A 72,089-nucleotide genomic window follows, 5' to 3' on the forward strand; every position below is an offset into this window, starting at 1 on the left:
ACAAAATTTGGTACATCCGATCCTATTGCTTATGGGACCCACATTTGAACATGGATGGTCCATGATTTCATTTTGAAACCCATAAGGAAGTTTTTGGAGGCTAATCTCCACCTCGGAATGCACTTTGGAACCCTTGGTACATCTTTCACAAAATTTGGTACATCCTTCATTAAATTTGGTACATCAAATCCTATCGCTTTCGGGACCCCTATCTGAACATAGATGGTCCATAATTTCATTTAGAAACCCATAAGAAAGTAACCAGGGGCCAATCCCCACCTCAGAAAGCACTTTGGAACCCTTGGTACATCCTTCACAAAATCTGGTAGATCCTTCATTAAATTTGGTACGTCCGATCCTATCGCTTCTAGGTCCCCCATTCGAACATGGATGGTCCATAATTTCATTTTGGAACCCATAAGGAAGTGTTTGGGGGCCGATCCCCACCTCGGAACGCACTTTGGAACCTTTGGTACATCCTTCACAAAATTTGGTACATCCGATCCTATCGCTTTCGGGACCCCCATTTGAACATGGATGGTCCATAATTTCATTTAGAAAGCCATAAGAAAGTGATTGGGGGTCAATCTCCACCTCGTAATGCACTTTGGAACCCTTGGTACATCTTTCATAAAATTTGGTACATCCTTCATAAAATTTGGTACATCCTTCATTAAATTTGATACATCCGATCTTATTGCTTTCGGGACCCCATTTTGAACATGGATTGTCCATAATTTCATTTAGAAACCCATAAGAAAGTGATTGGGGGCTAATCCCCACCTCGGAACGCATCTTGGAACCCTTGGTACATCATTCCCAAAATTTGGTACATCCGATCCTATTGCTTATGGGACCCCTACCTGAACATGGATGGTCCATGATTTTATTTTGGAACCCATAACGAAGTTTTTGGGGGCTGATCCCCACCTCGAAATGCACTTTGGAACCCTTGGGACATCCTCCATAAAATTTGGTACATCATTCATTAAATTTGGTACATCTGGTCCTGTCACTTCTAGGACCCCCATCTGAAAATGTATGGTCCATAATTTCATTTAGAAACCCATAAGGAAGTGTTTGGGGGCCGATCTCCACCTCAGAACATACTTTGGAACCCTTCGTACATCATTCACAAAATTTGGTACATCTTTCATTAAATTTGGTACATCCGATCCTATCACTTCCAGGACCCTAATCTGAACATGGGTTGCCTAAAATTTCATTTAGAAACCCATAAGAAAGTGATCGGGGGCTGATCCCCACCTCGGAACGCACTTTGGAACTCTTGGTACATCCTTCACAAAATCTGGTACATCCTTCATTAAATTTGGTAAATCCGATCCTATTACTTCTGGGACCCCCATTCGAACGTGGATGGTCCATACTTTCATTTTGGAACCCAAAAGGAAGTGTTTGGGGGCCGATCCCCACCTCGGAAAGCACTTTGGAACCTTTGGTACATCATTCACAAATTTTGGTACATCCAATCCTATCGCTTCCAGGACCCCCATCTGAACATGGATGGTCCATAATTTCAGTTAAAAACCCATAAGAAAGTGACTAGGGGTCAATCCCCATCTCAGAACGCACTTTGGAACCCTTGATACATCCTTCATAAAATTTGGTACATTTTTCATTAAATTTCGTACATCCGATCTTATCACTTCCGGGATCCCCATCTGAACATGGATTGTCCATAATTTCATTTAGAAACCCATAACAAAGTGATTGGGGGTCGATCCCCACCTTGGAACGCACTTTGGAACCTTGGTACGTCCTTCCCAAAATTTGGTACATCCTTAAGAAAATTTGGTACATCCGTCCTATTGCTTATGAGACCCCTATCTGAACATGAATGGTCCATGATTTCATTTTGGAACCCACAAGGAAGTTTTTGAGGGCCGATCCCACCTCAAAATGCACTTTGGAACCCTTGGTACATCCTTTACAAAATTTGGTACATCCTTCATTAAATTTGGTACATCCGATCCTATCGCTTTTGGGACCCTCATCTGAACATGGATGGTCCATAATTTCATTTAGAAACCCATAAGGAAGTGTTTGGGGGTCGATCCCCACCTTGGAACGCACTTTGGAACCCTTGGTACATCATTCACAAAATTTAGTACACCCTTCATTAAATCTAGTACATCCGATCTTATTATTTCCAAGACCCCCATCTGAACATGGATGGTCCATGATTTCATTTTGGAACCCATAAGGAAGTGATTGGGGGTTGATCCCTACCTCCGAAACCACTTTGGAACGCTTGGTACATCATTCACAAAATTTGGTACATCTGATCTTATTGTTTCCATGACCCCCATCTGAACATGGATGATCTGTGATTTCATTTTGGAACCCATAAGGAAGTGATTGGGGGTTGATCCCCACCTCGGAACGCACTTTGGAACCCTTGGTACATCATTCACAAAATTTGGTACATCCTTCATTAAATTTGGTACATCCGATACTATTGCTTTCGTGACCCCCATTTGAACATGGATGGTCCATGATTTCTTTTTGGAACCCATAAGGAAGTGATTGGGGTTCGATCCCCACCTCGGAACGCACTTTGGAGCCGTTGGTACATTGTTCACAAAATTTGGTACATTCTTCATAAAATTTGGTACATCCGATCCTATTACTTCCAGGAACCCCATCTGAACATGGATGATCCATAATTTCATTTTGGAACCCATAAGGAAGTGATTGGAGGCCGATCCTCACGTCAGAACGCACTTTGGAACCCTTGGTACATCCTTCACAAAATTTGGTATATCCTTCATTAAATTTGGTACATCCAATCTTATTGTTTCCATGACCCCCATCTGAACATGGATGGTCTGCGATTTCATTTTGGAACCCATAAGGAAGTTATTGGGGGTCAATCCCTACATCAGAACGCACTTTCGAATGCTTGGTACATCCTTCACAAAACTTGGTACATCCTTCATTGAACACAAGGCATCAATGGAGTTCCAGATTAAACATTAAGGTTCTATTTAGAATTAAGTAAAAAAACAAACACCACCTAAGTGAATATTCATCCAGCATGTGCAAGTAATTTTCAAGGCTGTTTTGTGGTATGTTCTTACTTGATTAATTTATTCCCCGTAAGCTTGCAATTCATGAAAATTCAATGCCCACCAGTAACTTTTATCAAGAAAATCAAACTTACTAGAAGCTAAATTAGAGTCGGTGATTTTAAAAAGTGTTTTTAAGATTTTTAACACTTAAAATTTTTTATCATTTAAATCTTAGAAATGTTGAAAACATTTTCTAAAATCAATACCAAACGTACTCTTCATTGAATTTCTTTAGCAATTGTATATTTCTGCAATCCATATTGTACATTTATGCAGCAAATTGTCTCGGGCTATGTTTGATTTCTAGAAAATTTAAGAGAAAAATGCAATAGAAAGAAAAAAAAAAGAAAAAAAGAAAAAATAAATTTAAAGTTAGTAAATTATTTTTATATATTTCTCAAAACTTATTTAATTTATTTTAATTTTTCTATATAAAAATAAATAATTTGAAAATATATAAATTTTTAACTAATTTGAATTATATTCGATATTCTTTCCTATTTTTCATAATAAAACAAAATATGAGAAAATCATTTTACTTTATTTTTTTTTTTCTTAATTTCTTTGATACTTTCAAAACCCAAAGATAACCAAGTTTTACATTTTTTTCTTCGGTCATTTAAAAAAAGAAGAAGTAATAAGTAAAAGAAAAATTAAAAACAAACATTTAAAGCATTCTGAAAGCAAATTGTATTCGATATTAAACTAAAAAAACAAGCATCATATTAATCTTCTCTTTTATTAGTTGTATGTTGACAAGGCTACTCTTCTTTTCATGATTTTAATTAGTTTAATATATACTTTTAGAAATACTAATAAGTGGGTTGATGGAGTTGTTAAAAGACACTTAAGGTGAGGTGTTTCTAGAAAAAACGGACTTATGTTTTTCTTTTGTTTTTAAAAACCGATGAAAACAACTCCTACTTGTTTTCTAAAATTTTTTCTCTATTTTACTTTGTTTTTAAAAATTGTTTCTAGAGAACAACAACCAAGTAGTGTTAAATTTTTTAAAACAGTTTTTTGTTTTAAAAATTGAAAATTGTTTTTAAACCACACAACCAAACAGGCTCTACATGACGCAAATTTACTATTTAATTTTAGTAGTTAAAAGATTCTTATTTTTGACAAAGAAAGGAAAAGTAGAGAATAGTCTTAGAACTTTAAGATGATTCACAATTAGGGATGATGAAATGGAATCGGTCTTGATATGTATGAAGAACATCAACATTAAATTTGAAAATATTAACAAATAATTGCAAACAATAATGTAGAAATATGAGACAAACAAATGGTTAGAGTTTTGTGACTTAGATTCTTTTTCATTTGACCTGAAAAGCTCGCGGTGCTATATATATGATGAAACTAAAATTATGAGACTTTTTGGGGGGTTTGTGGTGGTAGCAAAGAGGTTGGGCCTATGTAGGGGCTTGCCCTTGCAGTATATACATGTGTATATGTGTGATGATATATAGTCTTAAGGTTATAATAATTATGCTTCTATCATAGTCGCTCTAAACTCTCCCCTCTTGTACCAATTTTTAACATAGTGGATCATCTTCTCCTCTTCCTATAGTGTTTTTCGTCTAGGGTTTTTCACATAAATCTATATATTCTTTTTTTTTTTTATTGCCTATTCTCATTTGCACTTTGACAATTATCCTCTGCTGCACCATCATGCAAGGAACATATCCAAATCTGTTATAGCTATAATTTCATATGCTTCTTTTTGGATCCAGCTAGAACAGCTTAAGCTACACAATAAACAAAAAGCATCAATGGAGTTCCAGATCAAAAGGCTAACCTTCATGTTTTTCACTAGGCGAACACAAGGCAGCCTTTTTGAGTCTCTGACTGAATCTCTATCAACTCAATTGGCAATGATGAAGAAGGGGAAGAGACTGACTTCCTAAATATGAGAGGTTCAGGGCAAAATTCTTCTGTTTGACTTCGAATACAACCAGATCTATACAATAATAACTACTGAGACTAGATGAATTGTATTTAACCATCTCAACGCTGCGGTTCTATAGACCAAGAAAATCAAACTTACCCGAACCTAAATTAATTGAACTTTTTTAACTACCAAAATCTTTTGCATATTTCTGCAATCCATTTTCTACATTAGGTGGTCCACTTTGATTGAGGCTTTAAGCTTATCCGAGGTACCCAAAATTAATGCTATCCCACTACTGTCTACTTAAGCCTTGGCCACGTTATTATGGCTTTTTTAATATTTTTCAAGTCAAATGTTTCACCTATCTTATTTTTGTCGTCTTCTACATATTGGGTTCATGGAAAGGTTGAAAAGGCCAATCAATCATTTGACTCAAATGACTTGCCCTTGGACTAGGCTCATGTGGTCGAAAAAGCCATTTAGGGACCCAAATGACCTTCGTTTTGGATCCAATTGAGCTCAAAAATGAAACTTCGATTCATATAAATTCATCATTTAAACCCAAAATCTAGAAAAAATATGAAAATTAGGAAAAAGTATAAGTTTTTTTTTATCTTTGACTATAAAAAAAATAATAGAAAATCATTAATTTAAATTTTATTTCTTTTGTAAACCTCAATAAAATTCAATATAATTTAGTGATTTGAAAAAAAATACACAATTTTCCAAAAAAAATAAAAATAAATTATTATCATTATTATTATTTAAAAATCAAACATCTTGAAAAGTATATATTTTTAAAATTATGTATATAAAAAATAATTAAAAATATATTAAATTTATTTTTTTTAAATGATATATTTTTAAAATATATTTTTTAAAATATTAGTTTTCTAAAAATAATAAATTTTTAGAATAATTATTAAAAAAATTTAAAATAAAAAAATTGTTAAATATTGTGATAGAAAATAATTTTAAAGAGTATATTGGTCTGTTCATATTTTATATTCTCCCCACCAATTATATAACTTATAATAATAAAGCTTAATTTTTGAGCCCAGGTCCATAACACAATTGTGACAATTGAAAATTAAAATCATGGTAGACAAGTGAACATTTAGTGTGGCGTTGCAGAAGTTGTCATCCACCACCATAAAGGTTAATTTATTTAACGTGTTGCCGTTTGAGAAAGTGCATTGATGTGGAGATTGGTACGACAGGAAGGAGTGAAGCCTTATTCACTGCTGATGCTGGGTGGTCGGGTCACGGATGTTATTCACCTGAAACTGAAAGGGAGGTCTGTCTCCTAACTCACATTATCACACCTGCCCTCTTCCCTCTCCTCTTTCCCAATTCCCAACCCAGATACCCAATATGGTGTCCGGTTTTTTACCAAGATATTCGTTTTTGAAACAATTTTCCAATGCAAACGAACCAAGACCTATTTTCCAAATAAAAATATTTTGTTTAATATGGTGGTTTTTGAAACAAATTTTTGTTTGCAAAGTCAATTTTATTTTTTATCTATTCATTGTATTAATAATTGTTCATTAAAATATTATTTGAAAAACGCTTAAAGAACATCTCAAATTTATTTTCAAAATTCATCATGGTTTTAAAAATAATTCCTGAAAAGCCATTTTCAATATAAAAATTATCATGTATATTTTTATAGTTAAAAATCATAATTCTTTTTTTTTTTTAACGATATCTCGGGTAAGCATAAATGAGATTAACCTAGTTGAATATGATTTATCCGATATAATAATTGGTACAAAAATTAAACATAATTTTTTTTTAAAATATTAGACATAATATATATTTTATTTTAAAAATATATGAAATATCAGAAAAGAATAAAAAAAATATTGTTATAAAATATGTTAAAATATTATATTCCACCTCTTAAGTCTTTCCCAACAATCACTGTGGATGCCCAAAATAGTCCACTTTATTATTATTTATTATTTTTATTTTTTGTGCTTTTAATTCTCATATCATATTCAAATATGTTGTCGTTTGAATACTTGGGGAGGTCGCTTCTATCGTTCTTAAAGTCTATGCATCAGAATTTGAAATTTGACTCCATTGTTTTACTTTTAATAAAGTAAAAATATGAGTCATGGATGTATTAGGCAAAAATTTCGCTTGAGGGGAGGAGAGGGATAGGGGAAGGTGGTACATGAGGGCAATGCCATTAAACTATCATTTCAACACAAATTAATTATTCTATATATATATTATTTTAATTTGAAAATTAATGATTAAAAAGATTAAGCACATTATAGCTCTCTGGCCCTGGCTATGTCCACGGCTTGGCCGGGCTCTCCAACGCCGCCGCCAACGCTTGGTGATGATTTCTGGCTCCTACAACTTCCAGGAGCTTGATAAGGTGGCCGCCGTCGAGCTTTTCTCCAAGTTCTATGCAAAAGCCACTGATATTTCCCAGATACCTAAGAGCCTTTTTAAAGTCTCAGATCAAGCTCTTTTTGGTCGGCCCGATGGTTGAAATTTTAGGGCCTGTTTGTTTAGTATTTTCAAGAACTGTTTTCTGTTCTTGAAAACAAAAAACACCAAAAACTCATTTGGTTGAGAGAGTCGTTTTTGTTTTTGTTGTTCCCCATGTTCTCAAAATGACACTGTTTAGAGAATAACAAAATATTGTTTTCCCCGTTTTTTTACTGTTTACAGAACAAAATTAAACAAAAAAAAACCATCTGTTCTCCGTGTTTTTTTTTTCTTCCCGTTTTCATCTCTTCTCCAGCACAATCGCGTCGCCTCTTCTTGATTTTTCCCGTTTCTCAGTTTTGATTCAAGGTTCCTGAAATTTAAATCCAATGGCACAATAACAAAGAGACCCCTAAAACGGATCCAGAAAACAGAGGGAGTAAAAGAAAATCCATTTTTTTGGTTTTCCTTGGGGTTTTTGCTTGGATTTTCTCGGAAATCAAACGAGGATGAATTTTCTCGGAAATCGAATGGGGGATGGATTTTCTTGGGAATCAAACGAGGGTTGCAGGGTTTTTGCTTGGATTTTCTCGGAAATCAAACGAGGATGAATTTTCCCGAAAATCGAATGGGGGATGGATTTTCTTTGGAATCAAACGGGGGTTGCAAAAATAATAATAATAATAATAACATGATTAGATTATTACCTGCGAGGATTGAGAGTGGCAGAGGAAAATAGGGCCTTTTAGGGATTCTCTCGGCTGGAGGGCAACTTCAGAAAAGGGCTTCCTTCAGAAAAGGGCTTTTTGATGCCCTATGAGAGAAGTGGGTGGCATTTTGAATTTTATATTTAGTAGAGATAAAAAAAATTAACAAATCATGAGAACAATTTTATCTCAACTTAATAGAATATGCTATAATTTTTAATAAAGTTAAAGATTAACTAAAAAAATATTAATAAAAATGATTTTATTATGTTTGATTTATTTTAAAAAAATATAAAAAATATTTTTATTTTTAAATTAATAAAATAAATAATTTTTTTAATTTAAATGAACTATATATCTAAAAATTATTTATAAATTTATAATATAAAATTACTTGAAGAAAATATTTTATTAATTAGAAAAGAAAAAAAAAATCTTTCAAACGTGTTTTTTATTTTATTTGTTCTAAATTTTTTTTTTTTATTAACTCAACCAAGCATGTTTTTTTGTTTTTGAGAACAAAAACTGTTTTTCAAAATTTAGTTCCTAAACACAATTTTTTAAAAAAAAACACCAAAAACTGTTCTTAAAAATTGTTCTCAAAAACTGTTTTCTAGAACAGTTTTCAAAAACAGCAACCAAACAGGCCCTTACTTTTTTCTTTTTAATTTTGGTGTAAAATGGGAAAAAAATATTATCTATTCATGCACTCCAATAGTGCTTTCAAATTTGTTCCACAATTACCCTCAAAAGTAAAGGACAAAGTATAAACCAATTTAATACCACATATTGACAAGTACACGTGTCATTTATTTTTATTATTTTTCTCACATCAATATATCTCTCTTACCACTTGTCACGTTTCCAATTTTTTTTTCCTCTCCTGCCACCATAATCCATTGTCACCTGTTATAGTTTTTATTATTCATTTTTTTCTTTTATATTGTTTTTAATATGCTCGTGTATTTTCTCATTAAACTTCTTTAATCTTAATTTATTTTTACTCTCTAATTTGTCTTTATTTATTGATTTTAATTATTTTTTTGACATACTAAACTTAAAATGATAATATATAATAAATAATTAATATAATAAATTAAATAAAGACAAAATATATAATGGACAAAAATGAAAGTATTATCCCACAAATAATAATAATTTTAAATATTAATTATAATAATATATTTTATAAATTAAGGTTTAAATTTAAAAATTCCATTTTATTATTTAGAAGTTTATGATATAAGATTTTTTATATTAATACTAAACAAAAAATTTATTTATTTTGTAAATTCTATCATATGTAAAAGTAAAAATATCATTCTAATACTATTTTATTATTTACATTATTTTTCTTTTAATTTTCATTTTTAATTTATCATATCAAAATCACAATAAGTGATGGTGCTTTTATCATTTTTCTTATAATTTTAAATTGTTGTGGATCTAAACTTTCTTTTGGTTCATCTTTAATTTTTAATTAAAATAAAATATAAAAGAAAATATACTTTTCATAAAAAATTGTATTTAACCTTTTATATTAATATCATAAAAAATAGGTAGATCCTTAAAAAAAAAGGTAAATTAATGCTTAGGAGAATCGGAAAAACTATCATACTTATCATGGTGTATATATTCCTTTGGGACCCTAGATAAGTAATTGGAAGTCTTTGGCCACCCCAAAAAGAACTTTGGGATCATTGGTATATCCATTCTTATTGGAACCAAGACCCCTATTTTCATTTTCATGGTTCACATATTCCTTTGGGGACCCTTGAGAAAGAATTAGAGGTTATTCCCCACTCTAAAATGGACATTGGAACTCAAGGTACATCCTAAAGACAATTTGGTACATCATTTATAAAATTTGGTACATATTTCATAAAATTTGGCACATTGTAGACCCCAAAATTTGTCCCAATTTTATTTTTACATTAAATTTGAGCCCAATTTTGTCAATAAATTTTAAAATTTTAAATCCCGATTATATGTGTTTTTTGGCACACTCACCCTTTAATTTTTATTTTAATTTTATTATTATTATTTTAAAATTGTTTTAATTTTATTTTATTTGCTATTATTATTATTATTATATTCTATTTTATTTATTTTATTTATTTTCTCTCTCCTCTCTCTTCCTTTCTCCTCCACCTACCCTCACCCACCCACTCCTTCTCTCTACTCACCACCGGCCATCATTTCACATTTCCTTTTTAATTTTTATTTTTAGTTTTTATTTTATTTTGGATTTTCATTTTTTCTCCCTCAATTTTTTACCTCCCACTCTTCTCTCTGTTCCCCAAAAACTCCCTTTGGCCGACCCCCCCTCCATTTTCCTTTCACTTCAATTTCTCCCCTCATTTCCCAAGAAGGGCAGCCCCCAATTCCCAAGAACGACTGCCATTTTTTTTGGGGCCCCCCTTCTTCTTCTTCCTCTCCCGGGTCTGCTACTGGAGGTAGAGGGGGCTCCTCCATTTTTTTTGGGTTCTCCTCACAGCCCGGATTTTTTTTCCTTTTTTATTTCATTTTTTTCTTCCTTCCCGGACACCCATTTTGGGACGGCCAGGAGCCGAGACTTCGCCCATTTTTTTTTCTTTCCTTTTTTCTTTCTTTCTTTCTTCTCTTCCATCATACTCGACTTTCAAAGGCACCAGGTCCTCCCTTCTCCCATTTCATCTCATTTCCTTCCAATCATTTTCCATTTTTTTTATTTTTTATTTTTTACCCACCAATCTCCCATTGTCGCCGGCGAGCCTCGGCCAGTCGCCACCGGTGAGCCATTGCGGCCGACGACCCATTCCTCTTCTCTCTCACTCCCTCATTCCCTCACTTCCCCCATCCCATCCGTTTTCATTATTATTATTATTATTATTATTATTATTATTATTGCCATTGTTATTGTTATTATTATTGGTATTGATATTGTTATTGTTGTTGTTATTATTTTCTTTAATTTTAATAGTAATTGTTGTTTGTGAAATTTGGATTGTTGAATTAATATGGAATTTGGGGTTAATTTGTTGTTGGTAGATTAATACATAATTTGATTTAATTTATTGTTAGTGAATTAATTTGAAATTTGTTAATTTGGGTTTGTGGGCATATTGTATTTGGTGATTAATTTGAGGATATTTAAATTATATCAATTGCATATTGTTTATTTGGACTTGGGCCTATTGTTAAGTTGTTATTTGTTTGGGCTTATTGGATTGGGTTTGAAATATTATTTCTCTTGATCATGTATTTTTTTTATGTGGGCTTGTTAATTGATGTAGATTTTGGGACCCATAATGTGGGTGAAATTTGTTGTATTATTTGAATATTTGATATGGGCTTGACCAATTTGAATTGTTTAATTTGGACATGGGACAATTGTAGTGTATATTAAACTAGGCTTAAATTATGGAGTATTAAATTTAGGTTTCGGTTGATTGTGTTTGTATCTTTGACTATTAATTTGGATGTTATAGGCTAAGACCTATAGTAATTTGGGCTCATTTTAATTGATGAAATTTATGAGACTAATTTGAAATTGGAATTTGGGTTTGAATATTTGTTTGAGATTTTATACATTTCTGGATATTTACATTTGTATTATTCTTGTTTTTGCATGGACCCACTCTACAATCTTGATGGCTGAGTACGAATTGATGACACGTGGAGCTTACTGTAAGTTTATTTGGGTACATATTTTATTTATCACTTTTATTTGGTTTTATTTTTATTAGTTTGCATAAATATTCGTTCGCATGTATTTATTGAGTGTGTACAGAATTGAACGTCGAACAAACTAGAAATTTTGTTTAAATGAGAGGAAGAAGTCAGTAAATGTGTTTTAATAAAACCACAATTTTAAAATATTATTTTTAATAAAAGAAAGTTTTTATTTTATTTTATTTTATTTTATTTTTTATTTATAAAAATTAAAAAAAAATGCATTTAGAAAAATCCAAAAGAAATGTTTTTAATGGAATTTGAAAATTTGTTTTTAAATAATATTTGTCCAAAAATTTCTTTGTTTAACAAAAATTTTCCAAATATTGTTTTGTAAATAAAGTTGTCCCAAAAATTAATTTTCAATAAAATCGTCCAAAAAAATGTTTTTTTTAAAATAAATTCTTTTTACTTAATTAAAATTGGATTAAAAGTCATTTTTAGAAATAGATGATTTATTTATTTATTTTTATTTTTATTTTTATTTTTATTTTTTCCTTTTAATTAAAAATTCTTTTGTAAATAAAGTTATGACATTTTAAATAATTTATAAAAATCACTCTTTTAAATGAAAATGAATCTAAATACTTTTGTAAATAAAATTGTAAAAATTCATTATTTTTTAGTAAAAGCAAGTAAAAAAATAATTTTTGTGCCCAAATTGAAATTTTGTAATGAATTCTTTTGATACAATAAGTGTAAATAATTTTTTTTTTTTAAATTGTATACAATTAAAAATTGAGAAAATAAATTGTTTCTTTTTATAAGTAAATAAATGGAAATCATTAATTCAAAATCATTTTTAATAAAATCCTTTGAAATTTCTTTAAAACTTTTTTTAATATCTTTTATTTGTTTAATTCAATAAATCATTTTGCATAATTCTCTTATTATTTATTTTGTGTATTTTTGTAATTAGATTTCATCATTGTTTTTGTGCATATTAATTCTCACCATGACTTGTATATTGATTATTTTTCTTGGTATCAATAATTAACCAATTAATTGCTACAATTCCCTCAATTAGTTTAGTAGAGACCGTATGTATACGGGCTTAGAGAGGTGCTACGGCTCACCACCGTACCTTCCCAAGAAGTAATCTGACCCCCGGACCCAGACTTGGTTTTTCACAAATCCATTTTTCCTTCAGGAGTCATACTTAAGGTTTTTCTCTTTCTTATTTTTTTTTCCTTTAAAAATAAAACAAAAATAAGTGGCGACTCCAAGTCTTTTTCTAAAAATCAAATTTCACTAAATAAAATAAAAAGCGAGTTTCGCCATTGAGTGAGAACACATCAAGCAAAATGCGGGGTCCACACACATCCTTAAAAATTTTTGCACATCCAATCTATGAGCTACCAGGACCTCTATATTATTACCTGTGGTTCGTTTATTTCTTTAGGGATCTTTAGGAAGTAATTAGAGGTCGTTTCTTACTCCGAAACGAACTTTGGAACCTTAGGTATATCCTTAAGGAAATTTGGTGCATTGTTAAGAAATTTTGGTACATCCAATCCTTGGGCTATTGAGACCCCTATTTATCTTCCCATGATCCATATTATTCTTTGAGGATCCTTAGGTAGTGATTGACGGTCATTCCCCACATTAAAAGGAACTTTGGCATTTTTGGTACATCATTTACAAAATTTGGTACATCCTTAAAAATATTTGATACATATGTGAGCTATTGACACCTCTATCTTATTACCCATGGTCTGTTTATTCCTTTAGGGATCTTTGGGAAGTGATTGGAGATCGTTCCCTACTCCAAAATGGACTTTGTAACCCCAGGTACATCATTGAGAAAATTCGATACATCAAATCCTTGAGCTAACGGAACACTTATCTCCATTTCCATAGTTATTTTTTCCTTTGGAGACCCTCAGGAAGTTATTGAAGGTCGTTTCCCACCTCATAATGGACTTTGGAAACATTGGTACATCATTTACAAAATTTGGTACATTCTTTACAAATTTGGAACATCCTTCACAAAATTTGATACATTATGAAGAATGTACCAAATTTTGTGAAGGATGTACCAAGGGTTCCAAAGTGCATTCCAAGGTGGGGATCGGCCCCCAATCACTTCCTTATGGGTTCCAAAATGAAATCATGTACCATCCATGTTCAAATGGGGGACCCGAAAACAATAGGATCTGATGTACCAAATTTAATGAAGGATGTACCAAATTTTGTGAAGGATGTACCAAGCGTTCCAAAGTGCATTCCGAGGTGGGGATCGGCCCCCAATAACTTCCTTATGGGTTCTAAAATGAAATCATGGATCATTCATGTTCAAATGGTGGTCCCGAAAACAATAGGATCGGATGTACCAAATTTAATGAAGGATGTACCAAATTTTGTGAAGGATGTACCAAGGGTTCCAAAGTGCGTTCCGAGGTGGGGATCAACCCTCAATCACTTCCTTATGGGTTCAAAAACAAAATCATGAACCATCCATGTTCAGATGGGGGACCCAAAAACAATAGGATCACATGTACCAAATTTAATGAAAGATGTACAAAATTTTGTGAAGAATGTACCAAATTTTGTGAAGGATGTACCAAGGATTCCAAAGTGCGTTCCAAAGTGCGTTTCGAGGTGGGGATCGACCCCCAGTCATTTCCTTATGGGTTCCAAAATGAAATCATCGACCATCCATGTTCAGATGGGGGTCTTGCATTCCGAGGTGGGGATCAGCCCCCAATCACTTCCTTATGGGTTCCAAAATGAAATCATGGACCATCCATGTTCAGATGGGGGACCTGTAAACAATAAGATCAAATGTACCAAATTTAATGAAGGATGTACCAAATTTTGTGAAGGATGTACCAAACGTTCTAAAGTGCATTCTGAGGTAGGGATCAACCCCCAATCACTTCCTTATGGGTTCCAAAATGAAATCATGGACCATCCATGTTCAAATGGGGGTATCAGAAACAATAAGATCGGATGTACCAAATTTAATGAAGAATGTACCAAATTTTGTGAAGGATGTACCAAGGGTTCCAAAGTGCGTTTCGAGGTGGCAAACGGCCCCTAATCACTTCCTTATAGGTCCAAAATGAAATCATGGACCATCCATGTTCAGATGGGGGGCCCGGAAACAATAGGATCAGATATACCAAATTTAATGAAGGGTGCACCCCTACTTTGCCTTTTGCATGTAGCATAGTAATATAATGTCACACATAGGCATGCCTTTCAAATGGAAGGTGCGCCTAGATTGCCTTTTGCACATAACATACCAAACTAATGTTATTGTATAAACAAAATTCCATTGATTCTAAGGGTATAATGTAAATGTTTGAATGTCTTCCCAATGTGTTAATGGGTCAACCTCCCTTTTACTGACTCCTCACATAACACGAATCAAATCCCCACATCATTGATTTGGCACATCCTTCACAACATTTGGTACATCATTCATTAAATTTGGTACATCCAATCCTATCACTTTCGGGACCACCATCTGAACATGAATGATCCATGATTTCATTTTGGAACCCATAAGGAAGTTATTGGGGGCCAATCCCCACCTCGAAATGCACTTTGGAACCCTTGGTCCATCCTTCACAAAATCTAGTACATCCTTCATTAAATTTGGTACATCCGATCCTATTGCTTTTGAGACCCCCATCTAAACATGGATGGTTCATAATTTCATTTAGAAACCCATAAGAAAGTGATTGGGGGCCGATCCCCACCTCGGAAAGCACTTTGGAACCCTTGGTACATCCTTCACAAAATCTGGTACATTATTCACAAAACTTGGTACATCCAATCTTATCACTTCCGGGACCCCCATCTGAACATGGATGGTCCATAATTTCATTTACAAACCCATAAGAAAGTGATTGGGGACCGATCCCCATCTCGGAATGCACCTTGGAACCCTTGGTACATCCTTCCCAAAATTTGGTACATCCTTAACAAAATTTAGTACATCCAATCCTATTGCTTATGGGACCCACATTTCAACATGGATGGTCCATGATTTCATTTTGAAACCCATAAGGAAGTTTTTGGAAGCTGATCTCCATCTCGGAATGCACTTTGGAACCCTTGGTACATCTTTCACAAAATTTGGTACATCCTTCATTAAATTTGGTACATCTGATCCTATCGCTTTCGGGACCCCTATCTAACATGGATGGTCCATAATTTCATTTAGAAACCCATAAGAAAGTGATCGGGGGCCAATCCCCACCTCGGAAATCACTTTGGAACCCTTAGTACATCATTCACAAAATCTAGTACATCCTTCATTAAATTTGGTACATCCGATCCTATAGCTTCTGGGTCCCCTATTCGAACATGGATGGTCCATAATTTCATTTTGGAACCCATAAGGAAGTATTTGGGGGCCGATCCCCACCTCGGAACGCACTTTGGAACCTTTGGTACATCCTTCACAAAATTTGGTACATCCGATCCTATCGCTTTCGGGACCCCCATCTGAACATGGATGGTCCATAATTTCATTAAGAAACCCATAAGAAAGTGATTGGGGGTCAATCCTCGCCTCGGAATGCACTTTGGAACCCTTGGTACATCCTTCACAAAATTTGGTACATCCTTCATTAAAATTTGGTACATCTTTCGTTAAATTTGATGCATTTGATCTTATTGCTTCCAATACCCCATTTTGAACATGGATTGTCCATAATTTCATTTAGAAACCCATAAGAAAGTGATTGGGGGCTGATCCCCACCTCGGAACGCACCTTGGAACCCTTGTACATCATTCCCAAAATTTGGTACATCCGATCCTATTGCTTATGGGACCCTTACTTGAACATGGATGGTCCATGATTTTATTTTGGAACCCATAAGGAAGTTTTTGGGGGCTGATCCCCACCTCGAAATGCTCTTTGGAACCCTTGGTACCTCCTTCATAAAATTTGGTACATCATTCATTAAATTTGGTACATTTGGTCCTGTCACTTTTAGGACCCCCATCTGAAAATGTATGGTCCATAATTTCATTTAGAAACCCATAAGGAAGTGTTTCGGGGCCGATCTCCACCTTAGAACATACTTTGGAACCCTTCATACATCCTTCACAAAATTTGGTACATCCTTAATTAAATTTGGTACATCCTTCATTAAATTTGGTACATCCGATCCTATCACTTTTAGGACCCTAATCTGAACATGGGTTACCTAAAATTTCATTTAGAAACCTATAAGAAAGTGAGTGGGGGCTGATCCCCATCTCGAAATGCACTTTGGAACCCTTGGTACATCATTCACAAAATCTGGTACATCCTTCATTAAATTTGGTACATCCGATCTTATCGTTTTTGGGACCCTCATCTGAACATGGATGGTCCATAAATTTCATTTAGAAACCCATAAGGAAGTTTCTGGGGGTCGATCCCCACCTTGGAACGCACTTTGGAACCCTTGGTACATCATTCACAAAATTTAGTACATACTTCATTAATTCTGGTACATCCGATCTTATTATTTCCAAGACGCCCATCTGAACATGGTTGGTCCATGATTTCATTTTGGAACCCATAAGGAAGTGATTGGGGGTTGATCCCTACCTCAAAACACACTTTGGAACGCTTGGTACATCATTCACAAAATTTGGTACATTCTTCATTAAATTTGGTACATCCAATCTTATTATTTTCGGGTCCCCCATCTGAACATGAATGACCCATGATTTTAATTTAGAACCCATAAGAAAGTGATTGAGGGTTGATCCCCACCTCGGAATGCACTTCGGAACCCTTGGTACATCCTTCACAAAATTTGGTACATTCGATACTATTGCTTTTGCGACCCCCATTTGAACATGGATGGTCCATGATTTCTTTTTGGAACCCATAAGGAAGTGATTGGGGGTCAATCCCCACCTCGGAATGCACTTTGGAGCCATTGGTACATTCTTCACAAAATTTGGTATGTTTTTCATAAAATTTGGTACATCCGATCCTATTGCTTTCGGGACCCCCATCTGAACATGGATGGTCCATAATTTCATTTTGGAACCCATAAGGAAGTGATTGGGAGCCGATCCTCACGTCAGAACGCACTTTGGAACCCTTGGTACATCCTTCACAAAATTTGGTACATCCGATCTTATTGTTTCCATGACCCCTATCTGAACATGGATGGTCTGTGATTTCATTTTGGAACCCATAAGGTAGTTATTAGGGGCCGATCCCTACCTCAGAATGCACTTTCGAATGCTTCGTACATCCTTCACAAAATTTGATACATCCTTCATTAAATTTGGTACATTCGATCCTATTGTTTCTAGGTCCCCCATCTTAACATGGATGATCCATGATTTCAGTTTAGAACCTATAAGGAAGTGATTGGGGATCGATCCCCACCTCGGAACGCACTTTGAAACCCTTGGTACATCCTTCACAAAAGTTGGTACATCCTTTATTAAATTTGGTACATCTGATTTTATTGTTTCCATGACCCCCATCTGAATAGGGATGGTCTGTGATTTCATTTTGGAACCCATAAGGAAGTTATTGGGGGCCGATCCCTACCTTAGAACGCACTTTCGAATTCTCGGTACATCCTTCACAAATTTTGGTACATCCTTAATTAAATTTGGTACATTCGATCCTATTGTTTTTGGGTCCCCCATCTGAACATGAATGGTCCATGATTTCATTTTAGAACCCATAAGGAAGTGATTGGGGATCGATGCCCACCTCGGAACGCACTTTGGAACCCTTGGTACATCTTTCATTAAATTTGGTACATCCGATGCGTTTGCTTTCAAGAGCCCCATCTAAACATGGATGGTCCATGGTTTCATTTTGGAACCCAGAAGGAAGTGATTGGGGGCCGGTTCTCACCTTGGAATGCATTTTGGAACCCTTGGTACATCCTTCACAAAATTTGGTACATCTTTCACAAAATTTAGTACATCCTTCTATTGCTTTCGGGTTCCCCATCTGAACATGGATGGTTTATGATTTCATTTTGGAACCTATAAGGAAGTGATTGGGGGCCGATCCCCACCTCGTAACGCAGTTTGGAACGCTTGGTACATCCTTCACAAAATTTGGTACACCCTTCATTAAATTTGGTACATCCGATCCTATTGTTTTCGGGACCCCCATCTGAACATGGATGGTTCATGATTTCATTTTGGAAGCCATAAGGTAGTGATTTGGGGCCGATCCCCACCTCGGAACGCACTTTGGAACCCTTGGTACACCCTTTACAAAATTTGGTACACCCTTCATTAAATTTTGTACATCCGATCCTATTGTTTCCAAGACCCTTATCTGAACATGGATAGTCCATGATTTCATTTTGGAAGCTATAAGGAAATGATTGGGGGTCGATCCCCACTTCATAACACAATCTGGAGCGCTTGATACATCCTTCATAAAATTTGGTACATCCTTCATTAAATTTGGTACATTCGATCCTATTGTTTGCGAGTCCCCCATTTGAACATGGATGGTACATGATTTCATTTTGGAACCTATAAAAAAGTGATTGGGGGCTAATCCCCACCTTGGAATGCACTTTGGAACTCTTGGTACATAGTTCACAAAATCTGGTACATCCTTCATAATGTACCAAATTTTGTGAAGGATGTACCAAATTTTGTAAATGATGTACCCAATTTTGTAAATGATGTACCAATGTTGCCAAAGTCCGTTATGAGGTTGGGAATGACCTTCAATAACTTCCTGAGAGTCTCAAAAGGAAGAAATGGACTATGGAAATGGAGATAAGTGTTCCGTTAGCTCAAGGATTGGATGTATCAAATTTTCTCAATTATGTACTTAGGGTTCCAAAGTCCATTTCGGTGTAGGGAACGATCTCCAATCACTTCCCAAAGATCCATAAAGGAATAAACGGACCATGGGTAATATGATAGAGGTTTCAATAGCTCAAGTATGTACCAAATATTTTTAAGGATGTACCAAATTTTGTAAAGGATGTACAAAGAGTGTCAAAGTTAATTCCAATGTGGGGAATGACCTTCAATCACTACCCAAGGGTCCTCAAAGCACTACAAGAAAAAATGTCATTTTTTGTAGATATTATCTTGACTTAAGGTGATATGTGTCAATATTGCCCATTTAAATGAACAACTATGACATATACAACTTGTTTAAACCAATAATGACATATATAAAATTTTGTTGAATTCTTTCATGACTTATATAATAGAATGTTGACAGATAATTTATAAGTCAATGTATAGTTAGTATGTTCATATGTCAATGTACTTATATAATGTGGCTAGCTTGACATAAAGTCAAAAGTCAAGGTACGATTTTAAACATATATGCCATTTTAATTCTAGTAAAATGATCTTAAATGACCTATGGATTATAAGTCAAGATATCATGTTATAATTACCTGTCAAGGTTCCCTATGGTATTTACAAAAAACACTCCTCATTTTCTCAAAACCCTATATTCATTTTGAGAGCTTAGGGTTTGAAACTTTTTGCTCCAAACCAAGGATGAAAATGTCGGTAATTACGAATATATCAATACTTCAATTTTACAGATATATCAGAAATATCGAAAAAATATCGGTGGAGCGAAAATTATTTAAAATTTATAGGAATGCTTGGAAAAACTCCAAAAAATGATAAAATAAGTAAGAATTCATATTTTAAAGTTATTTTGTAAATATAATTGATATAAATATAATCGAAAACAAAAACATCGGTAGACATAGATATATCAATAAATTCAATATTTGAATTTTAAGAGCAATAAATATGAATTTTGGAAGTGTATAAAGTTAGAATTGAGTTAAGAAATATTTGAATTTATTGAATAAAAATAATTTATATATAAATATAATACATATGACATTGCAATAGTCTTTGTACCAAAATGAAGATTGATGTGGTTCCACCATATTGTTAGATGAAGGGAGCCCATCTTGTTGAAGACAATATTTATTTTAAATATTTTTAAATATTTTTATTAAAACACGTTTTATTACATTTTAAATGAAAAATTAAATTAATTTATATAAAATATTTTATTTGAGATTAATTTCTAAAATTTTATTAAAAATATGTGGTAACAACTTTTTCTATTAATATTAATTTATTTAAATAATTAAGATTATTAATAATTTATTTTATCAAATTAATTTTAATTCATAAAATATTGTCCATGAAAACGGAAATTTCAATGTGATTTAATCAAAATAAAGATGGGTAACTAATAATTATTTATATAGAGAGAGGAAAATTGTTCTCATGATTTGTTTCATTTTTTATTTTATTTTATCTCTACTAACTATAAAAATCAAAAGGGGCACCGCTTCTCTCACTTGGGGCCTCGGGCATCAAGAAGCCTTTTTCTAAAGTTGCTCTCCAAACGAGAGAATCTGCCCTTCTCTGCGACTCTCAATCCTCGTAGGTACTAATTTAATCATGTTATTATTATTATTATTATTTTTGCAACCCCCGTTTGATTCCCAAGAAAATCCATCCCCCATTGGATTTTCGGGAAAATTCATCCTTGTTCGATTTCCGAGAAAATCCATGCAAAACCCCTGAGGAAAACCACAAAAATTGCTTTTTTTTTTTTTGCTCCTTGTGTTTTCTCTTTGCAAAACCCCCATTTGATTCCCAAGAAAATCCATCTCCCATTCCATTTTCGAGAAAGTTCATCCTTGTTCGATTTCCGAGAAAATCCATGCAAAACCCCTGAGGAAAACCACAAAAATTGCTTTTTTTTTTTTTGCTCCTTGTGTTTTCTCTTTGCAAAACCCCCATTTGATTCCCAAGAAAATCCATCTCCCATTCCATTTTCGAGAAAGTTCATCCTCGTTTGCTTTTCAAGAAAATCCATGCAAAACCCCCAAGGAAAACCAAAAAAATTGCATTTTATTTGCTCCCTGTGTTTTCTCTTTGCAAAACCCCTGTTTGATTCCCAAGAAAATCCTTCCCCCATTCAATTTATGGGAAAATTCATCATCGTTTGATTCCCAAGAAAATCCATCTCCTATTCGATTTCCGAGAAAATTCGCCCTTGTTTGATTTTCGAGAAAATCCATGCAAAACCCCCAAAGAAAACCAAAAAAATTGTTTTTTTTTTTTTTTTTTTTGCTCCTTGTGTTTTTTGGATATGTTCTAGAGGTCTCTTTGCTTTTGTGCCATTGGATTTAAATTTCACGAACCCCAAATCCACGATTTTTGAGCCAAGCTTAAAAACACAACTTTTGCCTACAAATCATGATCAGATTACCAAATAGCATCTTATGTTTTTTTTTAAAAAAAAAAAAAAAATTGGATAGATTTTGTATCCTATGCACGGGCTGGACTGGTAGGAAATATTGGAAAATTTCTTGAAAAATTGGTAAAAATACCGATAAATACATGCTTGTTGGGTTTCAAATCAAATGGGTTCTTCTTCCCTGGGCACTTAATTTTGTGGCTTTGAATGGGTCTTTGCCTCTTTCAATCGATTAAATGAAGGTATGGAAATGGTAATATTTCATCTTTTTATTTGTTCTTGTTAGTTAAATTCTAATAATCTATTTTCCTCTTTTGGTCATGTAGAACATCATTGAATCAAGATTATGTTGATTTTGGTTTCACCTACATTAAACTTGAGATCAGAAACCTCAAATTTTCCACATATTAGATCTTTAGTTACTGGGTACGTTCTGGTTTGCTTTGTGATTTATTGAAGAAAAAGTGTGGATTGTGTGATGGTTGAAATATTTAGTTACTGGGTTTTTTGGTTTTGAGTCTCAAATGGACTTGTCAAGTTGTAAGCATTTGAGATTCTTTGGCTGCCATTTGAATTCTAGACATGCAAATGTGTTGCTTTGGTTTTTAGAGTTGTTTTGCTCCCCACATTCTTTGGCTTTGGTGGGGTTGTTTAGAACAACTTTTTGGTGATCAACAACAGTTCATTGTCCTCAAATTCCAAGCTCCAAATGTGGAAAGACAAGTTCTTGGAGGTTCCTTAGATTTTATAAGAATAAGTTCTTTTTGTATAGAAAAATAATTTAAAAAAACTTAAATGAGTAGTTTTAGATGAAACCAGGTATAGTTTGCATTTACATAAATTTGGAGTTCAATAAGATGTCATATTTATTTTTTTCATGTACCTTTCTGTAGAGCTTGGTAAACTATAGTTGGTTGTGTTGTCATTTTTTTCTTGGTCTTTCTAAGCAACCAAATGAAGCATTTGTGCATGATTTGTAGGCTATCTTTGACTTGTATAGTTTGATGGAAACCTTGACATTTAAGGGAAAGTGTTAGGTTAAAAAATCATAATAATGATCTAAATAGTTAAATATCTTGGTTGAAGTTGGATCAAAACAATAACTTCATTAGGTTAAAATGATTTATGTTTTAGGTTTTGCTCCTAGGTTTAGCCTATATGTTTTTGCTATATCAATATTTTAATATTTCAGAGTTGGTTTGTTTACTTGTGTTATTGAGAAATAATCTATTATTGTCTAATAAAGGTGTAGTGGCTAGCTTGCTATTAAAATTCTTCATAAAGCTTGATATTTGATTGCTTCTCATTATACATTTTTCTTTTTAATTTGCTAATATGCTCTATATTTTTTGCTATAGATTCAAAGTTTGGGTGTTGGAAATTTAAGGCTTTCCTATAAAGTAATGCTTTAAGATGGAGGCAAGAGACTTGGTTGTAGATATATACATGGGCAACTTAATTTAAGTTTATGTATATTGTCTTATAGTGTGTTTTTAATTTCGTTGTATATTATATGAGTTTCTTCTATATAGAGAAATTGGGGACAACTTTAAACGAGTTCATTGATTTATGCTTTAATTAATAATTAAATGCATATTAAATATGTTTTGATTATATATAAAATCATGATAATTTGATTCTCATTATCATTCTTAAATAATATCAAATTGATTATACATGGCAACAGGTTCAATTTTTCATAAAAAAATAATGTTAAAATTTTTCGAGGGGAACCTCGATAGTTGTACTTATTCCCTACATTGACATATATAAGCCAATTATGATATATATAAAATCTAACCTTGACATATGTATCTAAAAGCCTTGATATATGTGGGGTTAATCATGACATATATGATACCTAACCTTGACATTTGTTGGACTAATCTTAACAAAAGAGTGAGTTAACATTGACATAAGATTAAGTAATCTTGATATAAGTTGAATCCAACCTTAACATATATGAAAGAAACATTGACATATCATATACTAATAAGATTTCATCATTTGTAAAAATAGAGAAAATCTTAACATATGTATATGTCAAGTTACCTTTAAACTTTTCTTGTCATTGGCATAGATAACATATATGAACAATAACCTACCTTCACAGATATACCTTACATTGACAGTGAAAAACTGTCAACGAAGGCTTTTTTTCTTGTACTAAAGGATAATATGGACCATGGGAAGATAGATAGGGGTCTCGATAAGCCAAGGATTGGATGTACCAAAATTTCTTAACGATGCACCAAATTTCCTTAAGGATATACCTAAGGTTCCAAAGTTCGTTTTGAAGTAGAGAACGACCTCTAATTACTTCCTAAAGATCCATAAAGAAATAAACGAACCACGGGTAATAATATAGAGGTCTTGGTAGCTCATGGATTGGATGTACAAAATTGTTTTAAGGATATGCCAAATTTTATGAATTATGTACCAAACTTTATAAATGATTTACCAAATTGTCTTTAGGATGTACCTTGGGTTCCAATGTCCATTTTAGGGTGGGGAATAACCTCTAATTCTTTCTCAAGGGTCCCCAAAGGAATATATGAACCATGGAAATGAAAATAGGAGTCTTGGTTCCTCTAAGAATGGATATACCTAGGATCCCAAAGTTCTTTTTGGGGTAGGTAATCGAGGGTCCCAAAGGAATATATACACTATGATAAGTATGATAGTGTTTCCGATTCTCCTAAGCATTAATTTACCTATTATTTTTAAGGATGTACCTATTTTTTATGAAATTAATATAAAAAGTTAAGTACAATTTTTTATGAAAAATATATTTTCTTTTATATTTTATTTTAATTAAAAATTAAGATTTTAACCAAAAAAAAGTTAGATCCACAATCAGTTTAAAATCATAAAAAAATGATAAAAACACCATCACTTATTGTGATTTTGATATGATAAATTTAAAATAAAAATAATGTAAATTATAAAATAGTGTTACAATGATATTTTTACTTTTACATGTGATGGAATTTACAAAATAAATAAATCTTTTGTTTAGTATTAATATAAAAAATCTTATATCATAAACTTCTAAATAATAAAATGGAATTTTAAAATTTAAACCTTAATTTATAAAATGTATTATTATAACTAATATTTAAAATCATTACTATTTGTGGCCGGGATAATATTTTCATTTTTGTCCATTATATATTTTGTTTTTATTTAATTTATTATATATTATCATTTTAAGTTTAATATGTCAAAAAAATAATTAAAATCAATAAATATAGACAAATTAGAGAGTAAAAATAAATTTAAATTAAAGAAGTTTTATGAGAAAATGCACGAGCATATAAAAAAGAATATAAAAGAAAAAAAAGAAAAATAATAATTAAAAATATAATAGGTGACAATGGATTATGGTGGCAGAAGAGGAAAAAAAAAAAAATGGAAACGTGACAAGTGGTAAGGGAGATATATTGATATGAGAAAAATAATAAAAATAAATGACACATGTACTTGTTAACAGGTGGTATTAAATTGTTGTGTATTTTGTCCTTTACTTTTAAGGGTAATTGTGAAACAAATTTGAAAGCATTATTGGAGTTCATGAATAAACAATATTTTTTCCCATTTTACACCAAAATTAAAAAGAAATAAGTAAAGTTCCAAAATCTCATATTTTTTGTAGTTTGTGTATGGTTAGATGATTTTTTCTTTCTATGATGGTTTCCTTTTCCTTGTTTCTTTTTCTTTTTCTTTTTCTTTCTTTTTTAATTGTCTCTTTGGTTTATTTGATTACATGCATTTTTGGGTGCGATTTCTTATGTAGATGCTGTAGGTTGTTCATTAGTGGGCTTCTTTATTATATACGATTGTAAAGTCCAGTAGTGAGTATAATAGTCTTTATCCTTGCCTTTTTGTGAGCTCTTATTTCAGAACAATTCTCCAAAATTTGGGACCAGACCCAGAGATATTCCGTACTATGAATGGTGTTTGTCTTCTGTGCCTTTGAAATTTTAGTTATATACCTAAGAAGGGACGAACTAATTAATTTTAGTTAAAAATTAAAGGTCTAAACGCTGTGTTCGGAATTGACCTACAAAATTTCTTCTTTTCACACGGTATTTAAACTCTAGAATTTTGGAATTGCATTTAAGAATTCAAATGAGATCCTTCTATTAACCTAGTCGTGCACCAGGAAAGCACGTGCTTCCGTCCAACAGTATCCTAATTATATTGCATGTTGATGCTTGTGCCCCTTAGTAGTTGACTTTGGAGGGAATTCGGAATATCTTAAGATTTACTTAGAGTATGTTTGATAGTAATTTTAAGAAGTATTTTCAACATTTATAATAATTGAAAATTTTCATTCTTCAAGTATTAAAAATATTATAAATACTTCTATAATTATTGCTAAACGCACTCTTAATGGAGGGGCAGAAGGCAGCTACTGGTGCACTTGGGCTATCCGCAGACTTTGATGCTAATCTTCCAAAAATCACTGTTAGTTTATTGTCCTTTATATTTTGTGAAGTTGAAAATCTAGCAATTAACCACCATCGATTAACATAGAGCCTCATAACTAATAGAATTTATAATTTTAATTACCCAAAAAAAGGGCCATTTGCAGATGTAGTTAGACCTAGCTCATTTATGCAGAATATTGCTACAAAGGCATCAACAGTTGTCTTGGAGCTCTTAGCAATAAGATGGAAGTTCTAGCCTTCCTTTTAGTGAAAGAATGAGACAGCATTATCAAATTAAAAATCAATTTAACCCCATATAGTAGTCTTCCCACAATGGTTATAAACCATTATTTTCTTGTATCATTTGGAATAGTGTAGAATAATGATTTGATATTGGGTGTTCATCAGTCTAATATATGGAGATGGATTTAGGATAGTTATGATGTTGGCCTGGCTAATTAATTTGCTAGTTTGCTTTCTTAATGAATTCAGCCCTTTGTTAAGAGAATTGCAATCTCTGTTACTCGGAACATCCAAAGAGAGAAACAAGGTCTAATTGAAGAACAAGAAAGGTACAACTTATTAATAGGCCGGGCATGATCCATGCTAAACCTCACATGATGGAGCAATTAGGTTCATCTGCATAGCCCATGCTAGCAATTAAAACCTGTTGGCTTTGACAACAAGTCTTCGGAGCTGGCTTCGGATCTGGCTTTGGCTTTTCATCACCTTTGCCCTTGTCAACTTTTTCCTTTACTTCTTCCACGCTTACAAGAGTCGCATACCCAAGCTTCTTCCTCAGACAGTGGGTCAAGCTAGCTGAATCAACTCCGTCTCCAATCACCACAACCCGATCTTTTTCTGCTCCTTCTATTGCCACTGAGATCACACCTGTCACATAATCACAAAAGCCCAAAAATCGATCGACTGGGACTAGAATAAATGATTTGAAATAACAAGGCTTTATACTTTCTGTGAACTTCTTGTGGAAAGAAAAATAGTGTTGAAATGTGTATCATACCTTCTTCAACTGCAGCAATCTTCATGGCTTTGGTTCTGCATTTGTCACAGTTCATTTGCACTTTCACAATTATCTTTTGCTACACCATCACACAAGGAACATATCCAAATCTGTTATATCTATAATTTCGTATGCTTCTTTTTGGATCCAGCTAGAACAGATTAAGCTACACAATAAACAAAAAGCATCAATGGAGTTCCAGATCAAAAGGCTCACCTTCATGTTTTGCACTAGGCGAACACAAGGCAACTTTTTTGAATCTCTGACTGAATCTCTGTGAACTTAATTGGCAATGATGCCGAAGGGGAAGACTGACTTCCTCTTATATATGAGAGTTTCAGGGCAAACTTCTTCTGTTTAACTTCGAATACAGCCAGATCTATTCATAATAACTTTTGAGATTTAGACAGTGTATCTGACCATCTCAGCACTGCAGTTCTATAGACTAAGTCAATATTCATCCAGCATGTGCAAGTAATTTTCTAGGCTGTGAGTGGTATGTCCTTACTTGATTAATTTATTCCCCACCAGCTTGCAATTCATGAAAACTCAATGCCCAACAGCGACTTTTATCAAGAAAATCAAACTTACTAGAAGCTAAATTAGAGCCCGTTTGACCATGGTTCAAAGTCGCGGTATCAGTCATTGACTCGGAGGGTCGTGAGGCATATTGGTCTCGGTGTCTCGATTTTGTATCGTACGATACGCAAAATAAGATAATTAGAAATTTCAAAAAATTATAAAAATATTATATAAATTAAAAAATAGATATAATTGAATAAACTGAAAAATTTAATAAAACAATATTTTTTTTTTCACATTTAGCTCAAAATTATTTGTGATAATATTAAAAATTGAGGATTTAATTCTCACCTTGCCATATAAATACTTTAATTTATCATTAAACCTCATCCATACCTTTCATATCATTTTACTTTAGCAAATCGGGACCTAATTCTTCTAATATGTTACTATTAAATCATATCTCATAAATTCATATAAAAGACATTTTTTTACTTTACTAATTTGAGCTTCTCCCACCCTCGCACACCACCATTGCTGTCAAGAGTCAAGACCCATAACACCACCTGCAATTGCAAATTTGCAACCGTGCAAGACCCAACACGGGAAGGGGAGCAATCTAACTGTGAGGGGGTTGTCTTGTCAATGTCGCCGATGAAAGATTCAGTCCACTGGATGAGTCACCACTACCGACACCAAAGCTCCACCCTCTAGTAATGCTCGATTTTGAGGAAAATCATGCAAGTAAATCCTAAATCATGGTCTCATCCTTCGGTGGTTTCTCCGCTTATTTTTGAACGGGTCATGGGTTGGGTTTTTTCTTCTTTGATCTTCTCATTGATGATTTAAAATTTTAGAATAGGTGTTTGCTTTTGAAAGGGCAATCTCCGATTTTTTTTTATTCTCTATAACCTAATTGAGTCAACCGAGTTAACTCAGAAACTCAGATGAGTCAGCCAAGTCTTACCAATTCCTAGCCGAGTTCGTGCATAATACCGTATCTAGTATCGGTCTCGTCGCGGCAGGTGTCAAGGTGAATACGACTCGACCGAGTTGTACCAGACTTAGCCGATACTTTGAACCCTGCTTTTGACAGTGATTTTAGGAAGTGTTTTAAAGTTTTTTAACACTTAAAATTTTTATCATTCAAATGTTAAAAATGTTAAAAACATTTTCTAGAATTACTACCAAATTTAACAACCAAAATCTTTTGTATATTTTTGCAATCCATATTGTACATTTATATAGCAAATTGTCTCAAGTTATGTTTGATTTCCAGAAAATTTAAGAGAAAAATGCAAGAGAAAAAAAAAAGAAAAAAAAAAAGAAAGAAAGTAAAAAATAGATTTAAAATTAATAAATTATTTTTATATATTACTCAAAACTCATTTCATTAATTTTAATTTTTCTATATAAGGAATAAATAATTTGAAAATATATAAATTTTTAACTAATTTTAATTATATTCAATCTTCTTTCCCATTTTTCATAATAAAACAATATATGAGAAAATAATTTTCTTCAATATTTTTTTTTTTAATTTCTTTGATACTTTCAAAACCTAAAGATAACCAAGTTTTACATTTTTTTTTCAGTCAAATTTTTTTAAAAAATAAGTAACAAGTAAAAGAAAAATTAAAAACAAACATTTAAAGTATTTTGAAAGCAAATTGTATTTGGTATTAAACTAAAAAAACAAGCATCATATTAATCTTCTCTTTTATTATTAGTTGTATGTTGACAAGGCTACCCTTCTTTTCATGATTTGAATTAGTTTAATATATACTTTTAGAAACACTAATGGGTAGGCTGATGGAGTGGTTAAAAGAAACTTCGGACCTATGTTTTTCTTTTGTTTTTAAAAATTGATGAAAACAACTCGACTTGTTTTCTAAAATTTTTTCTCTTTTTCACCTTATTTTTAAAAATTGTTTCTAGAGAACAATGACCAAGTAGTGTTAAATTTTTTAAAACAGTGTTACATTTTTTAAAACAAAGTTTTCCATTTTTAAAAATTGAAAATTGTTTTTAAATCATACAACCAAACAGACTCTAAATGACGCAAACTTACTATTTAATTTTAGTAGATCAAAGATTCTTATTTTTGATCGAGAAAGGAAAAGTAGAGAATAGTCTTAGAACTTTAAGATGATTTAGAATTAAGGATGATGAAATGGAATCGGTCTTGATATGTATGAAGAACATCAACATTAAATTTGAAAATATTAACAAATAATTGCAAACAATAATGTAGAAATATGAGACAAACAAATTATTAGAGTTTGGTGACTTAAATTCTTTTTCGTCTTACCCGAAAAGCTTGCGGTGCGATATATATGATGAAACTAAAATTATGAGACTTTTTCGGGGGTTTGTGGTGGTAGAAAAGGGGTTGGGCCTATGCGGGGGCTTGCCCTTGTGGTAGATACTATCAAGGAAACTGATAATTTCAAACAAGTGCCAACTCAAGTCTAGCTGTCACCATGAACATTACCAGATTTTGTGCCTTCCATGATCATAGGATCAGTTTCCTATCTTTGTAAATATTGCTTTTAATTGTGATTGTAAATTTACTTTTCTGTTACATATTTTTGAATGCCTAAAATTAGGCCTCTCGGGTTGTAAAAAGATATAGAATATGAATAGAAAGAAGTGTGAATTCTCTTTAATATACATGTGTATATGTGTGATGATGTATAGTCTTAAGGTTATGATAATTATGCTTCTACCATAGTCGCTCTAAACTCTCCCCTCTTATACCAATTTTTAACATAGTGGATCTTCTTCTCCTCTTCTCGTAGTTTTTTTGGTCTAAGGTTTTCCACATAAATCTATATGCTCTTATTTTATTTTGTCTTATTGCGACAATTATCTTTTGCTGCACCATCATGCAAGGAATGTATCCAAATATGTTATAACTATAATTTCATATGCTTCTTTTTGGATCCAGCTAGAACAGCTTAAGCTACACAATAAACAAAAAACATCAATGAAGTTCCAGATCAAAAGGCTCACCTTCGTGTTTTTCACTAGGCGAACACAAGGCAGCCTTTTTGAGTCTTTGACTGAATCTCTATCAACTCAATAGGCAATGATGAAGAAAGGGAAGAGATTGACTTCTTAAATATAAGAGTTTCAGGGCAAAATTCTTCTATTTGACTTCGAATACAGCCAGATCTATACAATAATAACTACTGAGATTAGATGAAGTGTATTTAAACATCTCAACGCTGCGGTTCTATAAACCAAGTCAAATATTAATCCAGCATGCAGCATGTGCAAGGAATTTTTAAGCCAATTATTGGTATGTTCTTACTCGATTTATTCCGCGCCAGCTTGCAATTCATGAAAACTCAATGGTCAATGACTTTTATCAAGAAAATCAAACTTACCAGAACCTAAATCCTTTTTTGCTCCTTTTATAACCATTGAGATCACACCTGTCACATAATCATAAAAGCCCAAAAATCGATCAAGTGGACTATGAATTAGTGATTTGACATAACAAGGCATTATACTTTGTATGAACTTCTTGTGAAAGTAAAATAGTGTTTAAATGTGTATCATACCTTCTGCAACTGCAGCAATCTTCATGGCTTTGGATCTGCATTTGCCACAGTTCATTAGCACTTTCACAATTATCTTTTGCTGCATCATCATACAAGGAACATATCAAAATCTTTCATAGCTATAATTGCATATGCTTCTTTTTAGATCCAGCTAGAACAGCTTAAGCTATACAATAAACAAAAAGCATCAATGGAGTTCCAGATCAAAAGGCCCACCTTCATGTTTTGCAGTAGGCCAACACAAGGCAATGATGCAGAAGGGGAAGAGACTAACTTCTTATATATGAGAGTTTCAGGGCAAAATTCTTCTGTTTGACTTCGATTACAGCCAGATCTATACATAATAACTACGGCGATTCCATAGACCAAGTCAATATTCCTCACACGGCAATTCCGGAGACTAAGTCAATATTCCTCTCACGGCAATTCCATAGACTAAGTCAATATTCATCCAGCATGTGCAAGGAATTTTCAAGGCTATCAATGATATGTTCTTACTTGATTAATTTATCCCCCGCCAACTTGTAATTCATGAAAACTCAATGGCCAGTGGCTTTATCAAGAAAATCAAAATAACTTGGAATCTAAATTAGTTGAACTTCTTTAACTTTCAAAATGTTTTGTATATTTTTGCATTCCATTATCTTACTTTATGTTTGATTTTCATAAAATTTAAGAAAAAAATATAAGGAAAAAATAATAAAAAAAGAAGAAAAATAAAAAATAGATTTAAAGTTAATAAATTATTTTTATATATTCATCTAAATTCATTTCATTTATTTTAATTTTTTATACAAGGAATAAATAATTTGAAAATATATAAAATTTTAATTATATTTTTTTTTCCATTTTTCATAATAAAACAAAATATGAGAAAATATATATTTTTTTAAATATTTTTTCTTAATTTCTTTTATTCTTTGAAAAACCAAAGAAAACCTTAGCAAACCTTTTGTTTCTCTCAAAGAGTTTTACATTTTACTAGCAATTTTTTGAATCTCTATTATATGTGCAATCTCTATCTGCAGATTTTAATGCAAAGCTTCCAAAAATCACTGTTGGTTTATTATCCTTTATATTTTGTGAAGTTGAAAATCTAGCAATTAACCACCATCGCTTAACATAGCCTCAGAACTAATATAATTTGTAATGGTAATTACCAAAAAAAAAAAATGGCATTCGGATAGAGGAACAGTTTGGTGGAGAATATCATTTGAAAGATCCAGTACCAACCGCCGACCAGAAAGAGCTTGATCCAGGACTTTAAAAACGCTCGTTAGGTATCTGGGAAATATCAGTGGCTTTTGCAGAGAACTTGGAGAAAGGCTCGACGGCGGCCACCTGATCAAGCTTACTGGAAGTCGCGCGACCGAAGTTGGTCTGATCGTAGGAGCCAGAAATCATCACCATAGGCCAAGCGTTGGCAGCGGCGTTGGGGGCCCGGCCAGGCCGTGGACACAGCCAAGGCCAGAGACGGTGAGAAGGAGGTCGGACTTGCCGGTAAGATAGCCGTAGGAGGAGGCAGCATAGACCGCCGATTGCTAGTTGTGGAAGGCGAGGAAGCGAATGCCGATTGACGGTTGGCGAATGAGGTGACCGGATACCGACGGCTCCAAACATATATTTTATCAAATCGGAGATTCATCTCAAAGCTTGAATTCTTGTTTTGTGCTCTTCACAGGTGACGAAGAAGAGAAGAAAAAAAAACTCTTCACAGCCAAAGAAGAAGAGGAAAAAAAAAATCTTCACAGCTGAAGGAGAAGAGAAGAAAAAAAAAAAAACTCTTCACAGGTGAAGAAGAAGAGAAGAACCCGGCATCTTATATATATCCAAAGCACCTCACTGTTCTCACTTCCATCACTTCTAATGGCCGACTCTGATCGCAAAATCCACGATTCCCAAACTCTAGTAGACGGCAACCTCCTGGCCGCTAAAGCTTTTGCGGCCGCCGGCGTCACGCTCATGTTTGGCGTCGTCGGCATACTGGTCACCTCATTCGCCAAGCGCGCCGTGTCAATCCTCATTTGCTTCCTCGCCTTCCACAACGAGCAGTGGGCGGGCTATGCTGCCTCCGCTTACGGCTATCTTACCGGCAAGGCCGACCTCCTTCTCATCGTCTCTGGCCATGGCTGTGTCCAAGGCCTGGCCGGGCTCTCCAACGCCACCGCCAACGCTTGGTCTGTGGTGATGATTTCTGGCTCCTGCAATCAGGCCGACTTCGGTCGCGGCGACTTCCAGAAGCTTGATAAGGTGGCCGCCGTCGAGCCTTTCTCCAAGTTCTCTGCAAAAGCCACTGATATTTCCCAAATACCTAAGAGCCTTTTTAAAGTCCTGGATCAAGCTCTTTCTGGTCGGCGGTTGGTACTGGATCTTTCAAATGATATTCTCCGCCAAACTGTTTCTCTATCCGAGGCCAAGGGTCTGTAGGGATGCTGCTGAAAATTCTAGGTCAAAGCCACAATTCTGTCATCCAATGATTGTTGTTCTTTTCTATTTTTCGTAATAAAATAAAACAAATATCATTTACCCCAGCAGAGCAAAAGAAAAACAGAAACAGCAAATTAGAAAACACTCACGTGGTGTTTTTTTTTTCTTAAATCTAAATACAACTTAATTTAATTTGATTCTAGAATCAAATAGTATTAAATGCATATTTTGTTTATTATTTTATTTCTATTAAGTATTAAGTAATAATTTTTAAATTATTTTATTTATCTTAAAAGTTTATTTTTTCAATCAAACATTTTTTAAAAATAAATAATAAAAAAAATTAAAATTAAGACAAACATCTAAAAATCTCTGAAAGCAAATTAGGTTCATAATTAAGTTAAAAAAAATGTCATCATAATCTTATCTTTTAATAGTTGTATGTTGACGAGGGTACTCTCCTTTTTCATGATTTTAATTAATTGTAAAATATATTTTTAGAAATACTGAAGGGTGGGCTGATGGAGTTGTTAAAAGCCCGTCCGATGGTGACCCTTTCAGTCTGGTTCGATCACGGGCTAGTTCAATGCCGCCCCTTTTATTCTTTCAAACAACCCAACCCTCCTCCCTCCCTTTTTTTTCATTAAAGCCCAGCTACCCCCTCTTTTATTATTATTATTATTTTATATTATCATTAAAAGGGTCCAGCCCCAATTAAACAATTGCTAATGTTTTCACCTCAAAAGGCCCACCTAAAAGATTTTAACTTTAACCTCAAACTCATTAAACGAGTTGAGGCACCACTCTGGTTAGTTGTTTTAATAGCAAACAAAAGAAATATATTATTTATTAAAAAATATATATAATATATAACCTGGACCATGAATTTTTCAGAGAGCTCCAATATGTGCCAGATTGTGAACTGGGAATTCTTATGTTTCACAAGAGTTGTCTGAAAAACATGTTAAACACTCTTATATATACTTTCATCTTATTTGAACTTCCACTAAACAGAAAACATATGTTTCATTTAAGAAGAAATAGGATCCAAGACCCTAAAGAAGACAAATGAAGGAAAATGGAGAACAATGCCTATTTATTAGAATGAAACCATCAACGAAAGTGGCCCCGACCATGGCATGGCTGAACCTCAAGTTCTGGAAGACAGTGAAAGATTTCGGAAACGAGGGCATGTGCTGTTCACGGGAAAGTAATAAGAAGTATGGATTAATAAAGTAAGAATAATTTTGGAAATTATAGCATACCATTCTCATTGATGATGATGAATATTTATATATAAATACAATTGAGTTCCACTATAATTTAAACTCTATCTCTTATTCTAATTCAAATTAATAGTAGACTTCTATTTTAATTCAAATTATAATTCAAACTAATGGTGGACTTTTACTCTAATTCAAACTCTAGATTCTACTCTAATTCAAACTATTAAAAGTTAAATTAAGGATAAACATATCCCTTGACAAGATGAACCTCCATGAGGAGAGTCCAATCTTGGCTTGAAGAGTAAAATATCGTGCATGTGGAAGAGGCTTAGTAAGGACATCGATTAGCTGATCTTCGAAGGAGACATGAGCCACATTAAGAACACTACTTTGAACTTGTTCAAGAATGAAGTGATAATCCAATGCAACATGTTTCATGTGGAAATGAAAAACTAAATTTCAACAAAGATGAGTAGCACCAATATTATCGCAGTAGATCATAGGTATTTGGGAAACATAGATACCAAGTTCAATAAGAAGTGACATACCCAAAGCAATTTAGTAGATGTATGAGCAATAGAATGATATTTTGCTTTAGTAGAAGCATGCAATAGTTCTTTGCTTCTTGGAACTCTACAACATAGGGTGTGACCAAGGTAGATAACGTCAACACTCATAGAAGTGAAGTCATCTTTGTTACCACCCAATTTGCATTAGAAAAGGCATGAAGAGAGAGGAAGGAATTGCGATAAAGAATTAGACCATGATCAAATGTGTCACAAAGATACCGAAAAAGGCATTTGACAGTAATTTAGTGATCACTAGTAAGATGATGCATAAACTATGAGAGTTTATTCACCAAAAAAGACATATCAGACCGAGTATGAGAAAGATACTAAACACTACTAATAATAGTTCGATACTTAGTTGGATCAGAGAAGGCAATACCAATATAGAGTTTAAGAGTTGGAGATGTAGCTAGTATGGTGACTGATTTAGTATTTGACATGCGAGTGCAAGCTAAAAGATCTCTAATTTAACGGAGTTGAGAGAGAAATAAACCATGAAAATATTATTTTACTTCAACACCAAGAAAATAAGAAAGGGGTCTAAGATCCTTAAGGGAGAATCATTAGGAAAGAGTTAGGATGAACTTCTGCACGACACCATATCATTGTCACTTGTAATGATAATGTCATCAACATAAACAAAGAAATAGACCATAATACCATCGGTGTTAAGGACAAATAGTGATGTGTTAGAATAGGAGTTGGTGAAGCTAAAGGTGATAAGAGATCGACAAAGCTCATGAAACTAAGCATGTGGTACTTGCTTGAGACCATAGATAGCTTTAGGAAGTTTACACATGTGATCAAGATGATTACAACCAATGAATCCTAGTGGTTGAGCCATGAAAACATCTTCAAACAAGTTGCCTTGAAGAAAAACATTGTTAACATCTAGTTGACACAAAGACCAACCATGACTAATAGCAATATTGAGAACAAAGCGTATAGTGGTAGGTTTTACAACAGGATTGAAAGTATCATGATAATCAAAGCTCAATTTGCCATGTCTTATACCTATCAACAGAACCATTAAGTGAACTCTTAGTATGAAAAATCCACTTTCACTTAACAAGATTGTGCATTGGTTCCTAGGGAAAAAGCTCCCATGTACCATTCCAAACATGAGCATCATAATTTTCTAACATAGAATAACACCATTTGTGATATTTGATGGCTTAGGTGGTGGTGGTAGGTTCAAGATCATCAAATGAGGAGATATGAGTAGAGAGTTTAAGTTTTCGAATGAGTTCGTGAATGTTGTTTTTAGAGTGCATTAACTCAAGATGAAAAATGATGTAGGGGTGAGGAAAAAGGCGGAAGTAGGGATGCAAATGGCTCATCAGTCATTAGATCTACACATGAAGGGGAGTTGAATGTTAAAACTATAGAGTTCAGTTGTGGAAATGATATATCAAGCGATGAAAAAGTTAAAACTATAACATTAAACATAGGAGGGAACTAGTCAGATAAGATATCTGATTGTGGAGGACTGAGATGGCATTGAAGAGAATTGAAAAGAAAGATGTTTTCAACAAATTTCACTTGTTAAGAGGTGTAAAATTTGAAGATAGAAGGATCTAGGCAAAGGTAGGCACTTTGGGTAAGAGAATAACCGAGGAAGACACAAGGCGTGGAGCGAGGTGCTAGTTTGTGTGGAAGTATGGACAAAGACAAGGATAACACAGACAATCAAAGACACAAAGTTTGGAATAGTTTTGCTAAGATCCAAAAAGTTTTGTATATAAAGAGGAAATGTGAATGTAATCAATGAGATAGATGTAAGGAAAAATTCATATTACTCCATTCACTTGAGGTTATTAAAGCTTATGGAATGGTTATAATGTGAATTCTAGGCATGGGTTGTGGAAAAAGAAAGCACAAAAATCAAAGTCAATATGTATTTTTAAAGAAGCATTCAAATACCCTAAAGAGAGGATTAAAACGTTGAGCATCCCCTAAGGAATGTTCAAAAGCTCATTTTGGGCATTTGAATGGTGGTTGTTAGTTTTACATGATTTCATTTTGATTTGTATTTCCAAGGGTGATTTTGAAAAACTAAACTTTAATTATATTCCAAAACTAGTCGTAGGCTTTCTTGAGTATAAAAAATGAATGGTTTGCAACAAAAAAAAAAGTCGTTTAATAAGCTTTATTTCTTCATCTCTTAAAGCTTTCAAAAACCTTATTGAAAGTATCTTTTCGTTTTAATAAAGGTCAAAGGCTCACATCATGAAACTTTGACAAAAGCTTTGAGGTACGTACTAAGGACCATGAGGTAGTACTATATCAAGGACATGGAAAATAAGTATCGGTCCTAACGATTCAAGACCTTAGGGAGTAAGAGCATCCGTTAAAGTAAAACTATATATTTTTCTCTCAAAATTTATGGATCATTTAGTGGTCAAAGTATCACCAATAGATTCTTACACCTAGATGTGGTTTTTCCATGTTAGATACTGTGTTTATTGTATGATTGGAATTATATTATATTCATGGGATTGATGACATATTGTTCATAATTTAATAAGTGGAATTAATAAAAAAATCCTAGAATATCTATTCATAACCCCTTTCCCTTCCCACCAAGGTAGTTTTATCATATCAAGATTACAAAAATTCTTTCAAGTGGTATCAAAGTGATTGATTTTTTTTATTTTTTATTTTTTTTGGTCTTGGTTGTCTTGATAGATTGAACCAAAAATAGTGGAATTTCTAAAAACTATCATCTATTTTTTGTAGGAATAACTATTCTCATTGGAAGGTTGGAATGAAGTCCTTCTTGAAAATGAAATAAGCATATGTATGGAACATAGTGGAGTTTAGGTGGTTAACCCCCAAGTAAAAAATGGTAGTCTTTATGAGTTAAAACCTAAGAAGAAATGGGACACAGTGAATAATAAATGGAGTGAAGTAAATGTTTAAGCCCTTTATTGTATTTTCAAAGGTGTCAAATGATGAGTTTTGTAGGATTCTTAACTATAAATATGCTAAAGAGGCTTGGGACACTCTTACAGTGACAATGGAAGGAACTTCTATTATGAAGTTGTCTAAGTTACCGATGGGTATTATAAAATTTGAAATATTCTAATGATAAAGAATGAGACTATCATTGAGTTCTACATTGAACTCAATTATACTGTTAATTCTTGCTTTAACATAGGAAAAGGGATCCCTAAGTCCAAGGTGTTCAAAATTCTTGAAATCTCTCACTAACAAATTGATACCAAAGGTGATTAACATTGGAAAAAAGAAAAAAATGGACTTAATGAGAGTAGCACTTGTAGGTTCTCTCTAGACCTATAAGACAACTCTACTATTTTCCATGAAACCTAAAGAAGTAGCTATAAAGGCCTCCTAAATGAAATGAGTCTAATAATGAGAGAGAACAAGTTCTCACTAAGTTAGAAATTTGGATGTTTGCTAAATATATTCAAAATCTTTATGAAATATCAAAGAAAAGGAAAAAAAATCCTTCTCCAAGAAAAATAATAAAAAAGGTTCATCTAAGTCATCACAAATTGAGTGTTTTAACTATGGTGCAAAAGGGAATTTTGCTACAAATTTCCCTACTCTTGAAAGGAACAAGAAAACAATGCACATGACTTGGAGCATGTCCATTAATAATGAGACCACCAGCTCAACTAATAGTGAAGATAACAATGCCCTTTTTACCTTAACTATCTCACTTATCTCACCTAAAAAATTGATAGTCCTATTGAATTATGTTATGAGGAAGAAGTTTAGTTTGCCACTCACTAGGAGGTATATAATGCCTTGTATCATGAGAATTATGAAGTATGTAAGAATGTGAGATTGAAGAAAATATTGAATAAAAATAACACTATTATTGATTGTTTTCATTTTAAGAAAAGTAATAAAAGTCCTACAAGTCTTAGAAAAATTAACTTCAATGATAAAGTCAAAGAACTAACTTGTGAATGTAAAAACCTTTTAGAAAAACAAATTCCTTGAATATGAATTTCATGCCATCCTATAAAATAATAAATATTTGACCTCAAAGTTAAATGATTGGAAAGAAACATGAATGTCAAAATGAAATATTTTGTTCACTTTAAGATTTTGACTAAAATGATTCTAAAAGCTAAGACCTTTAAAGACAAGAAAATGACTACTTGATAGACAATGTCATGACTCATCATAGGTCTTGTCCAATGTGTAACCATATATATTAATACACTCACCATGGAAACCTCATTCTAATGACTAAAAGAAATCATCCCTCCAATTAGGAGACAGTGCACTACTGCCTTAAATGGATTGCCTAAGTCCATGAACTGACATATGTGAATAAATTATCTACTTACAAGAAACCCATGACTTAGATCTTCTATGTAACTCTTAATGTTTCCAATTCATATACAACGAAAGAGATGATAGACCTAAATGTTTAGAGAGTATAATGCATGAATAGGATATATAAGTTTGGGAAATTAGAATATTATTATAAATAATAAATTCATTACTATTGTTACGTCATGACATACCTTTTAGGGCTCTATCCTTATAGATGTGCCTCTAAATTTTTGTTATCATGTCCTAGAACTTTAGTACATCATATAGTTACTATTCATGACCTTTCAATTCAATGTTATCATTGTAGTGAGCATAGGACTACCTTTTATGCTAAGTTCTTTAGGAGGCATTTCGAGTGTGAGCACCAAATGGTTTTATCTAATTTTAGGAATACTCCACTTTGCTACATCTACATGGAAAGGGGATGGAAGCCTCTTACCTCCATTTGAGGGGCTACCTATCCTCTTTATTACTGAATGTTTTATACAAACATCAAGGAGTATGCTTCTAGTACCCAGTTTAGTGTCTCTATCCATGATACCGCATTTATAGTGACTTCTAGGATAATTTTTCAAGCATTAGGCCTTTGACCTTACCAGGACATCACTTCGACTATGGTATTGGCCCTCTTAATTACTAAGTGTGAGGTCGTTGCTCAATCACCATATTTAGAGGATCACCCTTTGCTTATCTATACTCATTGACCAATATGGTCATGTCTATCAGCTCTTGAGTACTTTTTGAGTGAAGTACTTTCTATCCCCCCACATCTTAGTGGGCCTAAGTTTGTTGTTTCGTTGCTCAATTTATCCATAATGTCCTGATTACTACTCAAAAAGTGCTATTTGATAGCCTGTAATTAACTCTTTTAAATGTTTTTGAGTAGTATTTATCACTTTTTAACCCAATTAACATATTAAGGACCCTTGCAATCAATTCTAATCAAATTGTGTTAAGTTTTGGTGTTTTGATAGCTTTTTGATCACCAAAGCAATCAGAGATTGAGGAGAGTTCTTTGGAATCCTTGGCAAAGCAATGGAAAGCTCAGAAACATGTAGAACCAAAGCTTTGAAGTCCTTTGCCATAAGCAAATCCGGAATGCAAGGAGTAAAAGATGTCCGGACAGGGCGTTCGGACAGGATGGCGGCGAAACGTGGGCTGCAGCAAGGCTTGCTCACATTAAGTCAATGATCCGGACAACACATCTGGATAGGATATGCTATCGTCTGGGTGTGATGTTCACGAGTCCGAATAGGGGAACACGCCACATGTCCTTCTGAAGGAATCCGGATGAAGTTGCTCCGGATAGCATGCGCGCATGTTCTCTTAGGGGAATCTGGATGGAGTTGATTCGGATAGCTTGGCGGCGCGGGACATTTCATATCTGGAATTTCGTGCCCCGACATTTTTACATCCGGATGTGAGCCGTGCGCCGACATTTTACATCCGGATATCTCACATCCAGATGGGAGAGGAGGACATTTCAACTTCTCCGGATAGACATATCCGGACCTTCTGGTAGCGCTTACCTATAGAGTTTTTCTCTCAGTATATAGTGCAGCGGTGTTCTCCTGAAGCTTCCTGATATTTCCGACCTACATTTTGAGATATTTTGGGATATTTTGCTTTAGATATTTGTTGTCTAAATCCCCAAAGTCTCCTTGTAACCCACCTATCATAGGATTCCTTAGTCTTTAAGTAAGTACAAAGAGTGAATAACCTCATATATATAGTTTGTAATTTTCTTTACAAAGATATCTATTATGTAATCGGTGGAAGGAAGAAATATATTTTAGAGAACTTGCTCTATTTTTCCTTCATATATTTTTGTTTTCTCATTCTTTTTCTTACTAGCCAAACAAGCTCTGAGGAATTTTCCTCAGAGAATGAGTGGCTAGACTTTTAGTTCCTTGGAGTTAAGGTTGTCGGGAAAGGTTCCAAGTGCAAGAATTAGTAGCTTTATGGTTTCAGTCATTAATGAAGAGAAAGTGTGATCCTTTAATGATTTCTATGTTTTTAGTTAACTTAAAACACCTTTAAGTCACTTGAGCCAACACTTGGTAAGACACGTGATTTCCGTCCATGGAGATGCACTTGTTTATCTCTTGCGAGATTTTGGGAAGTGACTTGGAGGTAGGATTTTCTAGAATTGCCAACACTTGGTAAGCTTTTGGACTCCAAGGAGACATCCATTAGTTATCTCTTGCGAGCTTGAGAAGGGAAGTCCAAAGTTAAAGATCACCTTGAATGGCAAATGCTAGGTGAGAGGCACGAGCCATTGCAAGTTGCATCAGTGAGAGGGAATTAGAGCTGAAATCCATTTAAAGGTTACATCTGTACAACACCGGTTAGAGAATTGACTATATGTTAATTCTCTAATGCGAAGAAATGAACCAAATGACCAGAGCTCTATTTTTGCATAAGAAACCTCCCCTGTGAACCTAAACCTCAAAGGAATGTTTTTCTTCATAAGTAATTTCCATTACTTTCTTTTTGGTTAGTTTAAGACCAAACCCTTTTCACTCAAATATCTTTATGTTTTCTTTTAAAGTTAACCTTGAAATGAAAAAGCACCAATTTACTTTGAATCGGTATCAGTTGTGAGTTGAAAACCCTTCCCAATGAACGATCCTAGAGCCACTATGCTATAGTAGCTTTGTCTTTGCTACCCTAGTTCATAGTGTAATAGGTTATAAATTTTGTTGATTGCTACCTCAATCAAGGAGCACCAACTGGACATGAATCAGCTGATACACCAATTGGGCACGAATCATGTCCTTCCCAAGAGAGATTTATATGGGGTGATACATTTTAGATGCATGGGGTTATATTGCAAAGTAGGGACTAAAAAGACAAGGCCATATATTTTTTATGCTTATATTAAAGGATTACCATTATATATACTAGCTTTTTAAATACTACTATATGTTTCAACATGAGCTTCCTATCCTTTTCTAACCCACTCCTATTGATAGGACCTCTTAATCCAACAAGGCACTGATAAGGCAGGGTGTACACTCAATTTTTTTAACCTTTGCCTACTCGATCTAGAGGAATTGTGAAGCAACTTCTCGAGAGAGCTCAACTAATGCTCCACCACCTCCTAACATTGATCCATTTGTCATTCATCTTCTTTAACAAATCACTCGCATCTAGATGGTATTGTTGTTGACTCATGGGTGCATAACCTTGAGGTGAGACTCTCTATTTTAGAGTCTTAGGCTACTTCATGGCTTGTTTTGAGTTCTCGTTCATTTCTACTACTAGATGCAACCCCATAGGTTGTTTTTTCTGTTTAGGATCCATAAGAGAGTGTTTTTTTCTTCTTCTTAATACAAGTCTCTCTTTTTCAGGTTATAGTTTAACCATAGTTTGCACTTTGCTCATTTAGGTTTATACTTTGGATTTATGGCCTATCATTTTTGCTCCATATATATAGTTTATCTTTAGAGTATTTTCTCTCATTTACTTTTATAACCAGTTTGATTTTTTTGTTCTTGATTTGCCTTTTCCTTTGCCTATGTGTGTGTGTGTGTACACACACAAATATAAGCATTGAGCATTATTAGCATTGATTTATGTCATTATTGTCGCATATGTGTTTCACAGGTTTATTGTTTCAATGTGTGCATATCCAAGTTATAGATTTTGGAGTAAGGATTGGTTAAGATATGGTTAGACTTAGGTTTAATGAGGTTGTTTATTATAGTTCTAGAGCAACCTTATTACAACAAAGTATTTTGTGATAAAATGACCAAAGAGAGAGATTGTTGATCTATTGGGCTTAATTGGAAATTTTGTTATGATTCCTACTTATTAAGTTGCTACGTGATTAAAATTTGACTTCTAACTAATTTATATCTAACTTCAATCTATTTCAATGTTAATGTTACTTGAAGTATATGTGCATTTGAGGTTATTAAAGATTATAATATGAATTCTAGTCATGGTTATAGAGAAAGAGCACAAAAATTGAAGTTGGGATACATTTTTATAAGGAATGTTTGCACACCCTTAAGAGAGCATTCATATGTCCAATAGGACACTCGAATACCCCCTAGGAATGTTTAGGTGTTAAACCTAACATTCAAATGCTTTCTTCGAGCATTTGAACATTGGATGTTAATTTGCACAATTTCATTCTGCCTTTACATTTTGGGGGGTGATTTTGAGAAACTAGAAGTTTAATTATATACCAAAACTAGACCTAGGTTTTCTTTAGTATAAAAGGGATTATTTTGAGAAAAAGAAAAAAAAACCCTAGAAAAGATAGTTGTTTAATAAGCTTTGTGCCTTCAACTCTCAAAGCTTTCAAAAACCTTTTCAAAAGTATCTTTGGGCATCAAAAAAGTTTAGAGGCACACACCACGAAACTTCAATAAAGGTTTCGAGGAATTCACTAAGGAGTACGGGGGAGTATATCATTGGGGATATAAATAAGAAGTATAGTTGTTGGCAAAATAAGACTCTGGGGACTAGGAGCATCCAATAAGGTAAAATTGTGTACCCTTGATTATTTAGAAGTTGAGGAATCACCTATGGTTTGTTATACGTAATAGGTTGCTAGTTCGTTTTTTCATGTTATATGTTGTATTCATTGTATGATTGGAATTATATTTATATGTATGGTATTAGTAACATATTGTTCATAATTGAATAAGTAGAATAAAAAGTCTGAACTTGGGGTTGCTTCTTGAACTACCCTATTTACCCGCCTCTAGGTAGTTTTATCACACCAAGAATATAAAAATTCTTTCAAAAGGTAAATCATTTTGGGAAAAATATTGATAGGAATGTTTTTAAGTAGTTCCACGGCTTTTCACACAGAAATACTGAACCATATTTTTTCTTATAAGAACTTAACTATCAGCATCTCCGTCATTCACAGACTTTGTTAATTCCCTCCAATTATTCATCCTCGGCCCTCGCAAGTCTGATTCTCAATCCAATCATACAGAGCAAGCTTAGTGCTACGTAATTGACATAATACATTCAAGCATTCAAGGAATAAAAAGGACCAATGACCAAATCTACGACCAACCAGATAAGAAGAAGAGAGAGAGGCATACGAGGTACTGATTATCTATCCCACTGAAGAGTACAGGTTGACTCCAAATGAGAAGATGGAGAGCTGTACTTTGGCCCATACAAGCCAGTCGGGGACCATGGTTAGTACAGGTAATCCAAATGCGACCAATGAATTTCTCGGAACTGCCAAAAAAGCATTAATTACTATCTTACTTAAGTTAGCTTGAAGGGGCCATGATCCTAATGTGCCATACTCTGTAAAGTCAAATTAAACAATGTACTTTTAATTTAACTTGAAACTCATGATCCTAACAGCTATTTCAAAATTCCTACTCACAACTTGCACTAGCATGTTCTTCCCAAGTTTATACCAGAAAAAATGAAAAGAAAATTGACTCAAAAAAACACGACGACCTTGTACTTTCCAAAGCTACATCAAAACAATGTACTTTCACACAGAAATTTTGTATGTGAGAAATTTTGGGGACAAAAAATTGCACCAGGATGAAGGTCCCTGTAACTCCTAGTAATCAATGAATAGTTATATATGTGTGTCAGATTCTAAACTGGACCATGGATTTCTCAGAGAGCCCCTATATGTGTGTCGGATTCTGAACTGGGACTTCAAAATCCAATTTCTAAACCTGGATATTTTTGTTTTCACAAGAGCTGTCTGAAGAGCATGTTAAATATATACACGCAAGTTAAAACTACATATTGACTCCTGAAAAGGTTTCATCCCTTCATCTTATTTGAAATCCACTGAACAACAAACATATAATCCAAATAAAAGGAAACAGCATCCAAACACCTAAAGAAGACAAATAAATAGAAATGGAGAGCCATGTCTAGATAGTAGAATGAAATCTTCCCTGAATGCAGCCTGACCGTGGCATGGATGAATTTCAATATCTGGCAAACGATGAAAGATTTCGGAAACGTGGGTATGTGCTGTTCACCGGAGAGCAAGAAGTATGGATGACTTGAATGTGATCAATCATCCAATGATATTCTCCTGTCCTTAAGTTGTCAAGTTCAGTTATGAGCTCCTCTGACATTTCATACAGATGCATTTCCTCAAGCCTGGTTAGATTATTAAGTCCCAAGGGAGCCAACTTCAAGTTCTTACATCTTCTCATAGTAAGCTTTTGAAGATTAGGCATTGCTCCTTCATGCACTAGCACCGTGTGCAGGTGATCCGATTGTTCAACTTCTAACTTCCTAAGTTCCTGAAACGAATTGCACCTAAATTCCAACTCTTTCCCATTGAAAGCATCAACCAATTGGAGCTCCATGAGACAAGGCAAATCTTGAAGGGCCTCAATCAGACCACCATCTAATCTGGATGATTTTAGACTCATCTTGACCAGACTATGAAGTTCGGAAATCCATGAAGGAGTTGCACGCAATTTTCCTTCCAGAGATAGTCGGTGAAGCAGGCTTGGCGGGGTAGACATGTAATCCAGATCAAGAACTTCCACCTTGCTTCTTGATGTTACATGCAAACAGGAAAGATGCTTCATCTTCTGGATCGATGCACACAAATCCTTTCCATCCCTGCTTTCAAGTTCTGTGATCCCGAGTTTCCTCATTGCAGTCAAATTTCCCAATTCCTCGGCAATTCGCTGGTTCTTGTTTGCTTTGATCAGTGACAACTTCTGTAAGGACGCTAAAACCCCAATTCCTGAAAACACACCTGCTCCTACCCGGCCTTGATCTTCATTTATCTTATCCACTGCAAGATGGACAAGTTTATGAACTTTACGTATAGTTTTGGGCAACTCGGAAACAAAAGTTTGTCTGAGGTCCAAAGTTTCTAGGTTTTGAAGCTTTTTTACTGAGCCTGGAACTGCCTTTATCTTGGTATTCCTCAGATTCAAATACCTTAATAGGGTGAGATTGACAACTTCTTCTGGAAAAGTTTCCAAAGGTGCATCTTTCAATTCCAAAACTCTCAAAAACTTGAAGCGCTCTAGTGCTTTTCCAAATACGGAAGCAGTAAAATTCTCTTTTCCAAACATGAATAAGGTGCGAACATGAGAGAAATCCTTGCTTTGCAACGAATCGGTGAAAGCATCATGGATTGCTATATGGCGATTGCTACGGTGATCATATTCATCAAAGTTTTGTCTGGTCAAAACTTTACAGAATCTTTCATCTTCAGATATTGAAACAAGGCATTCTCTCACAAGATTATTAACTTGACAACTTCTTACCAGGCCTTGGACATCCCATGTGTTTGTGTCGACCAAGCATCCACTGATGAGCTCTTTGAGGTACGCATCTGCCACCTCCAGTGCTTGGTCTCCTTTCTCCTCAACAAATCCTTCAGCTATCCACAACCGAATCAGTCTCCCACGTGTAACAGGATAACCCCCAGGAAAATTGCAAAAGTACAAGAAACAGCGCTTAAGATTGTGGGAGAGATTGAAATATCTTTGCTCCAATACTCTCTTCATGATCCCAAATTCGAAATTTCTTTCCAGATTATGTCCTAGGCTGTCGAGCACTTTCTGGAACTCTGCTGGTGTTCGGCTTTTAGTTGATAATAGACTGCCCAAGGCCACTATTGCAAGTGGCAGCCCTCCACAATTGCTCAAGAGATCTTCAGATATCTCTTTTAAGTGCTTAGGACATTCACTGCCACTGAAGGCCTTCTTACAGAAGAGCTCCCAAGCCTCGTTGCCTGATAATGGATCTAGATTGTAGAAATCATCTGAACATTTAGAAACTAAATCAAGCCTGCATGTGGAGAAGATTACTCTACTGCCATTGCCATTGTCGGGTAATATATTAATGCAGTTGCACCAATCTTCTTTCCAACCTCCATCCAAAACCACGAGATACCTTTTATCTTCCAAGTAGTTGACCAAATTCTCTTCTATTTTTCCTCCTGGGGGAACCGGTACTCCCATTTCTTTGCAAATTTTCTCGCAGGTGTCTTTGCAGGAGGTTGAATGAGAAACCCAAGCATGACATTCAAAATGGCCCTTCACCCCTTCACTCTCACAAACTTTTTTTATCAGAATGGTCTTACCAGAGCCACTGGCTCCAACTACAGAAATCACCAGACGCTTTGATGCTTCCTTCATAAGACGATCAAGAAGATCAGATGTACGCCTCTCGATGCCCACGAGCTCATCATTTTTGAGGATAGGATAAGCCAGGTCAGGGACTCCTTCAGCACGGGAACTTGAGGCTACTCCAGAGGAAGATGTGCGAAATGAATCTAACTCTTTGATATCTCTGATCTTGTCTTGAATATCATTTATACGGGAGGACAATCTAGGGAATGCTCTCCAGTCCATGACTTTGTGGTAAACGTCATGAAGAGCTTGGGAGAATTTGTGCTTATGGAAGTGTTCTGGCACATCAACCATGAACTCTTCAAGAGCATCCTCAATCTTGTATGCAATCTCCTGTACTTTGTTTCTTCGATCTCTAGCACCTTCAGTGTGTTCTCGTTTCTTAATGTCCTTGAGGTAGGCTCGCATGGTTTCCAAATGTCCTTTGATAACGCCGATATCAACTTCTTTTTGCTTCAGCTCTGGGATTCTTTGACTGAGGAAGATCTGCACAACACCAAGTGCTGCTGAAACTGCTATTTCTGCCATGATCTGGTCCTCTCTGTCAAGTACTTAATCACAATGTTGTCTCTTTAACCGGCGACGACCTTGCTTGTTTTTGTGAAGAGACCTCAACCCCAATTTATTAGTCAAGCAATTGGGGTTAAAAGCTTCCTACTTCCTTCTTGTTGATAGCTGACTGCTGAATTTTCAATTGTTCCAGTCAATTAGGCTTCTGTCGTGAATTTTCCTACCTCCATCTAGAAGATTGCTGAATCTTATATTGCATATGTATTGCAACGTGCAACACTGCGGATCACTCTCTTGTTCATATTGGTATTAATGTTTTCACTGTGCATATCCTGTCAAAACCAATCACAGCGCTCCAGGTCAGCTTGGTCTATATTAGCTGCAGAATTATTCCTATGCTTCAAAGTTCATCTAACCATATGTATGGCTCAAGTTAGAGATTGACTGTTCTAAAATCAAAGGGGACTAAAAGAAATATCACAATAATCACACCCTACCAGACGACCGGAATTGGTCTTAAGATGAAAAACTTGTTTCAGCAGTGCTTTGTTTTTCGTAGAAATGATCTTGCATGTCCATAGAAAAACTTTGGACAACACAGGAAAACTTTGAGCTTGTTTGCCCCGTGTGATTGAAATCAGTTTATTTTTTTCAAAAACAAGAAACTGTTTTTAAAACTTGTTGCCATTGTTTGGCTATTGTTATACAGTTTTTAAATAATAAGTAAAAGTTGTTTCACCTGCTTTAAAAAGCAAAAACAAAATATATATATGGAAATTAAAATTAAAGAGAAAACATAAAAAAATAAATAATGTATGACCCGGTCTTTTTTTTTTTCTTTCATCCTCTTTTATTAGTATCGAAAATCTTCAAATATGATCTTCATTTAAATTATACTTTTTTTGGGTTCCCATTAACTTCTTTAAAATTTTTAATTAGGCAAATAAATTTTAAATTAAATGGTGGTTGACAAAATTTATTTATTTTTAAAAATAGTTTAAAACTCAAAAACATATTTAATTAAAATTAAAAAGTCATAAAACCTAGTAACATTAGAATGCATAGATATAATCACTATAAAAAATAATAAACGTAAATTAATTGATATATTGTGAGTTATGACTTTATTATATCTCTTATACAAAACTATATTTTTTAATTTTTTTTTCACTAAATAGATTCTAGATTAAGTGGAATATAATTAATAATTTAAAATTGATTGAATCTTCTAATTTTTATGAATAATTTGGAATTCAAAAAGCTAATCTAATTAATTGCAAACTAAATCAAAAGCAATTCAAAATACTTTGTTTGTAATTGAATAATTAATGTATAGTTTGTATGAAAAACTCGTTCATTTGCATCTTAAAACAGGGTAAACTTTTTTTTTAAAAAAATTTATATTAAATAAGATATTGTTAACAATTGCTATTTTAAAATTTATTATTATTCACTTTTAAAAAAAAAAAAATTCAATTATATTTTTACAAGATATTAATATCCATATTTTTATAACATATATTAAAATAGCATATTTTATAAAATAAATTATGATTTTAGAACTAAAAAGTATTTATTTTTTAATTTATTGTAATTAAAATTATTTTTAATAAGACTTGAATTAAATTTGATTAATATTATATAAATTGAATTTACATTTTTCTACAAAATAAAAATCGTGAGGTTTTTTTTAAAAACAACTCATCCAAAAAAAAATTATTTTTTATTTTTTAAAAAGTATATTTAAAAATACCTTGTCAAACACTTATTTTTAAAAAAGACTAAAAAAACTTTTCTTTTCTTTTTTTTTTTTTACTTAAAAACAATTTTTATAAAACAAGCATAAAAAAAAAAAAAAAAACCATAAGCAAGCAAAGCCCTTGATTTCCTCTATTATCTCATCATATTCAAGGTCTTTATACATTTCATTGGTTTGAAAGTTATTAAATGTCTCGCTTATTTTGAGTAAGAGGGAAAGTGAGTAAAAATAATAAAATCTTTCATATGTTATTTTCACCCACCTCTCATCTCACTCAATAAGATAGATATTTTTCGAAATTTCAAACCAATAGGATAAATGTATTCAATCACAATCTTAGGAAAGGTAAATGAAATTAATTCTTTTATTTAAATGAGATTCTTTTATAAAATATGATTTCTTAAAAACAATATTATTATTGAAATAAACAATCCTCATATTGTTTCATTGAAAAACTTGAGATTCTTTCATGGGGGTTCCGAAACAGTAGTACAAACAAAATTAAACTCTTTGAGAAGAAATGACTGCTTTTAATATGCAAACCAGCTTGCTACAACTAAGCTTAATTTCATCATACTAATTAGACATGGAACTTACTTGGAACGGGGAAGAGCTGGGGACCTTGAGCCAACCTGCAGGCATAGCAGAGTCCATTGGGGTTAACACGAAGGACAAATTATGCAGATGAAGCCATCTGTTTCCCAAGAAGGCCCAGTTATGAAAATTGTGGAAGGAAAAAGAAAAAATAATAGGCTAAAGAGAGCTCCTTGGTATCGAGCATGAAACCGATTAATATGGCTGAGAATCACCGTGGAATTGCAGGAACCGAAAGAAAAACAAAGGCAATCTCAATGAGACTAGCAACTTTATGAAACCGCTTCGATTGAAGCCTATTTTGGAAAATATTTCAAGTGTGAAACGTTGTATGCCAAACGGACCATTCGAATCTCAATGAGACCTCAACCCCAATTTATTAGTCAAGCAATTGGGGTTAAAAGCTTCCTACTTCCTTCTTGTTGATAGCTGACTGCTGAATTTTCAATTGTTCCTGTCAATTGCGCTTCTGTCTTGAATTTTCCTACGTCCATCTAGAAGATTGCTGAATCTTATATTGCATATGTATTGCAAGTGTGAAACGTTGTATGCCAAACGGACCATTATATACAAAGTTATCTAAATCAAAGAGAAGTAATGTTGGGTTTGACTTAGCTTGGAGATCGCTGTCCCATGTATTTTCCACGAAGTTGAGATCGAGAGGATAGTCTTGATTTGACTTGGAGGCATTGGCATCTTCCTCCCGATTTCATCTTTAGAGCAAATGAAAGGAAAGTTGATTCGAATACCCAAACAATATTCAACTTTTCAAATTTTATGAATCTAATAGGATAAAGAGAGCTCCTTGGTATCGAGCATTAAACCGATTAATATGGTTGCAAATCACCATGGAATTCCAAGACTTAATGTGTTGGATTCATTAACAAGTTTAATAATTTTTAAAAATAATTTAAAACCCAAATAATGATCCAATCAATACCAAAAATTTATGAAAAATAATTTAAAGCCCAAAGGAATTGGCCAACTGTGTCTTTTTTTGTGTTACTATTTTTTACATGAAAAATAATTAAATAACTAAATTATATATATTTATTACTCTTTTTAATTTATTTTCTCTACTAGTTCTTTTTTTGTGTAAAAGAAAATTCTAATATATCCATAATTAACTAAGTAATATATTAATTGTGCACATTTTGATCTATTAAAATAAATTACTTTCTAATTTAAATATGAGACATTATTGATAAAAAAAAAAAGATATAATATTGTAATATCAATAGTAAATATTAAAATTTCCTGATGACATTACTTGATGACACACTCATCCCATGTATTGTTTTTTTTTTTTTTTTTGACATTGTGCATATATTCATTCAATTACTCATCCCACTAATGATGAATCGGAACATAAATTGGGTTCAATTTTTCCCCTTTTCCCTGAGCCATGATAATGGAAACATGGTTAGCCCATCCATATGCACACATTGCATTCTAGGTCTATGGGCTTTGTGCAAGTGTACAAGGTATTTATATTAAGTGTACAAGGTAAATACATTAACTGTACAAGGGTGTACAAAGTTATCTTCCTTAAAGGAATTCAACTGATTTTTAAAAACTCACTTGTTCATTTCCCTTTGAAAAAGATAGAGGACATTCCACAGACACATTGCTTGATGACACACTCATCCCATGCATTTTTTTTACCTCATACATTTTCATTCAATTACTTTACCCCACTAATGATGAATAGGAACATAAATTGAGTTCAATTTTTCCCATTTTCCTTGAGTCATGACATGGTTAACCCACCCATATGCACACTTTGCATTATAGGTCTATAGAATTTATGCAGGTGTATAGGGTATTTACACTAAGTGTATAAGGTAAATGTACTAACTATACAAGGGTGTAGAAGGCTATCTTAAAGGAATTCAACTGATTTTTAAAAACTTGCTCGCTCATTTCCCTTTGCCAAGGATGGGGGACATTCCACATCAATTTTAGATTTAGAAGGGTATTATAATATTTTTAAAATTATTAAATTATAATACATTTGTGGACCTCACATTTGCTCGATGCGTTCCCACTCAATGACGAAACTCACTTTTTATTTTATTTGGTGAAAATTTGATTTTTAGAAAAAGACTTGGAGTCGCCACTTATTTTTGTTTTATTATCTTTTTAAAGGAAAAACAAAATAAGAAAGAAAACCCTAAGTGTGACTCCTGAAGGAAAAACAGGTCTATGAAAAACCAAGTCTGGGTTTGGGGGTCAAGTTACTTATTGAGAAGGTATGGTGGTAAGCTGTAGCACCCCTCTAAGCCCGTATACATACAGCCTCTACTAAACGAATTAAGGGAATTGTGGCAATTAATTAATCAATTATGGATATCAAGAAAAATAATCAATGTACATGTCATGATGGAAATCAATATACACTAAAACAATGATGAAATCTAATTACAAAAATACACAAAATAAATAATAAGAGAATTATGCAAAATGATTTATTGAATTAAATAAATAAATACAATTTAAAGAAATTTCAAAGGATTTTATTAAAAATGATTTTGAATTAGTGATTTCAATTTATTTACTTACAAAAAGAATCAATTTATTTTCTCAATTTCATTTGTATTCAATTTAAAAAAAAAACTATTTACACTTGTTGTATCAAAATAACTTGTTACAAAATTTCAATTTGGGCACAAAAGTTATTTTTACTTGCTTTTACTAGAAAATAATGAATTTTTACAATTTTATTTACAAAAGTATTTAGATTCATTTTCATTTAAAAAATGATTTTTACAAATTATTTAAAATGACATAATTTTATTTGCAAAAGAAATTCTAATTAAAAAAAAAAAAGAAAAACAAAGATTTAAATCCTCTATTTCTGAAAAACACTTTTAATCCCATTCTAATTCAGGAAAAAGAATTCATTTGAAAAAATATTTTTAGACAATTTTATTAAAAATTAATTTTTGGGACAACTTTATTTACAAAATAATTTTTTGGACAAATAAACAAAGAAATTTTTGGACAATGTTATTAAAAACAAATTTTTTTTGGATTTTTCTAAATAAATTTTTCTGAATTTTTATAAATAATTTTTAAAAAAACTTTCTTTTATTAAAAATAATATTTTAAAATTATTGTTTTATTAAAATATATTTATTGAATTTTTTTCCTCATTTAAACAAACTTTCTAGTTTGTTCGATGTTCAATTTTGTACACACTCAATAAATATATACAGACGAATATTTACAAGAACTAATAAAAATAAAACCAAATAAAAGTGAGAAATAAAATACGTACCCAAATAAACTTACAATAAGCTCCACGTGTCATCAATTTGTACTCGGCCAACAAGATTGCAGAGTGGGCCCATGCAAAAACAAAAATAACACAAATGTAAATATCTAGAGATGTACAAAATCCCAAACAAATATTCAAACCCAAATTCCAATTTCAAATTAGTCCCATAAATTTCGTCAATTAAAATAAGCCCAAATTACTATAGGTCTTAACCTAGAACATCCAAATTAATAACAAAAAATACAAACACAATCAACCAAACCTAAAATTGGATAAATTAAAATAAATTCTACTAGGCCTAAATTTAATATTCCATAATCTAAGCCTAATTTAATATACACCACAATTGTCCCATGTCCAAATTAAATAATTCAAATTGGCCAAGTCCATATCAAATATTCAAATAATCCAACAAATCCCACCTACAATATGGGCCCCAAAATTCACATCAATTAACAAGCCCACGTAAAAAAAATATACCTGGTCAAAGGAAATAATGTTTCAAGCCCAATCCAATAAGCTCAAACAAATAATAATAATAATAACCTACTGTCTGAAAAATGAGTGGAAGAAGAAGAAGAAAAATAAAAATAAAAATAAAATAAAAAATGGAAGAGAGGAGATATGAAGATGGGTCGACTATTGGCCGTGAGAAGAAGAAGAGGAATGGAGGAAGAAAAAAATGGGCCGGTTTTGAGTGTGGGAGTTGGGGAGGAAAAATGGAGAAAAGAAAAAGAAAAGGAAAAAATAAAAATAAAAATGGGCGTCGGCATTTGTGGGAGGTTGGAGGTGTGGTGTTGGGAGAATAGAAATGGATGGAGGAAAAAAAGAAAAAAAAAATATGAAAGAGCCGACCACTGCCTTGGAAGTGGGAGTTGGGGGAAAACCAGATAAAGGAAAAAGAATGGGGAAGAAGATGTGAGGGTGAGGTGTTGGCCGTGTGGGAAGAAGAGAGAGTGAATGGAGGGGGAGGGAAAAAGAAAAATAAACCCAGAAAAAAGGGGGGTCGGTCGTCTTTTGAGTTGGGGGAATGATAGAGATGGAAAAAGGGGGGAAAATGAGGGGGAAGAGCAAAAATATGGGGGCCCCGGCCGTGTTGGAGTAAGGGAGTGAGAGGGAAAAAATGAGGGGAAAATGAAAAGAGAATAAAAAATAAAAAAATGAGAGATTTTGATGTTGGCCAATGGTGAGGGGTATGGGAGGAGAGAGAAGGAGTGGGTAGGTGAAGGTAGGTGGAGGAGAAAAAAGGAAGAGAGAGGAGAGAGAAAAAATAAAATAATAAAATAGAAAATTAATAAAATAAAATAAAAATATAATATAATATCATGATAATAATAATAATAATAAAATAAAATGAATAAATAAAAATAAAATAATAAAATAAAATAAAATAAAAAATAATTTACAAAATAATAAAGACTAAAAATTAAAGGTTGAGTGGGCCTAAAATAATACATGTAATCGGGATTTAAAATTGGGTTCAAAATTAATGTAAAAATAAAATTAGGACAAATTTTGGGGTCTACAACATTATTTAATTAAAATTAATTATCACCATTAATTAAAAGATGGTCATGTTACAAAATAATCGATTAAGACAATGTCTATGTAATGTCCATAAAATAGAAAAAATATTCAAATAATTGTCTATAACCTTAAAGATATTTATATAATAATGATATTTTATGAGGTGTTCAAAAAACATTTACTTAAAAAATTCATTTTGGCAATAATCATTTTTAACCATTGATTTCAGATATTCAATTTGTTGGACATAATTTTTTGGGAGAAAAATAATTGGTGGAAATAGTGTCACATCCCTAACTAGGAATCAATTTACATGGTCTCACCAATTAATATGTGAAAGAAATGTGAGGTGAATGAAGAAAGAGAGAGAAAAATGGAAAGAAATAATGAGACAAAAGTAGGGAAGCCGATTGGTTTTTTCTTTTTGACGGCCAATGGCATTTTAGGAAATTGAAAGATAATGTCCTTCAATTCAATTTTCACTTCTAGGCCTTAGACTCAAATATAAGGGATACGAGTGTCTTGGCTCAATTATGAGGCCCATGTGACCTCAAAACATAATTCTCCTTTTTTGTTTCAATGAAAAAAGTTGGAGAGGAGAAAAAAAAACAAAGAAGGTAGAGAGAGCATCTTTGGTTACTGCATTCTTGGTCACCTACTATTACTGAGATTTGTTTGATGACTAGGTGTGGTAAGTAGAGGTTACATATTTGTTACTGTTTTTTGAGTTGAATATGGATTTGTCTTAGTTCTCGTTTCTTCTCTCGCTTCGCTGTTTATATTCAAGAATGGTTCCACTTTGTTTTAACTTTTATTGTGATGATTGAAAATATTTTTTTACTCAACTATATTCAAGCCTGTTGAAAATGCATGATACATGGCTTAGCATGGTTACTCTCCAATAAATTTTGTTTTTGTTCCTCTCTTTGTTTGTTTTTTTTTCTTTAGCTTCATTTCAATCTTGTCTGGCCCACTCCCCTATTGATGCTTTTCTATGGAGAAATGAGATCATTACAAAGAATGTACTCGGTTGTGCCCACTACTATATCTACTATGAAGCTTCATGTTGTCAACTAAGAAACCAAGAACTAAAAGAGTTGGATGTAATAGAATTTGGTTAAATCCTTCATTTGCATACATCTTAGCTTGCAATCAATTTGTTAAACATATTAAAGTGAGGTTGCTTGCTAAGATCAAAGATTGATTAGAAATCAGAGTTGACTTATATGATGTTCAATTAAGATCGGGTTTGATTTCTTTGGGAGGAATGGGTATTTTGAAGAAATGGGTTTCAATGGTAGTCTTGATCTTCAGTCAACTCCATTTGGGCATGGAGGAGGTGGTTTTGGAAAGGCGATTAGATGTAGAATGTTTGGTTTGATTATCATAAATTGAGTGAATGAGTCAATCCACTCATATAAGAAAATCATTGGATTTGTGCCACAAGATGATATTATGCATGAACATTTGATGGTGGAAAAAATTTACAGATCAGGGCAAGACTTGGGATTCTTCTTAGGGATTCTTTTCGACCTTCTCGGCCTATCAATACTTCCCCCGCCAAGTGGATCCTTGTCCTCAAGGTCCATTGAAGGAAACTAATTATGCAGCGTTGTTGCCTCCCATGTAACATCTTCAGTAGGTAATCATTTCCACTTCACCAAACACTCTTCAATAAATTTCTCGCCTTGTTTAATCCAACGTGTATCTAGGATTTTCTCTGGTTGCACTGAAGCAATCCCTTCATCAGTAATAGGTGGCAACTCTAAGTTAACTTGTGGAGGATCCCAACATATTTCTTCAAGAGAGAGACATGAAAAACAAGGTGGATATTTGCTTTTGCTGGTAATTGGAGTTGGTAAGCAACATTTTAGACCTTCTTTTCGATTAGATAAAGGCGTAGAACTTTCTGGCATGTTTTTTATGAACTCGTTTGAAGGTAGTTTGTTGGCGATAAGGATGTAGCTTTAGGAGTACCATATCACCTACTTGAAACTCCATATCACGCCTTTTTTGTCTACCATTTGCTTCATTTAATTTGTTGCCTTGTCCAAATTCTTCTTTAAGTGATGGAGTAATTCGTCCCGGTGTAAGAGGCTTTGATCGACTTTGTGAACCCGAGATAACCCATCAAAATACAACAAAATTGAGGGGGGAAGCCGACCATACAAAGCTTGGAAACGTGTCATCCTCGTTGAGCTATGGTAGGTGGTGTTATACCAGAATTCTGTCGAAGGTAAATAACTATACCATTTTTGTGGCCATTGATGGACGAAACAACGTAGGTATTGTTCAACATAACGATTCACAACTTTGGTTTGTCTATCGGTCTACGGGTGATAGATGGACCTCAATTTCAACTTGATGCTTGACATATTGAAGAACTCTTGCCAGAATTTGCTAATAAAGGCAGGGTCGTAGTCACTAATGATTGATTTTGGCATGCCATGGAGTTTGATGATGTGCTTTACAAAATGTTCAGCTACAATCTTTGTAGAAAATAGATGAGATAAAGCAACAAAATGAGCATACTTATTGAGTCTATCGACAACCACCAAAATACTATCTTTGTCGTGGGAGGATGGAAGGCCTTCAACAAAATCCAAAGTGATATCATCCCACACTTGAAAGGGAATGGGAAATGGTTGAAGTAATCCTACCGGGGCTAGGGTTTCAGTTTTGGTTTTTTGGTAAACTTCACACTGTGTGATATATTCTTGGACAAACTAGTACATGGATGGCCAATAAAATTGTTGAGCTAACCTTTTGAATGTCCTTGACACTCCAGAATGCCCTACCATTTTGCTATCATGAAATTCTTTTAAGAGTTGGTTGCGGATAGTTTGTGGAACAACCACTCTCTTTTTGTAGAAGCAAAGACCATTTTGCATCAAGTATGGTTCGATGGGATCCGTAGTTGAGGTTGAGCTATTAATTGGAGACGTTTGATGAAAGATTCTATTAAACCATTTTGGGTATGAGTATGACCAACATGATGCTCAATATTTATCCCTACTAACATGCAATAGTCAATGAATGTTTGACAAGTAAACTCGCCAATATTATCAAGACATGTTGTCTTAATTGGATAACCTGGAAATATGCTCGTAATATGATAATTTGTGCAAGGAGTCTAGCAAAGGCATTGTTATGTGTAGAAATGAGACAAACATATGACCACCTAGTACAAACATCTATTAAGATCATAAAATAACATAATGGTCTACATGGTGGATGGATAGGCCCACATACCATGTATTCTTTTTAAAAGAACTGGTGACTTAGATATGACTTTAGTAAAAGATGGTCTGACTATCAATTTACCTTTGTGAGCAGTCAGCACATGAGTATTCATTGGGCAAAAGAATCTTCTGGCTCTTTAGTGGATGCTCATGTGAGTGTTCAATTATTCAACGCATCATTGAAGACCCTGGGTGATCTCGACTATCATGCTAAAGGACAAAAACTTTTGGGTCGTTAAACTTTTGGTTCATGACAACATATGATTCAATAGGCTTTATAATTGTATGATACAACCCAGAGGAGAAAGCTAAGAGTTTTTTCATTATAAGATTCTGGCTAGATATAATGAAAGTAATGTAAAGATATTTTACATTATCTTTATTCATAGTTTCAATATGATATCCATTTCTGTAGATATCTTTAAAGCTAAGCAAATTTCTTTTAGATTTTCTAGAATATAAAGCTTCATTTATATGGAATCTAGTTCCATTTGGTAGCGTTATATTTGCTCTTCCAAAGCCTTCGACTAAGTTTGTAGTATCAGATATGGTACTTACATTAGATTTTATTAATGTCAATTTGAGGAATTCTTTTTTATCTCAAAGAATTATATGTGTGGTTGCACAATTTGCGAGACATACGTCATCCTCATTCATCTTGAGACCAAATAACACAGATTTTAGATATAACTAATATTAAAAAAAAAACAAGGAATAATGTAAATAACAAAAGAAAATCATATGTGAATATAAGGCATAATAATATATTATTTGATATATAAAGTAACATCAATCAATGTTAATATTCTCATCATTTATTAAATGGTATGTTTTTTCACTAGGACCCCTAAAGAAATCAATGTCACAGTAGGTTAGGTCCAATCCATCACCATTGGTAAAACTTATCATATCTCTTTTCCTTTTGCTTTTATTGATGTTTGGTAAAGGTCAACCAAATGTTTGGGCATACGACAAGTATGCAACCAATGCCCCTTCATACCACATCTATAACAATTATTTTCATGGTTCTTAAGAGGTTTATCTTGTAAACACTTCTCATTTTCTTGTTTTGTCTCAATATTATTCCACTTCTAGTAGTACAATGAGACTTTCCTTTTATGAGAATTTGATGAATTATTACCATAAGAACCATGGTATCGGGGATTTCTTCCATGACCACGCCCTCGCCCTCATCCACATCCACATCCACGAGTTTGGGATGATATTGCATTCACTTCAGGGAATGGTTCAGATCCAGTTGGACAAGATTGGTGATTTCTCATCATAAGCTCATTATTTTATTAAGCAACAAGAAGACATGATATTAATTCAGAATATTTTGTAAATCTACGCTCTCGATGTTGCTCCTATAGGAGCACATTTGAGCCATGAAACGTAGTAAAAAAAAATTCTAACATGTCTTCTTCTGTTATTTTTTTCTCCATGTAGTTTTAATTGAGAGCTGATTTTGAAAAGTGCGGAGTTATATTCACTAATAGTTTTAAAATCCTACAACCTCAAGTGTGTCCAATCATATTGAACTCTTGGGATAATCACAGTTTTCTGGTGGTCATATCTTTCCTTCGAATTACTCCATAGAGTAAAAGGGTCCTTTACCATAAGATACTCATTTTTTAAACCTTCATGGAGGTGATGGCGAAGGAAAATCAGTGTTTTTGCATGATCTTGCAGGGATGTTTGATTTTCTTCTTTAATCGTAACTCCAAGATTCATTGCATCAAGATGTATTTCAACATCAAGGATCCAAAATAGATAGTTTTTTCCCGAAATGTCAAGTGCCACAACTTCAAGTTTTGTGAGATTCGACATTATCAAATAACTTCATATATATGACAAAACAATATTATTAGAATCAGTTATAATAAATTGATAGCATTGGTATAACTTTTGATTATAAACAAAATCAAATAATTTGCTTATAACTTTTAACAATATATTACAAAACAAAATCAATAATAATATAAATATGTAAAATTTTATTCTATATAAACAACTTCAAGTTTAAGATATGAGAATTACCTTTGGAGCAATTTGTGCTGATAACGTGTTATAAAACGAGGATAAATGCAACTCAAATAAAAGTGGAGACAACTATATATTACTTTAATAATAAATATAATGGGATGAAAGAATCAGATAAGAGAAATGAGAGACTTGAGAGAATGAAAGCAAGAGAGAATACGAGAGAATGAGAATTTCTTTCTTTTCTTGGGATGCTTTTGTATAAATGATGGAAGGCTTTTTATAGGCCTTACAAAAGTGTTCCATTAATGCTCTCCATTAATATCAATAAATAGAAGCATTAATGGAAGACTTTATAATGTTTTCATACAAGTTTTAATGCAAAGGGGACTTTAATTATATATATATTAATTTCGTACAAAAAATAATGTATGAAGTAGAAAAGAATAAATTATTAAATTTAAATTTAATTATTATAGGAATAAATTAGTACCATGTGATACAAAAATTTTGCTAGGTTAAAATAGGTTTAAATTAACAAGATTTATTTTATTTGTTTAGGTGAGTCCTAAGTTTAATCAATTTCCTTGCTCAATTCAACTTTCACTATGTAAGGAATTATGACCTTTAAATATTTTCTGAAATGTTATTTTTCTAAAAGGGTAAGAAAATATTTTGTCATATGAAGGATATTTTATATTATGAAAAATATAACTTCTATTATATATTCTAATATCTAGCCTTAATCAACAAGAATTGTGTTGTTGACCCTCATTGCCTAATTATATGAGGATTAGAAAACCTAGTCATTGGGGCAATCACTGACCCAATGGTACCATTTGATTGGCTAGTCCCTTCCAACTTGAAGGATCATTCGTTTATACATATCCCACTAGTTTGGGAAAAGAAAATTTGTTTATGCTTTCTATATTTGAAGATTATATTATGTGTTGTAACTTTCTTTTAAAAAAAAATAAATTGTTAGTGTATTTCTTATTGAGTTAAAGCCCATTACCATTGCTTTTGAAAACCCTTTTTAGGTTCCACAAATGTTGATGGAAATGAGTGACATCGGGGATAGGAAGGTTCTTGTTAGTTTAGTTTATGTTTGGCCTTAAAGCCTTTGTTTAGACATGATGATTTGGACCATGTGTTATGTTTTAATTATTAGGTTAATTTGAAGAGAATTAGTATTTCATATTTATGTGAATCATGAAATTGTGTCTTGGAAAGATAGTTTTAGCTCTATGAACTCACTCTTAAGGAGAATATATGAATTTTTCTCTTTTTGATTATTTAGTCATTTTTGCTTATTTTACCTTTATGTAATATATGCAAAATTGACAATGTAGACCCTAGCCTCAGGGCATAAGGTGTTATAGATTGGTATTAGAGCAATAGGATAAGGTACTATAGACTTCTTAGTTAAGTTTAGGTTTGGGTTAGGTCTTGTAAGGCAGTCTTTCCTATTTCATGAAGTTTCAATTTCCTTCCATAAGTTACTCTATTTACATTACTAATATTTTCAAATTATGCAATGAATAGGTTATTATAGCCCCAAGACGCACTACTTCTTCCCATGGCAATTAGGCATCAAGGAATAATGTACCATCTAAGACTATTGGAAACAAGTATGCTCTTCCTATAGCAAATGAAAGAGTAGAGGCACCTCCTTTAGTTGCTGAGGGGGTAACTCAAGCTTTGGGTACTTAGGCTAGATTGGTTGAGTGCCAAACTCATGTTGCTGAGATTCAAACTCAAGCTACTAAGGCTTAGGCTCAAGCTGTTGAGATGCATACATGGGATCAGTCATCTACTTCCTTTGGGGGTTCATTTAAGCAATTCAAGAAAATGGATCCTCCTTTAAAATGGATCCCAATCCTTCAAAATTCGAGGCATTGTTTTTGGATATTAAGATGCATTTTGATGTTTTAGGTTGCTCAAAAACTCAAAATGTGGCCTTTTCCATTATCATGCTAGTAGGTGAGGCAAAACATTGATGGAGAATGGAGAAAAGACTCATAAGGGGTCAAGAACCAATTAAATGGGATTAGTTTAAGGAAGCATTCCATAAAGAGTATTTCTTAAGAGTGTACAATTCCAAAAGAAGCTTGAGTTTTCATAGTTAGTACAAGGTGGCATGTCAATGGTTGAATATGAAGCAAAGTTTATTGAGCTCTCTTAATTCACTCCTAATCATATTACTACTAAAAGGTGTAAGGAAATTTGTTTTCTAGATAGTCTAAATCCCTTTATATGGGATAAAATCTTAGTCTTGAAACTAGAGGTGTACTTTGAGGTGATAGATAAGGCTCTCATAGCTGAGAGAGATGGTAAGGAATTTTGGAAGTTTAGGGAACAACAATGAAAAAAATGTAGATCTGATAATGTTGATCAAGGTGGTCAAAGACATAAGAAATCAAGTCAATCAAGTTTTAAGGATAAAATACCAACACAAGAGAAACACCACAAGTTGGATGCACATTACACCAAATATGGTAAAAAAAAATGGTGGTATGATATTCTATAAGAAACTAGTGCTTTTTTTGGTTGTGGTCAACAAGGTTATCTAATTCATGATTGTCTAATGAAGAAAGACACACAAATAGGGAGAAATGAGGAAAGGTTTAAGCAGAAAGTTCAAGAAAGGGTGTTTGTTCTTACACGCTACGATGCTTAAGTTTCATCAAATGTTATCACAAGTATTCTCCAATTTCACTCTTAACCAACTAGAATCCTTATTGACCCTTGTTCTACTCATTCCTTTATTTCTGTATTATTTGTTGATCTATTAGGCTTACCAATTGGGTGTTTGGAGTTTGATCTATGTATTGCTACATCTGTTAGGAAGTCTCTCTTAGCCACATAAGTTCTCAAGGGTTGCCTTATTTTTATTGGGAATAAAGAGCTACCAATGGATTTGATTCTACTCAATTTCCATGATTTTGATTTGATTTTGGGGATGGATTGGTTGTTTACCTACTATGCCATATTATATTGTTTTAATAAAAAGGTAACCTTTCAAATTCTCAATCAACCTAAGTTCAATTTTGTAGGGTCTTCTTTTTATGAACTCTTTCAATTTGTTTATGTTTTAAAGGCTCAAACCTTTCTTTAGAAGGTTGCCAAGACTTTTTAGCTTATATTATAAACAGTAGTAAGGATTTAAGGATAGAAGGCATTCTGGTTGTGAGACACTTTCCAAATGTCTTTGTTGAGAATTTTCTTAGAGTTCCATTAGAGAGAGAAGCAGAGTTCACCATTGAGTTAATGTTTGGGACAACTCCTATATCTAGGGCACCTTATTGTATGACACCCATTGAATTTAAGAAGATGAAGATGTAACTTGAGGAAATATTGGAAAAGAGCATTGTTAGGCCCAATATGTCACCTTGAGGTTTTCCAGTGTTATTAGTTAAAAAGACATATGGGTCAATGAGGCTTTGTATCTACTATAGAGAACTTAACAAGGTGACTATTAGAAATAAATACCCACTACCTCGAATGGATGATCTATTTGATCAATTGCAAGGTGTTTCTATATTCTCAAAGATTGACCTTCATTTTGGTTATCATCAGCTTAAGATGAAGGGGGTGAATGTACCCAACATCATTTTTCAAACTCGATATGGGCATTATGAGTTCTTAGTGATGCCTTTTGGCTTAACTAATGCCCCTACAACTTTTATAGATTTGATGAATAAGGTGTTTAAATCCTATTTGGATCAGTTTGTGGTTATCTTTATTGATGATATCTTAGTATACTCCCAAAGAAGTGAGGAGCATGAGCAACATTGGAGAATTATTTTGCAAACTTTGACGGACAATAAACTTTTATTTAAGCTTAAGAAATGTGAATTTTGGTTGGATAAAGTTTCATTTCTTAGCCATGTAATCTCCAAGGAGGGAATATCGGTAGACCCTAGTAAAGTTGAGGTTATTGTTAGTTGGAGCAAGCCTAACTCAGTAACTAAGGTTAAGAGTCTCCTAAGTTTAGTTGGTTATTACAAACGTTTTAAAGGGATTCTCTAATAACCTTTAACAAAGCTTACTCAAAAAATGGTCAAATTTTTGTGGTCTAATGATTGTGAGAAAAGCTTCTAAGAGCTGAAAAATAGATTGGTAACTACTCTAATGTTAATAGTCCCCTCAAGTTCTAAGGGTTATGTTATTTATAGCAATGATTCACATTAAGGGCTTGGTTGTGTTCTCATGCAAGATGGGAAAGTCATCACTTATGTTTCTAGGCAACTAAAACCTTATAACTGAAACTATCTGTAGACCCTCAATTTTGTCCCTTTAGCACATGTCTTTAAAATTCACTTCCAGTGTTCCATGGTAGTTCCTTGGTGGCGCCTTACTACTCCAACGACTTACCTTTTTCTGAGTCACCTTGGAGACTTTGGTTGAGGGATTATTTGATCCCTTATTGTGACCCTTGGCAACCCTAACTTAGACTTAGGCTTTTCTTGTTTTTTTTAGGATAGCTTTTAGATACACTTGGCCCATCAGGCACCACCCTAGGCCCACTTAGTCTCATCATAGGCCATTTAGGCACACTTGGCCCATTTGGACATTTTTAGTGTGACTTGTATGACTTGCATGGTTACATGGCTTTTGGGCTCTGCTTTTGTTAATTTGTTTATTTTTATTTTATTTTTTTTATTTTTTAGTTTTAGTTTTATGATTATCAGTCATTTTTTATTGGTTATCTTCCTCTTTATATTATTTTCCTTAACTTATTTATTTATTTATTTATTTATTTTCTATTTTTTTTACCGTTTCCTAATTTATTTACTTGCTTATCTATTCATTCAATTATTTAACTTCCAAAAATTTTATGTTTTTTTGCAAGGAAACTTACCATTGGAGTTTAAGGAAGGTGGGACTCTCCTTGGAAGGTTTTGGAGGGGAGTTTGAAATTGGGAAGATTGCTTTTGAATTGGAAGATTTAAAAAAAGGGATAAGGAGAAAAGAAGAGAGATATAGGGGATTTCGCCTTTTTTGGGGAAAGCTTTTTTTTATTGTGGGAGATTTTTTGGGGGCAGAGCACGCATTGGAGTTGGAGGTAAGGGAGAAGGAGAAAGATAGCAAAAAGGGGATTTTTTTTTTAAGAAGACTTTTAGCACGCTGAGGAGAAGGAAGGAGAAAGGTGATTCATCAACCTGCAGCTGCCTAGAGGTAAGTCCTTCATTGCAAAATATCTACTCCTTTCCAGATTTCTTTTGTTTGATATTACTAAGATTCGTTGGATGCTTTTGGTTTAGTCATCAGAGACGTATTTGCTAGTCTTAGGTTTGTTTGGGCAAGGCCATAGCGTGTTCATGTTTCACTTTTATTGATCTTTGTCAAGATTAGTTTGATACTGCTTTAGTCTTTCCGTGGGATGTCTTCGGTTATGTCTTGATTTCTATTTGAGATATGTTTGATTCCTATTCGAAATACGTTTGATTTCACCCACCTATTTAAACTTGTTGATTCAAAACATGAAACATCGCTTTTATTGGTTTCTTTCGTTTATTTTCTATGTGCCCTATTTTTGGATACCTTCCCCTGTTTCTGGTGTTGTTTATATGTGGTGACTCTACTGGACATCGCTGGAGCATGGTTTTTCTGGACCTGGCCCGTGTGCAGAACCACCAATACATAACACATTGGGACCTTTCCACTGAGTGCTTGCAACAAGAGATCAGTTCACGGCTCTTGCTCTTAGTAGGATCTGGAGGTTCTCGTATTTAGTGATCAGATATTTACAGTGCTGTGGATGCTCGCACAGGAACCAATTTCTTTAAGGAATATTTGTTGTCTCTTGGGTTCGAAAGCAGTAATTTATGTTACACATCAAGTAGAGTTCTTACCTGTTGCTGATTTCATGCTGGTCATAAAAGATGTAATCTCTTGTTCAGAGCAAGAACCCATGTCATCCATGCTTTCTTCCTCACAGAATTTATACCCTGGTCAGATGGATAAGTTGCTCCAACATCAATATCTCCTAATACTTTGAGCACAACGTATACTCTAACATTTCAAGCATCATTTGTTGCCATTGTCAACCTCATGCTCAACAGTCTCTGAAGTCTACTATGCAGTTCATTGAAGAATTCAGTTTCATAGCGAATGAATGAAGGAAACAAGTCAACGGGTGGACTCAAATTTTCGGCCTCATGTCTTTTATAGTGATGACGGAGTTACACAGATTCAAGTTAAGGGATTGGGATTAAAGGGACCTCTCTCTCAGAATTTCAATCAGATTTCAATGTTCTGCAATTTAGGGTTTCAGAGGAACCATTTCAATGGAAAATTGCATTCTTCTCGCAGACTGCCTGAATTGTAATTAGCCTTCTTGGATTACAATGAAGTCGACACCATCCCTGCTGATTTCTTCGATGGCCTTACAAGTATTCGGATCCTCGCTCTGAACGACAATCTGTTCAATGTAACTACTGGTTTACATTATTTGAAGGGACAATTAGAAGGCTGTCAGTCACCAAAACAGAAACGTCAGAATGGGATCTCACTGGTTAGAACATTGTTGGTAGTTAGTTTAGTTTCTCCTACGATGGCTCCAGAAGGGACAGCACAGACTGCTGCTAAAGAACTTCTTGATTCAATTTTGGACATTGTCGTTTGGATATTTGAGAACCATGATACTCACTTGTTATTCTTATAATTTACTTGGCATTAAATCTCTACAAACTGGTGGGTTAGCTGGGTTGCATGACTCGTGAACCGAATGCTAACAACCTCTATTACTATTTCTAAACTGGTCCTTTGTATGAAATGACCAACCTAGATTCGAGGCTTATTATCAGATTGATTTGGTCATGAAAGATGAAGTGCTGCACTCATTAGCTTGGTTGATTAGCACCAATGCTGGCGAGTTTCGGAGCACTCTTTTCAGCTTTAAAGAGCCTATGAAACGGTATATTGTAGATGGAGACTTGGAGTCAGTTCTTCATGCATGAAACAATGATGGCAATATTATGCAGCAGTGGCTCAGGACCCAGAACTTGTTCCTATGCTGTGTTTAATGGGTATAAAATTTAACTTACGGGCCAAAATATGCAAAGACAAGAAGGCTACTTGGTTCGAAGACCAGAAAGTAGTCCATAGGTTAAGTAGTGGAAATGTGAAGCATGTCGAGAGGCAGCTGGGTTGTGTTTATACTATTGTTCTCACGAGTTTCTCATGAATCAGTTCTCGTGACCCGTGACAAAGGATCTTCACTCATTAACAGGCTGCAAGTGTGGACGTTGTTGCTTACCTTTTGAAGAACGATAGATTAACTTTAGAGGCACTTGTCAGAGAGATGGGGATGTATTTGCCCACTACAGATAATATAATCCGTGCAAGAGATGGACTGGCAGATTGAAAAGCTTTGTGAGGTACACTCATTGGTTGCTTGGCATTAATGAAGGAGAGCAGAGCTGCTTGGAAGACTGTACAGTCGTTGTTTATCCTTGAATCTGGAGAGCGGAAATGCCATCATAATCTGTATGTAGAAAATATGAAATCAGAGATGCTCAACCTATAATTCCAGCTTCAGAGTATGAGCACCAATTCGAACCGTGGTAAAACTTCTCCCAGGAATGAAAATCTAGAGAAGGCACTGATGACAATTACTTGTACTGTCCAGCTTCATATGACTTTTTAAAAGAGGAGGAAAGGCTTTGTTCCTGACCCAGGTTCTTCTAGCCTAATGAGGCCTGAGATCCATGACGAATCTCTGATTCCAAATGCCAACGACCGGTCCTGAAGTGCCTTCAAACCAGGGGTAATTCATGTCTTAGTAACAGGAAGTGCTGGCTATATTAGTTCACATGCTGCACTACGACTTCTCAAGGACTCATACTGTGTAACTATAGTGGATAACTTCTCGAGGAGAAAATTAAGTGCCATTAAGGTTTTACAAGAACAATTTCCTGAACCTGGGAGGCTTCGATTTATTTATGTTGACCTGGGAGATGTAAAAATTGTAAACATGATATTTTTAGAAAATGCATTTGATGCTATAATGTATTTTGCAGTTGTTGCTTATATTGGAGAAAACACCCTTGAACCTCTCAGGTATTATTATAATGTTACATCAAATACGTTGGCAGTATTGGAAGGTGATGACAGCCCATGGTATAAATACATTAATATATTCTAGCACATGTGCAACATATGGAGAAGCTATGAATTTTAACCTGAACAATTTCAGTACAGCAGTTAGATTCTGTGGAAGGGCCTGGCAGTGAATCTTTGCAGGTGTCATTTGATCAAAAATCACGCACAAGTAATTCTGAAGCCTCAGTTCACAAGGAGTTACAGTGGATATCAATAACTGAATTCAAATAACCTCACGTTTAGGCACCAGAATCTGCATACAAGGGCAAAAGCTGAGACACCCTCAACTTCTAGGTTGGGAGAAGTGGTGAAATCATTTGTGAAGTATCTGAATTTGAGTGTGGGTACAGTCACTGGTAGGTCTGATTTGGTTGAACATGGTGGGAGGCCAAGGTTGGATGATAATTGCAGGGATGATGATCAGCATGGTTCAGTTAGATCGATTGGTGTAGGGATCAGCAGTGATGCTGCTAATATTGGCAGTGAAGTACCAGAAAATTTGGTTGGAGGTAGTTGTGAAGAGGATTTGAAGTATTTTCATGATTATGATATTGGATTAAGACAGTCTCAACAGGAATCTGATAAGAAATATAATGATAGATCAAAGAGGGTTAAAAAGAGAACAAGTACCTATGATTCTGATAAATGAGTAATGAGAAATGATAAGGGTGTGTGTACCCAGGTGAAAAATCACCCAGATAGAGAATTTTCATTCCCCCTCTTTTGAGAAATGGGCAGTTGGTACAGGCAAGCTCTAGTAAATCTTTATGGTCAAATAATTGCAATGCTCCTGCCAGTGATGAAACTGAGGATTGCTTGAATGCTTTGATGAGGAATTTTGACATGCTTGCTTCATGGAGGCGGAAAAGCAATGATTCTTCACCTGTCAAGAGTTCTAAATATGAAAATAATGCTAATGTTGTTAGATCAGAGAACTCTTCTCCCTCAACTCTTTCTTATTATGGTTACAGTGAGCTAAAGTATTACGTGAATTTGGAAGAAAAGTGGAAAAGATGGAAAAATTGGGCCAACAAGATTTGCTCTCAGGAATGCGTGAAGCAGTATCCAATGAGAACCTTAGAGCAATAGATTCTAATATGCAGGCAGAAAAACTGAACTCAGAAGATGCAGCCAGTTTTAGGAGTTAGCGGATAAATTTTCAAACCTAAACTGGATCAAGAGCTGAATCTGTGGAATTTAGTTGTTGTTGATGTGATGCACAAGGCTAACTATGCAAGCTGAATTTGTCACTTATGCTGACCTAATTGTGAAGCCAAAGTTACTGCTGTAGAAGGTCAGTATCAGATTGGAATCTACACTGTACGTCAAATTCAATATGGCAAGGAGATCACCTTTGATTATAATTCAGTCACAAGAGAATAAGGAAGAGTACGAGGTTTCTGTTTGTTTGTGTGGCAGCCAAGTTTGTCGAATGAGTTATTTGAATCTAACAGGTGGAGTGGCATTTCAAAAGGTATTGAAAGGGTGTCATGGAATTCTGGATCGGTATCAATTGATGTTTGAAGCTCGTGAATTAAATATGGTATCTGAAGAAGTCTACATAGACTTGGGAAGAACTGGAAGGGAAAGAATTAAGTGTTGAGGCCTCCTCTTCTGGAACAATATTTGGGTCATTTGTACACCTCATATGGTTAAATGCACATATGCTTCTTAGTGTTTTTCATTGTGAGCAGCCACAAGGGAGCGGTCAAGCTACCATTGTCGCACCAACAGTAGAAGAGCATTTCCTATCTCAATAACGCAGTATTACTCCAGCAAACACTCATGCTGAAAGGCAAATCCGGGGTGCAAGACTTCAGCATAATCGACAATTAGATGCTCCCCTGTCCAATGAAGATCAACCAATGGAAGAAACAAAATCCACTATATATCAAAAAGACCTGTCCCAAATCCGTCCAACAGAAGCTGAATTGGTTGAAACTCGAATCATCATACTTTTCTCCTCTGTTGTGGCTCTCAAGAGGTCTTTATTTGACACCGGAAGCGATACCACTTCCGAATCTGTAGTTGAGCTCTCTGCTGAGAGAGAAGTGATTTCTTTTGGTTCAATTGCACACCTTGAAAGTTATTGTTTCAGCTGGAAATGCCAATTCCTGAGCTGCTGAGTATGAAAGATGAAACCTACGGATTTACAGAATACTGAAGACATTATGCAGAAATTTAAGGTCATTCAGGTTTGATGGGGAAATAGAGTTGGACAGAATCGCAGAGTTTATGCCAATTCAGTTACTCCTACTTCCAAGAACTTCCTAGCTAATACTGCAAACTCCATTTAGTAACTGCTTCAGTCTGAGCCCATAGATCCAAGGAAAACATAGATACGGAAAGTTGATTATGCCAGGATAGCCTCGGAAGGTGACAAAAGAAGGCAGAATATATTTGGGGATTCAACGCCAGCAAGACAGTCTCAAATCTTATTCCCAAGCTCCACTCCATCATACCTACCTTGCTACACACACCTCCTCCTTTTGTTTCTTTGATTAGGAATTCACTATTTTAAATTGAATCTTTGAATCTTTTTCTCAATTAAACATTTCCAGCTTTGAAAAATCAATCTTTAGAGCCCTTCTAGTCACTAAAATCCAGATTTTTAACATACTATTTGCTGCCATTTTCCCTTCCGGCATGCATTTTCACCATTTTCAACTATTTTTCATGGTTTTCTTGATTTTTCAAAAAGCATGAATAAACTTCATGATTCCAAGTCATGGAATTTATGGAATCAACTCATGCGAAATTGATTAAGGCTTTGGTGGGGGCCCGACATTCATGATACCTTCTTCAATATTGTTTGCTTGATATGTTG

The 72,089-nt window shown here is 33.8% G+C and overlaps 2 protein-coding genes and 1 long non-coding RNA gene across 3 annotated transcripts; 1 reads left to right on the forward strand and 2 right to left on the reverse strand.

The window, feature by feature from the left end:
- Positions 1–21,150: 21,150 nt before the first annotated feature.
- Positions 21,151–23,610, forward strand: LOC109121751 (uncharacterized). The gene is made up of 2 exons (XR_002029052.2): positions 21,151–21,244; positions 23,422–23,610. It is a non-coding gene; the product is annotated as an uncharacterized LOC109121751 (long non-coding RNA).
- Positions 23,611–27,109: 3,499 nt separating this feature from the next.
- Positions 27,110–27,949, reverse strand: LOC100853541 (heavy metal-associated isoprenylated plant protein 47). Its single transcript, XM_010646361.3, has 3 exons — positions 27,734–27,949; positions 27,518–27,596; positions 27,110–27,387 (listed from the first exon to the last, which is right to left on the reverse strand). Exons 1-3 carry the CDS (start codon positions 27,737–27,739, stop codon positions 27,110–27,112), a joined length of 363 nt encoding a protein of 120 aa, XP_010644663.1. The 5' UTR covers positions 27,740–27,949.
- Positions 27,950–46,077: 18,128 nt separating this feature from the next.
- Positions 46,078–48,786, reverse strand: LOC104877635 (disease resistance protein RPM1-like). Its single transcript, XM_010646362.3, has one exon. The coding sequence runs from the start codon at positions 48,784–48,786 to the stop codon at positions 46,078–46,080; it is 2,709 nt and encodes a 902-aa protein (XP_010644664.1).
- Between the last annotated feature and the right edge of the window lie 23,303 nt (positions 48,787–72,089).

Source organism: Vitis vinifera, chromosome 19 (assembly GCF_030704535.1).
Source record: "Vitis vinifera cultivar Pinot Noir 40024 chromosome 19, ASM3070453v1".
Taxonomy (NCBI): Eukaryota; Viridiplantae; Streptophyta; class Magnoliopsida; order Vitales; family Vitaceae; genus Vitis; species Vitis vinifera.

Bases quoted from the DNA above. Each gene is read 5' to 3' on its own strand.
- LOC100853541 (XM_010646361.3), bottom strand. The intron at 27,388-27,517 runs GTATGATACACA...ATTATGTGACAG, and splicing joins GATTGCTGCAGTTGAAGAAG to GTGTGATCTCAGTGGCAATA.
- LOC104877635 (XM_010646362.3), bottom strand. From the start codon at position 48,786: ATGGCAGAAATAGCAGTTTCAGCAGCACTTGGTGTTGTGCAGATCTTC.